The sequence below is a fragment of the Cajanus cajan genome, chromosome 11 (genome assembly GCF_000230855.2).
Source record: "Cajanus cajan strain Asha chromosome 11, NIPB_CcT2T_4, whole genome shotgun sequence".
Taxonomy (NCBI): Eukaryota; Viridiplantae; Streptophyta; class Magnoliopsida; order Fabales; family Fabaceae; genus Cajanus; species Cajanus cajan.
Genome location: NC_138527.1, coordinates 25,196,817 through 25,268,905, shown reverse-complemented (window position 1 = coordinate 25,268,905; position 72,089 = coordinate 25,196,817). Strand labels below are relative to the sequence as shown.

General features: G+C 28.5%; 1 protein-coding gene and 1 long non-coding RNA gene across 3 annotated transcripts; both read right to left on the bottom strand.

Moving 5' to 3' along the window:
- Positions 1–37,105: 37,105 nt before the first annotated feature.
- LOC145953262 (uncharacterized) lies at positions 37,106–40,165 on the bottom strand. 2 transcript variants are annotated; one of them, XM_083067164.1, is made up of 2 exons: positions 39,704–40,165; positions 37,106–39,627 (listed from the first exon to the last, which is right to left on the bottom strand). In XM_083067164.1, exons 1-2 carry the CDS (start codon positions 39,915–39,917, stop codon positions 38,777–38,779), a joined length of 1,065 nt encoding a protein of 354 aa, XP_082923290.1. In that variant the 5' UTR covers positions 39,918–40,165; the 3' UTR covers positions 37,106–38,776. The 2 variants fall into 2 exon arrangements, with proteins under 2 accessions (XP_082923290.1, XP_082923291.1); XM_083067165.1 differs by having other exon boundaries at positions 39,749–39,804.
- Positions 40,166–40,180: 15 nt separating this feature from the next.
- LOC145953261 (uncharacterized) lies at positions 40,181–40,572 on the bottom strand. Its single transcript, XR_014430808.1, has 3 exons — positions 40,443–40,572; positions 40,318–40,368; positions 40,181–40,240 (listed from the first exon to the last, which is right to left on the bottom strand). It is a non-coding gene; the product is annotated as an uncharacterized LOC145953261 (long non-coding RNA).
- Between the last annotated feature and the right edge of the window lie 31,517 nt (positions 40,573–72,089).

Genomic DNA, 72,089 nt, shown 5'->3' with positions numbered 1-72,089 from the left:
ATATATAATCTATGAGAGATATGAACTTTCAATCTAACAGTTGGATTTACCAAATTCACATTTAATATAAAGTTATTGAGCAGTGTAATACTTAGTAAAAGTCACATTTAATATATATATATATATATATATATATATATATATATATATATATATATATATATATGAGGGGTTATAATAACATCGGTGTAAATTTTACTAAGTGTTACACCGCTCAATAACTTTATATTAAATGTGAATTTTGTAAATTCAACCGTTAAATTAAAAATCTTTTACTCTTAAATCATATATACAAAATGTTATATTAATCGAAGATGATTTCTTATAAAATTAAATTCAATCTGTCGAAAAATTTATATTTTCGTTGAGAAAATTTTTGTAGAAAAAGCTATATTATTGATGGAATATTTCAGAAAAATTTATATTTGTCGAAAATGTAAGAACTAGTTTTAAATTTGATATGAAAATGTTATGATATAATTAGATAAGATTTTAAGTTAGTATTTTATTAATGGTTGCTAATTAAAAAATAAAACAAGGATAAATACATTTTTTTGAATATTATATGTTTGATTTAAGATAACTTACAAAATAACTCTTGGTAAAGTTATTCCGCTCAATAACTCATGGTGTGTGTTGAATTTCATCGATCCAATTAATTGTTAATTTAAAAGTTATTAAATTTTACTAATAATTAATATATAAAAATTAATTAGTTTTGGAATAAATTATTTGCTAATTAACAATATAATTGAAATATTAGTTATTTTAAATTATTTAACTAAAATTTTATTGATAATTTATTATATGATCTTAATATTTTTGTATAACTAATATCTGGTTTTAAATTTGATATGAGAATATTATATATAATTAGATAAGATTTTAAGTTAGTATTTTATTAATAGTTGATAATTAGAAAATAAAACAAGGATAAATACATTTTTTTTTAATTTTATATGTTTGATTTAAGGTAAATAAATATATTAAATTAATTAATTATTATTTAAAATATTAAAATTTAATTTATAAGTATGTAATAAATAAATATTTATAATTTTATAAATTATATTATTATTATAAATTATAAAATTAAATAATTTAAATTATAATTTTGAATAGAAATAAGTAGATGTTAATTATAAAAGTAAGTACATATAAATAAAGAATAACTAAATATATTATTATTATTATTATTATTATTCGTAATATAAAATTATTATATATTATTATTATAGTACAAATATGAGATTGTATATTTGAAGATGACTTAAATGAATTAATTTGTACAAGTTATACTGACAACATACATATACATTTCGGTAGCCTACTCATCATAACTTCATAGTTAAGCGTGCTTGACCTGGAGTAGTACAGGGATTAGTGACCTTCTGGGAAGTTTCCCAGAAATTGCACAAGTAAGGATAGAACATGCTAAATAGTGAAATATTGTGAAATAGAACCCTTGAGAGGCCAAATATGAGGATTGTTACATTAATAAATTTATTAAAATAAAAAAAATTATAATTTTCGACAGATAAAAAAAGGGTCATAATATTAATTTAGAGGCAGTTGGTGCGACATTTGATGAAAGGGTCGCAATGTTAATATAGAGACAGTTAGTGCGATAGTTGATGAAAGGGTCGCAATTCAAAGTTTGCGACGGTTTGTGCAACGATTCTGATAACCGTCACAAAATTGCCTGGTGACGGACATTTCTGTGACGGTTCCCAAACCGTCGCAATGTTGTCTTTGCGGCAGTTCTAACCGTCGTAATGTATGCCATATAACCGTCGCAAAATCATCATTTTCTTGTAGTGATCTATCTATCATTTGTAAAGCCTGAAGAGGCTAGGGAAAGAATACTTGTAAAAGTCTGAAGAGGCTTGTCAAAGAATACTCACAATGAGCCTGAAGAGACTGAATAAAGAATATTAGCGCTAATGAGTGAAGTTAGCAGGCTAGGAGTGGTCGATAATCCTCATTGAGAGCTTGAAGAGGTTGAACAAAGAATATTAGTGCTAATAGCCAACTAGGAGTGGTTGATAATACTTGGGACCAGGAGTGGTCGAGAATACTCACTAAGAGCCTGAAGAGGTTGAACAAATAATACTAGAGCTAGTGAGTGAAGCTAGCCAACCAAGAGTGGTTGAAAATACTTGAGACCAGAAGTGGTCGAGAATACTCGGGACAAGGAGTGGTCGAGAATACTCATTGCGAGCTTGAAGAGGCTGAATAAAGAATATTAGAGCTAGTGACTGAAGCTAGCCAACCAGGAGTGGTTGATAATACTCAAGACCAGGGGTGGTCGAGAATACTCACTATGAACCTGAAGAGGATGATTAAAGAATACTAGCGCTGACGAGTAAAGTTGGCAGGCCAAAAGTGGTCGATAATACTTGGAAAACTAGAAGTGGTGATAATACTTGTACTTCATTGAATATCTAGTGGATCCCTTCAATTGAAGGAGACTGGATGTAGCTCTGTCTGAGCGAACCAGTATAAAAATCCTTGCATTGCTTATTTACGTTTTAGACACAATTTCGCTTAATTGATATATCATATTAAAAACTTCATCCAATGCTTAATTTTCACTATGACTCTTTTCAGACGAAAAATATATGAGCTTAACTTAATATTTCTTAAGAAATATTTTCCTTGTGCAGACGATAAACACTCAGACGAAAAAATCTTTTATTTAACCAATCCTGCACAGTTTTTGTTAAGCATTCAAAATGATTTTATTGGACGAAAAAAAATATCTTTGCAAAAATGATTTAAAAATCTCTCCGTTCATACACACACACATATTCAACCCCCATTCTATGTGTCTTTCATCTAACTTCACGAAGCTCCTAGAGATCAAATCAACTAACACCTCCTACTGAATGATTCATCATTCTCCTTCAAACCACCTCAAAAAAAGGGAGTTTTCAAAACAATATGGGTGAAGGGGTTTTAGCCTTTCCAACCCTTCTCAAAATCTACCTTATATACCTCAACTCTCATCGGACTAACTCTCAAACATTTGAGTTATATCCTTTATAACTTAAACTTAGGGTCATTTCAACTCTAACCGTCACCCCCAACACAAGTAAAAGAGCATAAAATAACTCAAAACAACTTAAAACAATATAAAACATCAATCTTAATTACATACATATTAAATGTACGTAATTAAGAAAGCCATGGTGTTACATTTATAACTAGGAGTAGTGTAATATTTATTAGCTGACATTTATATAATCTTTAATTTTAATTTAAGTCGTTTGATTAACCTTTGTAAGAAATTGAGAGATTGATCAAAGAAATTAGTGCATGTTTAGAAACTTGTTTGTGTCATTGCAAATGAGATTTCACACATTTTTAAGGAGGAAATGAGGAAGCAACATTTTGTTGCGTTTGTGTTGAATGTGATTTTTTTTTTCAAATTCAACTATAAATCAAACATGGCCTTAGACTTTCACAATTAAGAAATAAGTATAGAATAATTTTATTAATTGTTGGGATAACATGAATTAGATCCTAATAAGCAATTGTACTATATATGTAAGGACGATAAAATCAAACCCTAACTTCTTTATTCATATTAATTCACAATATTTTTTTTAATTTTATTCAATTGAAAATCTTAAAAATATCAATTTAATTATTTTCTTTTAAATTATAGTCTTATTTTAATTCTAAAACAATCCTGAATAATATTTTAACCTAAATAGGTGGTTTGTGTTAACTAAGCACAAATGTCCAAGAAATATGTGTATTTATGAATTGAACCTTTGTATTCTACATGAAATGATATGGGAGGACCTATCCTAAATGGGATAAGATTTGTCGTGATTATTCCTTTGTTTCTAAAAATAATTTTAGATAACTAAAAATTAAAATAAAGAATTTAGTTAGAAAAAATTATATTGAAAAACAAGATAGAAGTACATATATAAAAATAAATTGTTCAACTCGAACCAATAGTTATGCTAAACAAACTTCTCCAACAATTTGGCCATTGCAAACTTGTTAGAGACAACATCGGCGGAAAAACTAAACAAGATGTGGAAACACACATTTGGCACCACCAACAAACACACAAATTAAACAAAACAAAGGAAACGTAGTGTTAGTACAAGACGATACTCTAAACTTAGATGAAATATTCTTATCTTCAATTTTAGTCACAGTAAGTATTATATACGGCGATTAATTAGTGTATGGTTTGTGATAAGCTAAAGGGCAATGATAATTTACACCAAAAACACATCTACATCGACTGGTATAGTAGCACAATTTTTTTTTCGAGATCAGGGCTATTTTTCAATGGAGATAATCACTATAAGAAAATTAATGTGTAGTAATACACATAAATTGTCATTAAAATTTGATAATTTGTAGATAAATAAGTATTTTATATTTTTACTCGTAGATAATTTTTTGTTTATTATATGAATTGCATAGTAACAATTTCATAAGTTTTAGCTACAATAAATAATTATAAGTACAAATATAAATTTTACTTATATTAAACATTTATAAGTAAGAATAATTTTTTGTTTCACAGTCATTATGTTTGTAAACACAAAACATATCTGTAAGTATAAGTCATCTTTGTAGTAATGTTTAACTCAAACAGAATCATTACAAACAGCAAAATTTTCTTTGAATGTTTTATACAGCTGTATATCTAAAACTCGACTTTAAATCACTATTTAGATAGAACAACTCCTCACCAAGGGTATATTTGTTGATTAGTTTCATAGTACTTCTCTAATTCTCTATTATAAGTAAAAAACATATATTTTTCTTAAATATAAGTAAATTTTTAATTATTTTTATCTTATTTAATAATATTCTCTTTAAAATATTTCTTCTTGTATGATATTTCAATTATACTACTTTTTCTAACATTTATAATAAAGACAATATCAAAAATATCAAAAACTTAATAAAATTTAATATATAAAAAAAACATGATTTTTAATATGAATAAAATTAATTTTTTTTTATATGAAATAGATCAGAGTAACTATACTATATATATACCAATAGAATTGAATTGCATTGTCCACTACATGTGTGTTGGTGGTGCCTGCAAAGCATAGCAAGGGTGAGGGTAATTAATGCAAGCATATGGTGGTGTTTCATGCAATTCCATGGTGACTTCCACTTTGACCATTTGCCACTGAAAAGCTAGGGCAGGCCTAGGGGTTGATCATATCCATGTGGAGTCACTAGGCATAGGCAGCACCCCCATTAAGGGTAAGTTGATGAGGTGCCTTATCAAAGTCACGGCAATTTTGTCTCCTGTTATTTGACCAACATAGTGAGGATTTTTGGCATGAGACCCACCAAGTGGTGTCCTAATCAGCCCCTTTTCTTTAGGGATAGAATTTCAATGCTGCTGCCTTTCCTAGGTCATATAAAACACTACCCTTTAGACATTCATGTCCCTTTTCACACTCAACTTGAGATTTTACTTTTAAACTATATTATTACCACAAAATATCTATTATAAAAAATAATAACTATTTTTTACTAAATATCATGAACATACATAAAATAAATATTCTCTTATTAATATAACTGTTGGGTATCAGAAAGAATGAGCGGAATGCGGAAGCACCGGATCAAGTTAATTAGAGATAGAGAGAAGTAAGTAGAGAGACAAGAAAAATAAATACACACCAAGTTTACGTGGAAACTCCAAAGACGGAGAAAAAACCACGGGCGATCAAGAGCAAGATAATTCCACTATGTAGAAATAGGAGAGTACAAGAAGTTCTCTAATATCATGAGAACAAAGATAATCTCTCAAATATAGACTAAAAATACTCTCTTGAATCTTTCCTCTCTATGTATGATTTTTCTCAAGTGTGTAGATTGCTGAATCAATTGCAATTTGCTCCAAATGCTTGATGCCTTATATAGGCATTGAGAAGAAGCGTATGCACCCAGAATAAGGAAACCTGGAACAAAACAAGGAGCAAAAAAGAGGAAACCATGCATAGAATCATGGCCTAAAATCAAGGAAACGTGTTTTCCTTAAAACAGGAAATATGGAAGAAATTTGTGCCATAACTTTACAATAACCTATTTTAAACTCAAAATCAAAAAACTTATGCTATTTGTGTTGATTAGTATTATTCATTTCTCTACAGATAAGATAACATGTTTGTTTCTCTTGAACTTTCTCTCATTTGGTAATTAGTTAGCAATATTCCACTTCACTTTCATGTTTGTGGCTGGTATTTATTGAAGCATTATGGTTGGTCAATTATCGTCACTATGTTTTATTGATTTTTTTTCCCTCATCGAGTCATCACCAAAGTCATTTCCCTTGATAGAGATCAGAGAAGTGCCATGTACCGACATGAATGGTTTAGATAAAGATTTATTTACTACCATGCACAAGTTTATCTCTGTGCATCGATAATTTACTAATAAAAAATAAGGATGGGATAATAATTAAAACTTCTCATCTTGGTTGCTATTGACAGGATAAAAAATTTAATAGACATGACACTTGACAATGGACTTAGATGTATAGAGTAGACAAGTTACTGAGCTACGTACTTTTCTCTGAAACCAGACATGTGAAAAACACATGGAAAGGGCAGTGCAAAACTTGGCTTGGACGAGGTAACCAAGGCATGTCTCTTGACATGTCTTCGGGTTTATAAAACAATTTTAATTTTAGTTTCTGTTAGTTATTAATTAAGTAAGATTCAGAGGAGCCCGATGTCGACGGAATAATATTCTCGTATTTTTCTGATTAAATATTATGTTAATATAAACGAAACTTAAATATAAAAATGTCAAATTAACTTTTCATATTTTAGGGTTAATTTTATAATCATTAGAATAAGAGACTTAGTTATCATATGAGTTAAAAAGCCTATAAATCCTACATTTAGTAAATTAGTTGAAAATCTGCTCCATGCACATGTGAATTGTTGTTGCATCTCCATGCACCAATGTTGACTTAGCCCCTCCTGCACGTAAAGACAAAAATGACTTAATTCCTACACCAAGATTTTGTTTGAACTAAAATAACTCCCATCATTCCAAGAACTTTTATTTGATTAAACAATGTTCCTCATGGCAAAGCAAAATAACTACTTAATTAGTGTTACTTAATTAACTGTTTTAAGGTATGAACATTTGCTTGTGATGTATATAGTTATATGCGTAGTGGTGTTAACAACTTGAACCGCCTAATAACAATAATTGGGTAATATATATAAAGTTATGAGTTTTTAATTTTGTTACCATTATTCTGAGAAATAAAAAATAAAATAAAAAGGAAGGGAACAAGAAATGTTAAGTAAAAGAGTTTTACTACATTGAAAAAAGCTAGACATTGTTATTAATCGTTCCATGGAGATATCTTGATAATTAAAATAACACACTTATAAATAGATACATGGACAACAACACTTTTTTCATGAGTAAAATTAATTATAGATATATAATGATTACACTCTCATGATTATTATTGACTTAGTAAGTAATTAAAATTCAATAGTGTCTATTTTTACTCAGAATTTTCCTTACTAAACTAAAGGTCATAATTGTAACAAAGATCAATTAAGATTATGTATAAGGTTTAACAAAAGTATGTTTATTAACAAACCCTAAGCAATAAAATTTATCAATCTTACCCCATCACAATGGTTGATTTTAGCGTAATATATATTATTTAAAATGTAAATAAATCTTTATTATTACATTATGCACATGTAAATTTCTAAAGTATTTAAAATTAATATATAATTCTTAAAATGTATCAGATAATTTAATAATTAAATTGATAATTTTATCATTTAGAAAAGTAAAATATAAATTTATTAAACCTTATTACACTTAGTGTGTAGATGATTTTGGAAGCACTTAATTAATCTTCAATATTTACGCAATACGCAACGCAGAATCTAACTAATTGCTTTTTGTCTATATATCTATGTTTTTTTCTTCATAACTGCTTTTGTCTGTATATTTTTTTGCAGACAGATGAAGAACGAACACCGTATGTTTGGTGATTGTACCTATCTTTACGAAGATTCTTTAAGAAAAATCCTGTTAATTAAATAAAACTTTTTCAGATATCGTACCTAGCATTTAACTAGGGTTCTCAACCTCCTCTTTTCCAAAAACTTTTACGCATGCATGAAAATGGTAACTTTTTACAGTGATATATTATTATTTTATAGTCTTAATTTATAAATGCTTTGTTTTTTTGAAAGCTATTTTAAATCTTGACAATTCTAATTTACGCTCTGTTTCTGTTTGGTGGCATGAAATGAGAATATGAGATGGACCACAAAGGAAATAAAGAGGAAATCAGTAATCTTATTGTAGTATGTCCTTTCGGGGAGGATGGGAGAAATAATGTTTTGTTTGGATGAAAGTGTGCAAGGTCTTTATTCTTTTTCTTTTTTTTTGGGACTAGTATGATTGAATTTTATTTTAGATAGAAAGTATGATTGGATTCATATAATTTTAGTTTTTTGGATAAATAAAAATGATAATTAATTATTTTTTATATTAATTTTAATGTAATTTTTGTCTAAACAAAAGATCATGGATATAATTAAGAAGTTGACCACAAGTTGTTAATATGCTAAATCTAAGGTTGAATTGCTTGTATAGTATCTGAATTTGATCTTTGATAAAAATAATTATTGATCAGGTTTTACTTATCTTTCAGTTAAACCATATTAGTCTAAGATGAAGTCTTAGAATAATAGTGCAAAACCAAAAAAAATAAAGAGTCATGGATATAGAATTAAATATGCACAACAGTGATTTGTTACGAAGTAACTTGTTAATATATATATATTTTTTTTATCATTTTAGTTTTCATTTTGTAAGTTATTTATATTAACAAAATTAGTTATGCTTTTTTTTTTATTCTTTTACAACAATGTCTCTATCTAACTAATTAAATCATTCTTCTTAACACGATATTTTTACACCTACTAGGTTAATAGCCAAATTGGGATACCAATCCCTAATAAAATGGTTTCTCAAATGTTAGTAGTTAAATTAGAAAGTCTAGTATTTAACAGTTTGGACATGAGTCTATCACGACATTAGCTTACAACACTAAACCTCAAATGAAGTTAATCCATTGACTACTCTCTAAATATTACACCCGTTCGATACTTAGTTAGACATTAAGTTTCTGTCTTTGTACTTTACCCAATTAGTCATTTTATACACATATATCTTGACCTTGACCACATACGAATTAACATTGATTACTTATAGTTGATATGTCTCAACTTGATCCACATATTACATCAACTAAGATTTAAAAAAAAAAACTTAACAATCCACTTCAAGAGATAACGCTTACTCAATAAAGATTTTTCAACAATTAGAATCATAGAGCACTATACCAATATTTACACAACTAAGATAGTTATTCTAATTTATATAAAGATATCATGAATCCCTTGAAAAAGTTTAGTTTAGGATAATGGTTAATAAAAAATTGTATGTCATCTCTATTATTGTTATTTAATATTGTACTTAACATTTTTCATTTTGTTGTTTGTCTTTTTTTTTTAATAATAAAAATATAATTAGAATAAATAATAGTTAAAGTTTTTCTTTTCACACCATATTATTAATGCAAAGTCCAAAAGATGAAACTCGATTAGGCTTATACTTTCACCAAAAATTAGGTTATATTATTTAATTTTCGCTAATCCCATTTAAAAAAAAACAACTCATTTTCTTAAATTGTCAAGAAATATTTTTTGGTACATAAGATGATATCAAGAATTAAATAAAATATTGAAAATACAACTTCAATCAAATGAATGAGTGTTTTAAAATGGTAACATTAAATAGAATAAAATTATTAGTTGATATTTGTTCATATTTAAGATCAATAAATATAATTTTTTATATTATATTTGAAACATGAGAGCACAATATTCTATAACTTCATAAATTATTGTGCTTAATTTTAAAAAGATAATGTGTAACGACCCAACAAATCACTACATTTGTTATTGAATAATTATTGCGTAGCGGGAGGTTAAACAACATATATCAGAATTATAATTTATAATACAACTAGTAATTGGTATATATCAAATATATACGTCCTACATACAAAATATAGTACCAAATGTAAAATAAACTTAAATGTTGATCAACATTTATACAGAAAAACACGACTACAAAGGAATAGTGTACAACCCAAAACTAGCCACTTTTAGTGTGACTATCCTCCAATTGTGCAACCATCCTACTCAATCTTGTCCTGCTCTCATATCAAATATGATCATCACAATTCCTATCATGAGGAAAAAATAGGGTAAGCTAGTTAAAAGAATTAGACATACAACTTATAAACATCTTCGTATTTAAAATATTCCATCTTACAATAGGACAACATCATCATAGCAGCTTAACAACTCATAACATATTCATCACATCAACATATACACATCTACATCAACATAGATGCATCTACATCATCTAATGTATTGTCACGCATATTAACTATAAAGATCTCCTACATCGGTTGAGTAGTTTAAGTGGTTTGATCCTATCAAATCATAACGACTGATATAATACCAGAAACAATGACTGACACTGAGGCCAAAAATAATGGCTAGCACAAGACTAGAAACATCGACTAGCATAAGCTAGATTGATTTCTCAGGTTTCACCACTTAAATTAGGAAGTATGATACTATGTTAGGATAAACAGTTTCGTATGTGTCTACCACAACATTAGTCTGCAACACTAAGTCTTCTATGGGATTAGCCCACCAACTACCTTCCAAATGCCACAATCTTTCGATACTAGGATAGAAATTAAGTCTTTGACCCAATATTTTACTCGGTTGGTTATTTTATACACATGTGTCTCAACCTTACCCACACATGCATGGTTACCACATAAAACCTAAAGAAGATAATTGAAAAATAATTTACCCATTCAGAGGCCAACTCACCTACTGAAGGGTTTAATCGGGCTCTCGAAGCACTGCAATATATATTCACACAATGGAATATTAAGTTCGAAATCACCTTTAACTCTCCTTTAGTTTCTATATTATAGCTAATATGTATCTAACCCACATATGTATAACTTAACAACTTAATCATCTTTCAACATTCAACTTCTTTGCTTTAGCAACATACAACACGTGCAATATTAAACTTTCAACTTCACATGTCAACTTAAACAATGTAAACAACAGACACCTTTACAACATTCACGTCTTGAGCAATAACATCAGAAAATCAACTTAAGCGACTAAAACGACTTACAACATTTGCAACATATTTCAACTTACTACACATAAACAAATATATCATCTTACTTACACAACTAGTTCACCATTAATCAGTAGTTAAACAACACTTAATAATCGATTGTTCATCATACAACTTAGTCACCATTAATCAACTATAAAACATCATTAAATACCAATTTTTAATCATTCAACTTGCACCCAGTGTCACTCACTGTGCACCCGACGTCATTGAGGTAGAGAGCTCCTTGTCTCGCCTACACCCAACGTCACACCACTCACACCTAATGTGGTTGAGGTAGAGAGTATCCTACACTCTTACGCTTAGCATAGCAACACCTACGCTTGACCCTAATCAAGTAGAGAGCTCTCTTCCTAAATCACACATGATGCCTCACATGTTAGCACCCAACGTGAACCCAAACAGAGAAAAGTCTCTCTCTTCATGTCCAATGCCATTCAACCCCCGCCCGATGAGATTCCAACTTGAGACGAGTCTCTCTTCTCACGCCTAGCACCACTAATCATGCACCCAACGTGAGTGAGATAGAGACCTCTCCTTTAGAACCATTCTCGCCTGACGCAATATCAGATTCTACACTTGTGTAGAACCTAAGTTCGGCCAATACCTGAAAATCAACAAGTTCTCACAGCATGCAACATCATAAACGACATATATACAACATAAATTCATCATAAAAAAACAACACGCAAATGGAATCAATCCAAAATCAAGGATGAACCTCCATGAACACCTTTAAATGCTCAAACCCCATGGAAACCCCTTTCAACTTCATCAATAAATCAACCAACAAGAATAAGAAACCCATTCCAATCATCTAAACCACATAATGCATACTTTATAACTCAAAATCATGCTTTCCTCACCTCTTGGAGACTCTAATTCACAAGAGGGAACAAAGAGGAGCAACTCTGAACACCACTAGCTCAAGGTTCCCAACCCCGAAGCTTAGACTTCCTTACCACCTCTTATGATCAGCTGTGAAAATGGTAAGGAAGGAAGAGTTTTAGGTGAAAAATGTAGAAAGAAAGGAAGAGAAAAGTAGAGTATTCCCTTCTCTAGTTTTTCTCCGATGTTTGAATCTTTTCTTTAGAAAAAGAAAATCTTCCCTCTATACCTTTTTATAGTTGACTCCACTTATCTCTGATCTAACCCTCCAAAGATCAACGTGCTCTCAAGGTTTCTCAGCCCCAAAACTCTCAACAACAACTATAAAATTAAATAACAGAACTATGAACTGACAGTATTACATAATGATAATAAAACACAATTTTCATTCATTTAAGAATTTAACATAAAATATAAGAAAGCATTAAAAATATTATATATACTAATCAAATAAAATTTAATTAATATACATTTTCACATAAAACTCAATTAATGAATGGAAAATCAAAATTTAAAGTATAAAATGGTAACCATCATTGATGTCTAGCCCAATTAGTGAGGAAAATTCGTTAGTTAGAAAAAAGTGATAATTAGATTATTTAGTTCTTTTTTTAATACATTTGAAAAGTTAAAATAGACAACACTCGCAAGAGTGGTGTAGCTGGTTAGACCCCTTCACTTCTACTAGTTTGTACTTTAGATCAAATATGACTTCTCTTATATTTTATACCTTCCTTGCGAACTTGTGTTGGATATGTGGTGAACGATCAATAATACTAGTGAAAATCTTCATTGAAATTGGTGGTTAGCTCTGAACATGCTTGTCACAAGGCGAATGTGGCGACAACCTTAGACCCTTTTCAAGTTTATTTTTATTTTTATATTTCTGATTTTATTTCTTAAATAACAAATTTTGTTTTATTATTTGTAATGAATTTATTAATAAAGCTATATAACTTAAAAATATGTATATGCATAAATGTTATTATCGTAAATTATTTGAAAACTTTTATTACTCATTTAAAATGTGATAGAAAAAATAGTTTATATTTATTGTAAATTAAAACAAGAAATACATATTAAAATGAATACAAAAATTAAATTATATTAGAATAGTATGAATCATAAAATAAATATTTTTTAAAAAATGAAAGTGATAAATTTATATATTTACTTAAAGATTATTTTTTAAAATTTTGATTATTTTGTACACATCAAATTAATTTATTAAGTTCAAATGATTATTAAATTTACATTAGTCATCTTTATTTTTTTTTCCTATATTGAAGTTATTGAAAATCTTTTAAACTATATTTAAAAAATATTTCATTTTAATTTATGTCATGTTTATAAAATAATATTAATAATAATTATGATTTTTTTTATAACAAAAAATTAAAATTAAAACTTTATATATTTAATTTAGTATCAATTATATATATTATGTGATAATATCTTTTTAAAATTAGGAAGTATAACTCCTCGTTAGGTTAATCTCTATAGGAGTAAGGTAGCCAATAACGACTTTATGTTGATTTTGAAAATCAAACTCTAGTTATTGATTAAAAAATATAAGTATCAAATTATTTGTACTAACGATATTTTGTAATAATTGAAGGAATAATTATAGAGTGAGTTTTTTCGAATAACTTGATTATTAAATTTTAATCAATAATTTTTTTAATTAAATAGTCACATCCATAATAATACTTGGTGATTAATTTTGAAATATTATATAAATTATATTTTTAGAAAAAAAAAGAAAGAATAAAATTAAAGTTAAAATTCATCTTAATCCTCATAATTTCTTGACACGACCCTATTATAACTTTACCTGAGGTCGTGTATTTTTTTATTATCTTAACTTTTTTTATAAAAAAAAGGTTTAAATATGTTGTTAGTCTCTATAATACTGATGATTTTAATTTTGGTCCCTCTAAATTTTTTTATTATTTTTCATCCTTCTAATATTTATAAACATTTTTTTTGTGCTTGTAAAATGATTAGATTTTGATTTTGATCACTGTAAAGTATTTTTCTTTGATTTTATCCCTCTAAAACTTAAACTAATTATTTTTAGTCCCTAATAGTCATTTTAAGATGAATAAATAACATTTATTTTAAGGATCTATAATATTTTTAAAGGTGTTAAATATTGATATGATATCAATAATGGTTATAAATAACACTTAAGATGACTACTTAACTTTTTAATAAATTAAAAGTAGTTAAAAAATGATCGCATAAAAATAGAGACTAAAAATAATAGTTTTAATTTTATAAAGATAAAAAATAAAGAAATTTTTTTACAAGAACTAAAATCAAATTTTATTAATTATATAAGAATTAAAAATATATTTAAGTTAAAAATAAAAGATAATTGGATGTGAAATTACGTAGTATTTGTAAACAAACACCCAATATTCTAAATTTTATGTATATTAATTTTATGTATATATAATAAATGATAAAACATTTGACACAAGTCACACAATGACTTTTAAATTGTAACACCCCCGGCACATTAAAACCCAACTATATATTAATCTTAAAATTTAGTTTGTAACACATTTCAATTGCCAAATTAACTGAACAAACGTTGATAAATGAAAAAAAAAAAAAAAAAACATCATTTTCGTACTAACAACGTAAGTGTTATAATGAATTTGGTTTCTTGGAATCTAAGGGGCACCCTTATCATTGACATATGCTATGGATCGCTCCATTCATATATTATTATTCATCCTACAAAAAAGAAAATTTTCCATTATGTTAGTATATGTAAAATCAAAATAACAGTTGAATAATAATGTTCAATAAAAAAATAAAAAAAACTACTATTATAAACTCATTTCGGGCATAAACGAAAACGAGAATCATGGCAATTTGAAATCATTCATTGGTTCTACTTCTTCCCACGAAAAAAAGTATATCGCACGCAGCTGAATTCAAATATACACTTAATCATGAAATTAACAATTATTTTTTAACTATTTTTATTTGTTAAAGTTTTATAAGTGATCATCCTAGTTATTACCAATAACTATTAGGAAGGTAGTGTTGGTGTTTAACACTTCTAAAAAATTTTATACATCCTTAAAATAAATATTATCTGTTTTAAAATAATTTTTAGAACTGAAAATAATAAATTTAGATTTTTAAGAATAAAAATTAAAAAAAAATATTTTATAATTATCAAAATCAAAATTTACTAATTTTATAAGAAGAAAATACAATACTTATAAATTTTAAAAGGATAAAAAATATAATAAAAAAACACTTAATTTACAGAAACTTAAAAAAACACATATAAACTTTAAAATACATTTTATGATTGATGAAATAAATAATTTGGAGATTCCATGTGGAACGGAAATGATTAAATGCGCGTGCACACGTGTCGGGCCGTATGTTATAGAAACCCGTAGTGTAACGACTAACGACTTGTTTGTAACTGTCATCCACTAAGGCCGTTGGATTATGATTAGTTTGGTAAAGGGTTGCTGTTTTTAACAGTGCCGTTCATCGAACTTGGTGCACCGTACGCTACCTAGTCAACGGTCCACACGATTAGACCCCCTACTCTACCTCATCTAGGGGCAGTTTCGTAATCTTGGTTCCCTTTTACTAGCACTACTCATTTGTTTTGTTTTTTACTGGTTAGTAAAAGGGGAAAGATATTTTCATTATTTTGTTTCGGTGTTTTTGAACTTGTTTGTTTAACTTTTCGAGATGGTACAGTGGCACGTGACATGTGCCCAGAACTTGTCAACTGCTAGCTGGCATGGGTGTCACGGTCCCAGCACGTGCCTATGGATCATAATGTTTTCTTCTTTTTTTTTCCTTTCATTTTTTTTTACTGGGAAGCGTGAATTCAGAAGGAATGCAAATCATAAATGTTCAAAAGTCCTCTGCGACACATGAAGGGTCGACATAGAAATCTGTAAAGCATTGTAGTGACAAAATGAGAAAAAGACGGTTTTGTTAAGAGTATCGCTAAAATCCTATTTTGGTCTCTTATAATCTTTTTTTATTTTAATGTAGTCTTACTTTTATTTTTTGTCTCAATTTAGTCCCAAATTAATCAATTAGTTTCAATTTAGTCCCAAATTAATTAATTAGTTTCAATCTGGGACTTCCGTCTAAATTATTTAAACGAAGTTAACTTTTGGGCACGTGGATGCCACGTAGATACATACGTGGATGCCACATGGATGACATTTTTTTTGAAAACACCTGGACCCATAACGGCCCGTTCTAAAACCAGAACGGGCCGTTCTGGCTGCACTCTTCGTGTGTTAATTTTGCAACTGAAACGGGCCGTTCTAGATGCGAAAATTAACACACTACCTTTGCAGAAGAACGGGCCGTTCTGGATTCAGAACGGTCCGTTCCAAAACTGAGAATAAAGTATTCTTAGCTTAATTGTGTTTTTGATTGCTCAAGTATTATAATTATGCAATTTTGATCCCTAAGATTTTAATTGAGTAATTTCAGTCCTTAAAAGAATTTAGTTGTGTAAGTTTAGTCTTTCTCATTAAAAATTTAATAATTTTAAAATTTTAATATATATATAATGTTTTAAAACTATATAATTGTTTGCTTATTTAAATTACTGTATATTATAATTTTTTTTAATATATCAAATGATATATATTTATTATTAATTTTTAATGGGAGAAACTAAAATCGTACTATTATGATATTTGAGGGACTAAAATTGTTCAATTAAAAATTGAAGGACCAAAATCGCGAATTGCAATTCTTTAAGGACTAAAATTACCCAATTAAAATCTTGTGGATCAAAACTGCACAATTGTAATACTTGAGGGATAAAAAATACAATTAAACCAATATTCTTTATTAATTTTATTAAAAAATATAATAATTTTGAAAAATATTTTTTTATAGAAAAAATTTTAAAATTACTTATTTTTATAAAATAAAATTGTCTTATAAATAGAGTAATAATTTTTTCTTTTTCTCTTTCTGTTTGAATAAATATTTAAGTATGACTTTATAATTTTTTGTAACTTATTTAAAATTAAAGGAATAAAATGATAAAAATTAATAAGATAAACATAATAAAATAAAATATTAATATATTTATTTTATTAGATATAACAACATAATTAAAATATAATTAATAATATATATTGTATAAAATTATTAATATTTTATATATAAAAAAATGAAACCGGAATGGCCCGTTCTGAAACCGGAACGGGCCATTCTGGTTACACTTTTGTTGTGTTAATTTTGCACCTGAAACGGGCCTTCTGGATACAAAATTAACACACCAAAAGTGCAACCAGAACGGTCCGTTCCGGTTTCAGAACAGGCCGTTCTGGGTCCAGGTGTTTAAAAAAGAATTGTCATCCACGTGACATCCACGTATGCATCTACGTGGCATCCACGTGCCCAAAAGTTAACTCCGTTTAAATAATTTGGACGGAAAGTCCCACATTGAAATCAATTAATTAATTTGGGACTAAATTGAAACCAATTAATTAGTTTGTGACCAAATTGAGACCAAAAATAAAAGTGAGACTACATTGAAACAAAAAAAAAATTATAAGGGACTAAAATAGGTATTTAACCTAAGAGTTTTATTTTGATAGAATAGATGTGTATAATAAAATTTGTATAATATTATTTTTGTGTTTATCTTTATTTATAATAAATAGAGATATTATTAATGATGTAGAAAGATAGATACAAAAGTAGTATTTTAAGAATTGTTATATAATTTTTATTGTACATGTAACATTATATTTGAATAAATTATTACAATCTTTGTTCTATAGTAAGTGTTCAATTTGAAAAAAAATTCTAAAAATAAGTGTAATATTAACTTATCAATTTAATATTAATTTTTTTATTTATATTCTACATAATATTTTTTTATAAATAATTATTATGTTGCATGATTTCTAAGAGTTAATTATAAAGCTAATTTTATAAAATTATTATTCTTTTTTTTTATCTATTTATTACTCCTTTCGTCTCATATAAGTGTTATATTAAAAGAATTACTACAAAATAAGTGTAAATTAGTTTTTTATTATGTCTATAAAAAACTTCAATAACTTTTAGTAAGCACAATAGATGATAGCAAAAACAAAGATAGCTAGAAAGACAATATAAGAAGTCATAAGATATTTTATTGGTTTGTCTCTACTATTAAGATTACGTCTAATTATTGATTAACATGATCAAATTCTGTTATATTTACAAAGAACATAAGATTATTTTTTTACAAGTTATTATTGTCTCAACTTAAGTAATCTTTGACTTTCCTCTTCAAATAATTAATTAACCAAGTATTATTTTGCACATAGTCTCTTCAAGTTTCAAAATTATAAGTATTTTTTGAGTACAAAGTTTCTTTAGACTTTTCAACTAAAATATATACCAAGTTAAAACAATAAGAGCAAGATAGGCAAAATTCATCTTCCTTAAGATGTGATACAACAATTAAGAACAAAAGAATTTATACAAAGAGAGTTAGAACAAATTTGAATTTGTAAGAAAAATTTCTGTATAATTTGATTCTTTGTGGATCATGATTCATATTTATAGGTAGTCTTTGAAAATAACATATGCAAATCTTTCATGTTGTCTTTGTAGGCCTATTTTGTCTTTCTTCTTCATGTAACAAAGTGTCCATAGATACCATTTTTACTTATATTTTTTTTTGGAAAGGGGATGAAACATTTCGTTTTTTAGTCCAAAACAATTTTATGTTAAACATATTCTTCCGGAAGAATAAGGTTTGTTTTTATTTATTTGAAATTTGATTTGGATCCTAGTATTACAAAAAATTCTTACGAAACTTAAGTCTTTATATTCTATTAAAATAGACAATAAAGATGAATGATAGAATATTCAAGAATATCAAATAACATATTTAATACTATTGTGTTGAGACATAGGATGTGTTTCATTTGTTCCCTAAAACTCATTATTTCTTTTTAAAGAAAAACATGATATTAGTTAGTAAAGCGTTTGGTTTTTTCATGCTTCAAAAACATGTTATTATTAAAACAAAAGCAAGTCCTACCTCATTATTTGCACCAACATTTTCCACCATTTAGAGATGACAAACATGCTTTTGAAAATATGAGATTTGTCTTAAAAAAAAAAAAAGAGATCTTTCATTTAAACAAAAATATTAAATCGAGAAAGTTCTTTAAAAGGACAAACCTTGTTTCTTGTAAAAATAAATTTGGCTAAAACATGATTTCAAATTAAGAGATCTTTTGAATAACAATATATTTTTCCTATGATAATTTGAATCATAAGTAAAAATCTCATTATTTTATTTTAGTTATATTTAATCAAAATTTAAATTAAATAATACAATATAGTAGTGATATAATACTAGTATTTCATTATAACAATATTATTTTTCAAGTATAATATTATATATGTCTACCATATTAATTTTCTTTTTAAGAATAAAATTTAGTTTATCACATTTTTAGTAATTAATAAAAGAATAAATTAACATTTTATATATATCATTGATGATTATAATCAGATAAAAAAAATTATATAACACAATTGAAGCTTTCGATTAGTTTAGTTTGGAAATGATATGCCTAATAATTAAATATATAATTTAGTCCATATATATTGAGAATTTTTAATTTAGCACATATATGTGCATAAAAAGGTTTATTTTGGTAGGTATATTTATTTAAAGAATTTTTTTGGCGATAAAGGTGATCTCTTTAATGAGTCTTTACTAACTTTCAATTCAATAAGTAAACTTTTATGTCAAACTAAATATTATCAAACTTTGATTTACTACTTTTATGATAAAGCTTGATCGTAAGATTTCTAATATGTCATTGACTCCTTACTTCTTATATTTGAAATATTTACTTACTTGAGCATAATCAATTATATTTGATAAAATAGTCTTAATATATATATATATATATATATATATATATATATATATATATATATATTACAAACAATATATATATCTTTTATTAATGGTAATTATGTTTGAATTGGGTATGCTCATTATACATGATAAAGTTTTCTTAATTTTTTAATGTAGTTGTATATTTTCAAATTTAAGACCATTGATTATGTTAAAAGTTATACTAATAATAAAGGAAATATTCCTTTTTAGTGTATACAAATTTTAGATTATTTTGACTTTATAACTTCTATATTATATTTTATTTTATACTTTATAGAAACTTAAAAATCACCTCATTTATTTAAAAATACACGAAAGTAAGAAATGTTTTTTTTTTGTTGTAAAATGCTGGTAATATATATTTTTCATTTAAAACTTTAAATATTTTGATTAATGGATTGTTAGTTATTATATTTGATGAATAATCATTCAATTAAGACTTAATACATTTAATATATATATATATATATATATATATATATATGAGGAGGGTTATAATAATACTAGTGTAATTTTTACTAAATATTATACTGCTCAATAATTTTATATTAAATATGAATTTTGTAAATCCAACCATTAGGTTGAAAGTTCTTTACACTTAGATTATATATACAAAATTTTATATTAATCCAAAATGATTTGATACTTCATTCTTATAAAACAAAAATGACATAATATATACATTTTAAAATATACTAAAACATGAGCACTTTGATTACCTTTAAGTTGTTATTTAATTTTAACAAAATTTGATATAAACATATAAAGTGATATGAATTTTTAATCTAGCGAGATTGAATTAACAAAATTCACATTTGATATAAAGTTATTGAGTAGTGTAATACTTAAAAGTTACACCAGTGTTATTATAATCTTCCTCTATATATATATGAAAAAGTAAAACAACACTAAATAATCACAACCAACATTTTTAAAAGAGATAATTATTTTCTACACAAATTAAAATGATATAAAATATGTATAAATATAAAAGGAGAAAAATGTTTCACTAACTTTGTAAAGTAGTTTTACATTGTCGTATAATTACAAACTATTAAGTATGGTGAGTTTTTATTTTTATTTTTATTCATTTTTATAACAATTATCCTAAAATTCATATCAACGATGACTTTTGATAATTGATAATGAGTGTCTTTGATTAATTTATATATTAATTTAACAAAAATAAGTTTGTTTAGTACACGAGCCTATTTCAGGAGTGTATAACTTATTCTCAAAAGTTAATTAAAATAGTTTATAACTTATAAGCTCTTATATTTTTTTCTTTTTCCTTTTTTATTCTCATTAATTTACTTGATTTTTTTATACATTTTTTAATTTATAAATTATTTTTCTAAATGTTATTTTCTCACTCACATTATTAAATAAATAAATATATCATTTTACACTTAGAACAACTTGGACACACCAAAATAAGATGAATCTAAAGATTTGTATACGTGTGAGATTGAACAGTTGAGGATAAATTAAAGTAATTAAATTGTACTACCATGATTTAAAGGAATTAATTTGTACTATCATGATTTAAAAGAATTAATTTGTACTACCATGATTTAAAGGAATTAATTTGTATTAATTATACAAGCAAGATGTAGCTACTTTTTATTAACTCGTCACTTAAGAACTCCATAATTAAACGTGTTTGATTTGGAGCGATTTAGATATAAGTGGCCTTCTCGAAAGTTTTTCAGAAAATGTGTGAGTGAGGAAAAAACAAACTAAAAAGTCTTATGTTGGTTTTTGAGGATAGTCGATGACCCTAAAGGTGGTTGGACATCTTAAAAAAGGCTACCCACGAAGAATTTTAATTGTTGAAGGGTTCTGATCAACAAAGATTTATGTAAAGTGTTGTAGAGTAGAGTCATTGAGACGTTAATTTTGAGAGGTGTTGAAAATGATACTAGAGCTAGATTCTTTCTCACAGTACATTGTGGTTTAAGGATGAACCAAGCCGAAGTTGGTGGGCTTATAACAACCTGAACACACCAAAATGAGAGAGATCTAAAAGATTTGTATAAGTGTGAGACTATGCAGTTGAGGATGGATTCAAGAAATTAATTTGTACAACTTATAGAAACAAGATGTGTTTACTTTTTGATAGTTCATTATTAAGAACTTCATAATTAAGTATGTTTAACTTGGAGTGATTTAAGGGTGACCTTCTAGAAAATTTTCTAAAAAATGTGTGAGTGAAGACAAAACAAACTAAATTTTTGTGTTAGTTTGCAGGGATAATTGATGATCTTAAAAGCAATCGCGCATTAGGTTCTAACAAGTGAGTTTTTATCAATGAGAAATTGTATATAATGTTATTGTATAAAGTATTTTGGAGTTAAACTGCCAAAATATCAATTTCTAAGAGATGTTACAGTATTAATCAACTAACTTATCAATTAATTTTACCAAACATACCCAATATAAAATTTATATTAAATCAACTGTTAAACTCATAAAATTATATATATATATATATATATATATATATATATATATATATATAAGAATTAAAAAATAAATCGAGATAGAAATTTATTTCGATAATATAAGAAACTTATAAATTATAAATCAAATAGCCATATCGATGCACATGTTATTACACTAATATAATATAATGTTAAAAATCTTTAAATGTGTACAAGTTTATTTTTAATCTCTCGTTCTCAAAATATCAATTTCTTGTTTTCTTTTTTATTAAAATGTGCTAAATTTTATCATTATTACATATTTTATTAATTTAATTTAACAATAACGTTTGATAACCAACTATGTCATGCATATATACTAATTTAAAGGTCAAGAAATAGTAGTACTAGTGTTGATCGAACATTATCGTTAAATTAGATTAACAAAATTAATAACGAAGATAAAATTTAACATATTTAAAAATAAAAAAAATAAAAATCTACATTTTAAAATTAAGAAATTAAAAATAAAATGTTACATTTTTATAAAGATAAAAAAAGATATTTAACCTTATAATATAGTTTTATCTAAGGGAAACCGTGTTGATTGATGGATAAAAACATTGAGGTGAGGTTCACACGTTTCGCACGCAAAACCCAAGTAACACAATCACGGTGCACCGTGCTGCCTGCACGTGCTTTCAACTTTAAGCCATTATTACCACGTTTCCACTTTTTCCTTCTATATACACTATTCAGGATATTATTAAGTATAAAGTAAAATTTAAAATTATTTTTTTAAATTAATAATAATATTCTTAAATAAAAAAGTAAAAAAATTTTAAAAATAAAACTTGAAAAGAAATAATATACGTATATATCTTTTAGAAATGAGATTTTTAGAGTAAATTTTTTAAAATATAAAAAATAAATTTTTTTTTGAAGCAAATAAAAAATAAATTTTAAGTTATGGAATCTTAAAAATATTATATAACTATCTATATATAATTTTTTTTAAAGAATTTAAAACAAGAGTTTCGTTGGGTTACGGTTGGACTGATCCGCAAATAACAGTGAGTGAAAAAAAAATATTTTGAATTCAAAGAATAATGAAAGGAAAAAAAAATTATTTCTGTTTTTTCTCTTCTTTTATTTTCTTTCCAACCATACACAATAAAGACATTATTATCTTGTTTTTAATCATTTCAATTTTATTTTTCACTCAACCATACACATGTATGAATTTAGTTAAAATGCATTTCATTTAAACACATATAGTTGACAATGGTAAAACTTTATATAATCATAAATAATGAAATTAATTTGTAATGAATGATAAAGTTATTATCATATATCATGAATTAAAAGTAAAAGTTTACATAAGATTAATATAACAATTTGTCATGATGTTATTTCATGACTCATCAATAAGAGTAGAAAATAAAATAATCAACTCTATCTAAAGATATCACCTTACATCAAACGAATACTCAACAATAACTACAAACATACATATTTACAATTAATTGCAATTGAATACATATATGTGTGTATAATTTTATAGCAGTCCAAGTGATCAAAATATATATTCTTAAGTGTTGGTCAAACAGAACTATACAATACTATCAAAAGTAGCATCAAAAGGGACATCAACTCTATGACATGCATCAGAACACCTCCTTTGGCCACCACCTCAAACATATCCATACCCTGCTCCCATATCACGTACAATCATCGCATTCCAATCACATGAAAAACCACGAGAGTAAGCTAGAGATCAAAGAAAACAACATATAAAACAATTAAAAATATGAGCAACTTAATTCATAATCACATCTCATGTTTATTGGCATCAACTATCCCAACACTTTCAACACTATCAATGCATGTAAAGGTGAGTATCTTTTCTCATGCTCAACACTACTCCTTTGACGCCTAACACCAATCCAAGCAAAGTTAATTCTCTCACCTCTCACTCGTGGCCATTTCAACCCGAGGCAATTCCATCTTCTCACACTTGGGACCACCAATCCTACTTTTAGTGTGAGCAAGATAGAGTACCCCTAATTGAAGTCATGCTCTTTGCCTTGAAGGCGTGTCTAATGCGAAAGTGAGTTTTGCAATTGCAGACTCACAAATTGGGCTCTAACCACCTAAGAAACAGGAAAACCAAGCATATAATGCAACATTCTATACATATCACTCATCCATAACTCGAATCTAAGCTCAAATTTAACATGCAATCACAAATTGACTAACTTCATCAAATTCACCTCAACATGTTCAAAACACCAAAAGTTTAAAATTTTCATCATACAATCCAAAACTCATCAATGTTAACACATTTTGATGACAATCAAACAATATGCAACTCAATAAACCAACAACAAATCATTCCTAACTTCCTTTACCTCAAAATCCAAGAGGAAAAGAAAGGAAGCAGGATGAAGAAATCCAAGTTCCTCTGAGGAAACTCTGCATGGCTCTACGACTATGATTCACAATTCACCGACTTGAATTAAAAAACACAACTAAATCAAGATTTCGAGGGAAAGAATCACTCTCAATAGAAGGTTTAGAGATGAAGAAAACTCACAAACCTTGAACACTTCTTTCTAGCATATTTGTCTAAAGTTCTAAAGAACTAAACTTATGAGACTCAATTCTTAATAGAAATCTTATATACTTTTCCTTTCTCATGGTCAAACTAGACCTCTACCAAGAAGAATCCTCTAAAATACTTAAAGACTCCCTAGGAGTTTCCATAATTCCTGGAATCCCTCAACCACACATAAAAACAACTTAACATATAATTATTACTAAAAGACAGTAATTAATAAAAAGGCACAATATTACAAAAGAAACATGCAATTAAAATAATTATAGAAGTATATGAAATGAAAAATAATTACTACAATTTCAATTCTTTTCTTTCAATTAATAAATATTAACAAATAGAAAGTTAACACAATATTAACATATATAAAGATCAACTTCGGAGCATGCTAAGACTAGATATATGCATTAGTAGCAATAGTAGTTCCGGATATGTTGTAGACCTAATCCACCTTATCGCGATGAGTCTCTTCACCTTTAGAAGAATATTTTGCTTCAATGAAAAGTCCCTGTGAAGGAAATCTCACCCCCTAATCATAGTTTGAGAAACAGGAACAATGGAAAAATCAGAAAATACATAATTAAAACACAATTACTACAATTTCCATTAGTAAATATTAATATATAAAAAAAACAATATTAACATATATAGAAACCAGCTATGGAGCAAGTTGAGACTATAGATAAGCAACAACAGTGGTTTAGAATGTGTTGTAGACCGTTATCCATCTACCATCGTGAGTGCCTCCACCTTTATGAATTTTGCTTGATTCTTTTTACATTGAAGGAAAATCTCATCCTTTAATTCGAAGTAAAATCCAGTTACTACAATTTCAATTAATTTCATTCGATTAGGGAGCATTAACTATTAACATAAAGAAATAAAAATATAAGATAAGAATAATATAAAAACAATATTAATTAACTTATAATAAATATTAACATATATAGACTAGTTTTTGGAACAAGATGAAGTTAGAAATAAACGATAAGGATGGTTCCGAATGTATTGAAAATCTTATCCACCTACAACTAAGAGTCCTTCTTATATATATTCAACCTACCAAACACAATTCAATTCAAGCATCCCTTTCTATATATATATATATATATAGAGAATGAATCTACTTACTTCAAGAGTAAGTCTACTTAGATTTACTTCATATAATAACTCATATTTAACATCAAATTTTAATAATTTAACTATTGAATTAAAATTTCTTTATACATAGATCAAGTCTAAATTTTTTTAAAATTTTTTGAAAATTATTTGATACTCTATTTCATTAATTCAAATCAACGTATAAATATTTTTATAATTATTCGTCAATTTGAATTAATAAAATGAGTTTCAAATTTTGTAAAAAATTGCAAACTTCATCTATTAAAAACTTTTAATTCAATGGTTGAATCGTTGGAATTTGATGTAAAATATGAATTATTGAGTAAAATAAGTTTAGGTAAACTTACTCTCGGAGTAAGTAAATCCCTCTTATATGTATATATATGAGGGAGTTATAATTACACCAGTGTAACTTTTACTAAGTATTACATCACTCAATAACTTTATATTAAATATGAATTTTGTAAATCCAACCGTTAGATTGAAAGTTCTTTACTCTTAGATCATATATACAAAATTTTATATTAATCTAAGATGATTTGATACTTCATTCTTATAAAAAAAGATTGACGTAATATATTCATTTCAAAATATACTAAAATATGAACACTTTGATTACCTTTAATTTGTTGTTCATTTTTAACAAAATTTTATATACACATATAAAGTGATATGAACTTTCAGTCTAACGGTTGAATTTACAAAATTCACATTTAATATAAAGTTATTGAGTAGTATAATACTTAGTAAAAGTTACACTGTTATAATTATAACTCCCTCTCTCTCTCTCTCTCTCTCTCTATATATATATATATATATATATATATATATATCCAAGAGTAAGTTTATTTATACTTATTTCACTCAATAATTCATGTTGTACATCAATTTTTAACGATATATTCAATCGTTAAATTAAAAGTTTTTAATGTATAGATCAAGTTTGTAAATTTTTAGAAAACTATTTAATACTCTATTTTATGTATGTATCAGAATATTTGTTTTTCCAAGCATTTTCCATGTCATTTGAACTATAATAATTGTGTTTTTGATAATTAATAGGTACAAAATATTTATATGTTTTGTCAATAGATAAATCTTCATCAAAAATATTGTCTAATTATCTTTAATGAAATCTCTCCTCCCAACTATATTTATTTTATCTATAAAACTCAAATATTAAATCTTACTTTAAAAAAAATTAGTCCAATTCTACTTAAACAATAACTTGTTAGTATTTAAAATATAACATTAACTCTTGACATATTTTATATTGCTTAAAATGTATAAATTCCATGTTTCATTTTCAACCAAAATCCTAATTACACCGTATAAATGCAACGTATCAAAATATCATTTTCAACCAAAATTTAAAATTATTTATATAAATAAATCCTTTTCAAAAACTGTAAAATTATTAAAATTTAATCATTTTTTTTAACTTTCTAACCTTTTAAATATTTTGATATCTCAAATATATCATAAAAATCAAACTATTTAAATATAAAATAAAAGTTTGAATCCAATAGATTTGGATAGTGGTTAGACATCTTGCTCTTAATTATATGATGGGGAAATGATCTTTATAACAGAAACTTGTGTTTGATTTTTGTCATATATAAAAACTAATCAGATTAGCACAATTACAATATTGCAAGTGAGATCACTCTCTTAGTGAACAAGAGAAAACCATAGCTAGACAAGAGAAAAAGGATTTGAAAATTTTATTTAAAGAAAAAGTATAAAAAAAAAACTTGATTATAATAATTAAAAATAAATTTAAGCAAAAAATTACAGCTTGAATACAATAAAAGGACAAAAAAAGGGAAATCAATCTTCGTTATGTATCGATATATTTTCTTTACTTCAACCACAGCCATTCTTTATTGTATATTTTCTATCTAACCAAATTTTAAATTATTTTTCTTATACGTACACTCCTTTAATCCCATATAGTATTTCTAAAAATTAATTATACAAGAAACATATTACATATGACACATCTTATTTTAAATACAGCGCTTTTATTTGACATACGCTTTGATATTTAAGTTTTTTTTCTTTCTACTTTCCCTTATATGATAACATTGATTATATCTTTTAGTTTCTATATTTCATTTTAATTTTTATACATATTATTCTTATTTTTTAAGTCCTATAATTTTATAAATTTTATCTTTCAATTCTTATAGCAATAGATAATAAAAACTTAAAGAAAGCAGAAATAATGTGGGTAATTAAAGAGTAAAATGAACAATTTTAATTATATACTAGAAAGGTTAATTTAGTTGAAAGATAAAGTTGAATACTCTTCGGATTGCTCTCAAGAATTATGTAATTAAGGGTTTTATAAGTGGCATGAAAATATCGTTTAAAGATAATTTAATGGTTATTAGACTTACTATTGAGATTCAAGTTCGATAAAATTAATATAAATAGTTTTAAATTATATTTATTATAATTAATATTTATTGTGTTAACTTATTTGAAATTGAAGACTGATTTAAGTGTTGAGATATTTTTACTCTTTTTTTCTCTGGGACAAATATGACCGAGGACTACTACTTTCACTTAGATAGATAAGTAAAGCAAAGGAATAGGGAGGTTTTTTTATTTCTTTCATAAAATTATAGATACTAAAATAAATATTTAAATTAGTTTTTTATTTCACTTTATTCTATTATATATTTATTACATTTTAATTTTAATTTTTTCTTTTACTCTCTTTTAGTTATGAAATTTGTTGTATATCATAGCTGATCTAGAAAAACTGCATCCTATCACTGTAATAAATGCTTGAACATGCAGGTAGCGGTAGAGTATATAGTAATTACCAAATCTTTCTTTTGACAGAGTGGGAGCAATGACTGCTCATATATAATCAGCACATGAGGTTTTTCTTTTGGTCTGATACTGAATCAGGCATCATAAATTGGGACCAAAGGAAAAACTTCAATACTAAGGAGGACCAACCTACTCTCTGCATGTTCCATGCCAACATATAAAATTCACAATTAATTATGCAACCCAACTTCAAATTGTTGCTTCATTTCATAACAAAACTTGCATAGATTCCTTTAATATTCTATATCATCAGTCACGTACCTTCATCTTTTATAACTATATACGAATTAATCACAGTTATAAACAATGACTAAATGTTACAATTTGAACTTGCAACAACTTATTTAAGAAACACATAATTACTACTTATTTTAATCAGTGTTGGTTCTTCAATTTATTTATATGCAACAACTGGTTTCTTAAATGAAACTCTAACATAATGACCATTACTTTATATATCGATATTTATTATTACTAGTATATTGATGCTTGTTAGTTTGGGTGACAAAAATTTAAGTTCTTCCTTATTTTATACACGAGTCCTACAAATTAATGAAAAATGTTTTTAAAGAGTATTGGAAAAAATCTAAGTTTCACATCAATTAGAAATAAGACAATTAAAGAGTATATAACTAAGGAGTAATCCTCACCTTACAAGCCAGTTTCTTAAGATTGAGTTAGATCAAATACATGTACTATGGGCATGAAGGGATATACTGAAAAAACCTCATTCTATCAAGTAAAGAGTAATTTTCACCTTAATTACAAGTCGCTTTTATATTCCTTTAAATAAATAAATAAATTCAACTTGCCTTGTCTTATTTACAATAATTTCAAGATACAGGAAGTTTGAGACCAATTATTTTACCTTCACGAATATTAATTATTGATCATGTGGTTCGTAATTCAATAATTAACTTGTGTTCATTGGAAATATAATATTTCAATATTTGGCAAATAGCTTCACAAATCATCTTTGTAATTACGATTAGCACCGAAATCCTGTGGGATTTCTCATTTAATCTAAAAAGCCAGAGTCATAGATTTTCTAGTTATAAATTATTAATTTAAAGTCTTATGTTAGAGAGGGAGTATGTTTACTTTAATTTTCTTACAACATTCTCTTAATTACTCGCTTCATATGCTATGTATTGAATTTTTTTATATATGTTTTTAAGACATTAATTTTTTTTATGTATATAAAATGTTGAAAAGATTATATATATTAGTACAAAGATGTGCTTTCGACTTGATAATTAAACTTTGGCCCATAATCTAGAAAATTATTTCTCTAATATATACAACTCGGGATATATCCTTAAAATTAATTCCATTGATGATCGAATACTTTTATGGTATAATTGAATACAGTTAAAAAAAAAAAAAACTTGAGAAGAAGAAAGAGAAAAAAAATATTTTGTAATCACAATTTAGCATTTCGATAGAAAAATCTTGAAAAAAAAATGTAGATATTTTTTTTTTCGAAATCAACTAATGTATATGTCTTCAACATAGTTCTCTTCATTTTTAAATAATCTTACCTAATGTAAAACCTTTTCCAAAAGGGGCCTCACATAAACTTCTAAATAAAAACATCTCCCATTAAGAACACCTTATCTTATAATTTTCTTTTTCAATTTTTTGAAGTTTGTTTTTCCTTTATTATTATTATTATTATTATTTTTTTTTTAAACTTTAGACAATACCTTGCATAATGAGATCAAGTTAAATCAGTGATAAACCCATTGTTAGGCATACTCGAAAATCATGTGACTCGAAAAGATTGATAGCGCTGCTTGAGAAGTAAAATCAACACATGATGAAATTATGGGACTCGAAAAAACAAGTGTTGCTCGAAAATAGTTGAAAAGTTGAGACTGTCAGAACATGGAGGTTAAGCCAAAACGGTTACTAAAAAAATCAATCGAGAAAACAAGGAACGTGGGAAGAGCGGTTAAAGGAAGTTGAGTCAAGACCACGTAGCAAATATAGTGGATAGCGGTTATAAGTCAAAAGCGTACATGTACAGAATTAACCGCCCTTGATTGCTCTATAAATACAAGGAGTACGGACCTTTACTGGGGTCGAAAAACTCATACTAGAATTGGACTCTGAAGCACTCTCTGCCTACACACACACATGGCTTTCGTGCACAAGATCGTTTTTGGGTATGACTGACTCTCGGCCACTTTTTTCTTTTTTTTAGGAGTAGAAGTAGAATAGTCTTCTTGTTCTTTGTTTAATTACGTAGTGTATTCATGTACTGGGATCAATATGTTCGCATGTGTAACGTAATTTGATCATTGTACGAAATGAACTATGATTTGCATTGCTAACATATATATTGTTCACTCTGTTCATATTATTATTTGCTTGCATGAGCATCGCTTGTTAGTAGTAATAGAAGAATATTTCGAAACAAGTAGTTGCTAAGACTTTTTCATCCTACTCTCCATTCTCGGTAACACGATAACGCGCAGTAAGACACCTAAATTGAAATACGTTCGTATGCTAGTCTAAATAAAAAGAACCCAGGATTTGATGGTTAATTCCACCGTAAACAAATTGGCACGCCCGGTGGGACACGTTTAATTTAGAACATAATTGGACTAGTTTTAGGTGTGTGAATTGCATGAGATTAAGGAGTGGAAGAACTATGTCTACGTCTGATAACATGAACGTAAACCATAATAATGTAGATGTAGAACAGCCTAACTCCAATCCTGATAATGCTACCAATGTGACCAGGGGGGCAAGATCTCCTCCTGTGTTGCTTGAAAACCATGCTAGGCATAATAATACCACTCAAGAGTTGGTAAATGTTACTAGAGAGTACCCTTGGGGTATGCCAACTAATTGGCGAAATACCCAGCCTGCGTATGTCGAAATGTCAATGCCTTTTATAGGGCCAAATTCACAAATGAATATATCCCCACAGGGATATAATCCTGGGCCAAGTGGACTGGGTTTTGTTATGCAAGACCCATATCAACATGTAGGAACAAGTCAGGAGGGTTCATTAATTCGACAAGGTAGTTACATGCCCACGGGTATTAGTAATCAAGCAATGATGGCCCTTCGACAACAAATGGACCATAGTAATCATGACATGGTCAATTTGTTGTCTACTCAGATGCACAACATCATGACACCCCTTTACGAGCTAATAAACAAAATAGGAGATAAGTTGGGTAATGGGACTCCTTCGAGAGCAATGAGTGTGAATCTGAACGATACAGAAAACCCTGGGGGGCATGGAAATTTGCAAAACATAGTTCGACCTAACAGGAACCCTAATGATAATTTAGATCAAATGGTAGAAAGGATATTGAATAGACATGGATTTGATGTAGGTCGGAATGAACGCCCATACTTTGTGTCAGCCTTTCCAGATTATATTACACAAGTAGAATTACCCCGTGGAATGAAAGTCCCAAAATTCTCAAAATTTGCAGGAGATATAACTGAGTCAACAGTTGAACACATAGCTAGGTATGGGGTCGAATGTGGGGATTTGGCTAATAATGAATACTTGAAAATGAAATATTTCCCAAGTTCGTTGACTAAACATGCTTTTACCTGGTTTACTACCCTGCCTCCTAATTCGATACATACTTGGGTACAGCTAGAAGGTAGCTTTCATGAGCATTTCTTTCGAGAGGAAACAAAGGTTAGTATAGTCGATCTAATGAATATCAAAAGGCAAAGTAATGAAACATTAGATGACTATTTAAATAGGTTTAGGCAATTAAAATCTCGATGCTATACTAATATTCCAGAACATGAATTGGTTAGAATCGCCACCACAGGTTTAGACTTCTCAATACGCAAAAAATTAGTAAATGAACAATTGAGGGACATGGCTCAACTTGCTGAGAAAGTGAGGAGGATTGAACAAATTAAATTAGAAAAGGAAAAGTTGATGAAATTCGACAAGTTTGTTCGAAAAGAAAAGATAGCGTATTTAGAAAGTTCTGAGTTAAATGAGGATTCTAATTATGAAGTTGTAAGTGAAGATTTCGAGATTAATTTGGCAGAATTGCGCCCTGGACCTACGTACCAATGTCAAATGCTAAAACCAGGAGGTAATATAGAAGGGAATTCGACTAAAAAATATAGTTTTGACGTTAGTAAGGCAGAAAAGATATTCGATACTTTGTTAAAAGATAAACAGATTATACTCCCAGAGAATCATAAAATTCCACCTTTCGAGCAAAGAAAAGGAAAGAAATTCTGCAAATATCATAATATGTATGGACATTGGACTAACAGTTGTGTGCGTTTCAGGGATTTCATCGAGAAGGCGATTACTGATGGTCGCCTGGCTTTTGAAGAGAAGGAAATGAAAGTGGATGTTGACCCATTTGCTGCCCATACTGGCTATGTTGAACCAGTTTCGATGTCCATCAACATGGTGGAAGTCGCTGCTGAGGACGATGATAGCATTGAGCCCATTTCTGATGAGAAGCTCGAAGAGTTAATGGAGGATTTTGCTAAAGAGCAAGAACCCATATACCCAAAGGAAGGAGATAGTCTGGTGGAGTTTTTATCGAAGAAAAAAGAAGCTGATAAAGAGGTCATGTTGTGTCCTCGATGCAGTGCTGTCTTCGACAGAGCAGCGGCTAAGGCTTTCGAGGAGTCTGAAATAATGAAGAATTACAAAGCTGAGAAGCTGCGTGAAAAAATGAAGCCCAATGCTAGGTTGAATGCTGGTCTGACTATGAGGCAAGTTCATATGCCTCAATATAATGCCCCGGTTGGGAAGATGGAGATGTATAACTCGTCTAGGTTCGGCAATACTTTTGTGCCGAACGCGAATGTGCTTGTCGGGACATGGAACGCACCACCTAGGTCTATGATGGGTCGAGGTAAACAAGTAATGACTAGCATGGGAAACCCGGGACAAAGAAATGCAGGAAAATTTTCGAACTTGACTACAGGGAATGTTGGAATTCCAGCTGGGGGATATGGACGTGGATTTCGACAGCCATTTAACAACTTAACCAAAACCCAATGGAGGAGGCAGCAAAGGATGCGTAAAGCAACCTTTGAAGGTAGGGGAGGAAATCGTTTTTCGATCCCAGTTCCTCAAAAAGGGGAATCTTCTGGCAAGTTCATCGAAGACGATGAAGACATGATAACAAACTGCTTCGAGAGCGGTTTCGAGGATTCTTTGGAAGATATTTGCGGGGTAGTTTCCATTTTACCTTCGGAGTATGCTGGTGCTATGGAATCCGTGAATGAACAAGAGGATATCATCAGGGAAGACGTTTTCGAGGACCCCAATTATGAGTCCAAAATCATATGGGTCAATCAAATCTCGAGGGTTATCCCTAAGTTCAACTCTGCTGTCTTCGACTCTCCCACAGAGGAAATGAAAGGACATCTCAAACCCCTATTGTTAACACTGATGATCGAGGGGCAAGAGGTAAACAAGGTCTTGGTCGATGGAGGCGCAGCTGTGAATATTTTGCCTAAGACAATGCTGAAAAGGTTTGGGAAATCCTTGGATGATCTGAAACCCCATAACATCATGATCTCCGACTATGCAGGCAAGTCTTCACATCCTGAAGGTATGATTCTGCTCGATGTACAGATCGGAAGTGTGAAGAGGACTACCATGTTTATAGTAACACCTTCCAAAGCAAACTTCAACGTGTTGCTAGGTCGGGAGTGGATTCATGGGGTAGGTGCTGTTCCTTCGACCGTACACCAGAAGGTTTTCTTCTGGAACGATGATGAAGGTTTAGAGGTTCTCGAAGCTGATCAGAAGACTTATGAAGTTGGCATGTATTTTGCTGATCAACAACTGACAGCATTTGCCAAGACCAAACCTTTTGACGCTTACAACTCTGGGGTGATGGATGAAGAGAAAGGTGTCAAGAAAACCTTTTGTTGGGATGTAAAGAGAGGATTCGTTATTCGAGCCGAAAAGAATTCGGCTCCATTGGATGCATGAAGGACGAAGATCCTTATTCGAGCTTTTTAGCTCGAATATCGGCCTACGTGGCCGATCAAACGGCCAATTTGGCCGATAAAGATCAATTTGACAATGAGGTTAGCACGGCTATGTTGGCTGAAGAAAAACAAAAAAAAAAAAGAAGAGATGGATTTCGAATCAATAAAGGAAAAAGAAAAACAACAAAAAGAAAAGGAGTTCGAAATCGGGAAAAAGAGGGAAGAAAAGCAAAAAACAGAAAATCAAAGGGACGAAGGAGTCTCAGATAAAAATGAAAAGCAAAAAGAAAAAGCAGAGCTAGAACTCAAACTGGATTGCATTTTTGATGATTCACCTTTGGGTTTCGAGAGTGCCGCTAATGGAGAGCATAAGTTAGAATCCCAAGATCCGCTCGAAGAGGTTAATCTGGGAACTATCAAAAATAAGCGGATTACTTACATTAGCAAGTTCTTGCAAGGGGAGCTGAAAGGGGAGATAATTCAAGTCTTGCATGAATACAAAGATTGCTTCATATGGGATTATGATGAAATGCCAGGTTTGGATCGAGAAATGGTAGAACATAGGCTACCAATGATCCTAGGAAGGAAGCCCGTGAAACAAAGTCCTCGAAGATTTGCTCCTGAAGTGATCGAGAAAATCAAAGGGGAAATTGAGAGATTGCTGAAAGCAAAGTTCATCAGAACTTCGAGATATCCTGACTGGATCTCGAATATAGTGCCAGTTATAAAGAAAAATGGAAAACTCAGAGTTTGCATTGACTTTCGAGATCTCAACATGGCAACTCCCAAGGATGAGTACCCTATGCCCATTGCTGAAAATATGATAGACGTCGCTGCAGGTAACGAGATTATGAGTTTGTTAGATGGTTATTCTGGATATAATCAAATTTATATTGCAGCGAATGACGTGTCGAAAACTGCCTTTCGATGCCCAGGTGCCTTAGGCGTCTACGAATGGGTGATGATGCCATTTGGTCTTAAAAACGCTGGTGCGACTTATCAAAGAGCGATGAATTTAATCTTTCATGATTTGATTGGTAAGTTCGTGCAAGTTTATATTGATGACATAATTGTTGGCTCAAAACAAAAGAAAAACCATTTATATCATTTGAAACTAGCCTTCGAGAGAATGAGGAAATATGGTTTGAAAATGAATCCATTGAAATGTGCTTTTGGTGTCATAGCAGGCGAATTTCTGGGATTTATTATACACCAGAGGGGGATCGAGGTAGACAAGAACAAAACCAAGGCTATCATGGAGACCAAGCCTCCATCGAACAAGAAAGAGCTTCAATCTCTCTTAGGTAAAGTAAATTTTTTGAGGAGATTTATTTCGAATTTGTCTGGTAAAACTAAAGTATTCTCTCCTTTGTTGCGTTTAAAAAAGGAGCAAGAATTTCGATGGGATGAAGAGCACCAGAGAGCATTCGAAGAAATTAAAGCTTACTTGGCTCATCCTCCAGTGCTTGCACCAATCTCTGAAGGGAAGCAATTGAAGTTGTACATTTCAGCTAATGATTCGACTATTGCGGGCATGCTGGCGCAAGATGATGAAAATGGCATCGAAAGAGTCATTTACTATTTAAGTCGAATGTTAGTAGGAGCAGAACTTAGATACACCCCTTTAGAGAAATTATGTTTAAGTCTTTATGTTGCGTGTACTAAGTTGAAGTACTATATTAGGACTCGTAATGTTGTAATACTTTGTCGAAGTAATGTGATAAAATATATGTTGTGTAAACCTGTGTTACATTCTCGAGTCGGCAAATGGGCACTTGCCTTAACCGAATACTCATTAACTTTCGAGCCGCTAAAAGCAACTAAAGGACAAATAATTGCAGATTTTCTTGCAGAACATTCGAATGGAACTGAAGAAGTTAATTACATAACCACCAAGCCTTGGCAATTATATTTCGATGGCTCGAAACACGAGTTAGGCGCCGGAATAGGTCTTTTAATCATCTCTCCCAAAGGGGTCCCGACGAAGTTATCAGTCAAAACAAATACAGGATGCTCGAATAATGAAACTGAATACCAAGCATTGATTACTGGACTTGAGATTCTTGAAGAATTAGGCGCTAAAAATGTGGTAATTCGAGGAGATTCACAACTGGTCATCAAACAATTAACTCGAGAGTATAAGTGTTTAAATGAAAAATTAATTGAATTCAAAACTCGAGCTACACGATTACTTGACACGTTTGATGAAGTAGAGTTACAACACATTCCCCGGGACTCAAATCATATTGCAAATAAATTGGCCCAAATAGCCTCTGGATATAAAATCAGTAAAGAGTATCTTGAATATCTGATTCATACAGAGAGTGAAGTGTTAGACTATCGAGTAATTCTAAATATAAGTTCAGCGGGTCAACAAGATTGGAGGAGCGAATTGATCGAATACTTGCGAGATCCTAACATAAAGGTTGAAAGGAAGATTAAACTCCAAGCTCTCAATTATCTCTTACTAAATGATGAATTGTACAAAAGAGGCTTCGACGGAGTTTTGTTCAAATGTTTGGGAGACCATGAAGGTTATATAGCAATGGCAGAGATTCATGAAGGCATTTGTGGAGCACATCAAGCTGGAAAGAAGATGAAATGGGTTTTGTCAAGGAAAGGCTTATATTGGCCTACTATGATTAAAGATTGTATCGAATTCGCAAAAAGTTGTGTGGAGTGTCAAAAGCATGGACCAATACAAAAGGTACCGGCAAGTGAGTTGCATTCGATCATCAAACCTTGGCCATTTCGGGGTTGGGCAATGGATTTAATCGGACAAATACACCCACCTTCCTCGAAGAACCACAGGTATATACTAGTTGCCATAGACTATTTTACAAAATGGGTTGAAGCTATTCCTTTAAAAGAAGTCGAGCAAAAAAATATAATTGATTTTATCGAAGACCATATTATTACAAGGTTTGGAATTCCTCAAACAATCACTACTGATCAGGGTACGGTTTTCACGGGTCGAAACATTGCTCGATATGCAGAATCAAGAGGAATTAAGTTGGTAACTTCAACACCATATTATGCCCAAGCTAATGGTCAAGTTGAGGCTGCTAATAAAGTGGTAATTGGTTTAATCAAAAAACACATATCAAATAAACCTCGAAATTGGCATGAAACTCTCGTCCAAATACTATGGGCATATAGGAACTCGCCTCGAGATGCCACGAAAACAACCCCATATAAATTAGTATATGGCCATGAGGCTATTCTTCCTATTGATATTAACTTACAATCAATTCATATACAAAAACAAAATGAATTACCCGTGGAGGATTATTGGAACTTGATGTATGATGAGTTGATCTCTTTAGAGGAAGAAAGATTAATTGCGTTACAGAATATTGTTCAACAGAAAGAAAGAGTCGAGAAAACTTATAATAAGAGAGTGAATATGCAACGTTTTCGAGTCGGAGAATTGGTATTAAAAGTTATACTTCCCATGGATCAAAAATCTCGATGTTTGGGGAAGTGGTCATATAATTGGGAAGGCCCATTTCTAGTCGAGCAAGTATATTCAAAGAACGCATATGTAATTAAGGAGATAAATAATTCAAGTGCAAGCAAAGTCATAAATGGGAAATATTTAAAACATTTCCATAAAAGAGCAGAAGAATAATTGTTCAATACAAGGCAAATATAAACTAAAAGGTTGGAAAAGTAGATAAGAAGAATGAATTATTGCAAAAATTGCTTCTTGAAATCCTCGAAAGCTTTGTAAGCCTCGTCCAGATTCTTTTTGCGAGACGCACATTGAGCTTCTAAATGCCTCTTCTGCTCCAAAGTCTTTGCTAATCGAGATGAAATGGCTTTGCCCTCTTCTTTAAGCCCTGTTTTATGTTTCTTGATCTCTTGACTCTTAATTTTCACTCCATCCTTCTTCGAGCGAGTTTTGTCAAGCTCGTGGTTTAAGGCTTCGATAGTACGTTCGATATCAGCCTCCTCCTTCTGCAATGCTTGTAAAGCAGAAATCATTTCTTCCGTTGATTTCTTGATAGAAACCAACTCGTCTCGGAGTTTCTCGAGCTTAGCACGGTCTCCTTCAGTTTCGACCTCAATTTGAGTCACTTCTTGATATGCAGTAGACCACTGAGTTCGAAGTTCCCAGGCGCGGCTAAAGGGCGTGATAAATGCTTGAAGCTCTAAAGAAATATCAGAAGGAAGGTCCGAATAACTGAGCAACTCATCAATCATTTGTTGCACTTCCGTTTTGAATTCAGGAATGAGGAAGGCTTGATCGAGATCTTTAACGTATGCTTTCGAGCAAAAAGAGTCGAGTAGGGGTTGGTAAGAAGGTGTGTCAGAAGCTGGCTCAACAGCCTTCAATTTGTCTTTCTCTGACCCAGAGGGACCACTCGTCCAGTTGTCCAACACTTCGAAGATAGTATTGATATCTTCGTCCTCATCATTAAAGAAACTCATCAAATCCAAATCTGGAGAGGGAATCAAGGAAAGACCTTGGACAGAAGAAGTAGCACCGCCCTGGGTTGAAGGAGAAGTGGTAAAAGGTCTAGGGGACTCAGTTGAACCTGCACAAAAGTAAATACATAAGAAACTTCCATCAACAAGGTATCATATCGAAGATTAAAGTCGAAAGAAATATACCCTGGTTCGGATCCAAGGGAGGTTGTAGTTCGAAAGTAGGTTCACCTTGAGCGGAGTCTTGCCGCGTCTCCATATTAGTCAAAGGTTCGGGTTGGGGAATCTTACCCTTTTCGACAGGAGGGGGAACTTCTATCGAAGCCATGGCAGAGGCAAGCGCCGCAACATCCACTTGAGGAGTAGACGACTGAGGAAATGAAGAAGTCAGGCTAAACATCAAGAGGAAATTCGAGTCACAAGGTATAACAAGATGAACATGTTGGGTTACCTCAGTGGCAAAGGGTACGCTTTTCTGCACCTCTTGAGACACCCCTTGAGAAGAATCCAGTGGGATAATCGCAATATCCTATTAATAGGATTTTAGAACGGTTAAAGGCATAAGAGAAATATAAAGGAGGAAAGACGTCGAAATTGAGATACCTTAGGAACGGACTTCATGGCGTCTTTAAGCAACTTCTCGCCAGAGGATTGTTGAGGGTGTTTGGGAAGAGGCAAGACCATCTTACCTTTCCCCTTGTCTTGCTTTTTTGTGGTCGAGACCTGAATGGGAAAATAATTGATTAGGTATGAAAAACGAGCAAGAAAATAATCTTAATATTTGAGTTAAGATACTTAACAGTTTTGGTACTGTCTGAACCTATTCTTTGTTTCTTCGAGTTTCCAATACTCTGTAGAGTAGAATTTCGAGAAGGTAAGATAAAATATTAGTTTCGAGAAAAACTGCAATCCGAACAAGGTATACCTTAGAACGTAAAGAAACTTTGTCAGCAGCGGTCTTTCTCTTTCGACCCTTTTTGGATGTTTCCTTATCCTCGTCATCGTCACTCTCCCAATCAGGAGTTGGATCAACATGTCGAGGAACACGCTGAGGGATGGCAGCTACAAGTTTCGAGCAAAGAAGTGAGACAAGTTTAAGGTATATGCGAAGAGGAAGGAGGTGAAAAATATTTACCAGGAGGAGGGTTAATGTTATTGACCCAACATAGTGGCCACCATTTGTTTCGAGGAAAATCGTACACGGAACATCTCGCGTAGGTAACTTTATTCTTTACAGGAACTTCTTTGCGCTCAAGGTAAAACGGGTCGAGTGTTTTCACCCAAGGAGGATGAGATACATGTTTAACTAGACCAAAAAGGGCATTTGGAAGAGGAGGTATATGCTTTGGACAAAATTTTTCGAAATCAGTTTTACCTTGAGGATTTATTACCTTTTTTGAGCGAATGTTCCGTTGTACCATTTTCGATAATGAGACAGAAGCGTCAAAAATGGTTCGGTGCGCATTGTCAGGTCGATAACAAACCTTAAAAAATTGTTCGAATTGATAAATGATAAGTTGATTCTTGAAAGTACCTGGTTGTTTAGGCCCCTGCGTACAAGAAAGAGGAGAACTAATCAGCTTTTTCAGAAAGCCATCAAAATCGATGAGTTTATCTACAATATAGTAACACCACCATCGAAGGTAGCATTTTGAGACTAAGAAGGAAGGAGAAAAGGTGGTCGGTGTAAGCCTAAGTTCTTTATCAGGGCGAAGGATGAAGTTAAGGACTTCTTCATAATTCCCTTTTTCGACACAAATATCCGCATCAATGCCTTCTTTACGTCGAAGGGGAAGAGGTTTCATTTGGCAAAGCCCAAACTGTCGAGCAAAAAGTTGGGGCTGATAAGGATAAAGTCTGACATCTTTTTGCCTCATACCCGACATGATCACATCCCAAGACAAGAATCCAAACCACAGGTCAGTTGAAGCTGGACTTATGCTACCAACTTGGTTATTTTGGCGCAACCATGTAGGACCTATCAAATTCGGTCGAATGAAAGGGGCTAAATCTTCAGTGAAGTCAGTAAAGCTAAGGATGGCTCTAATATATTTCTCGAAATTGTCTACCAGACGCTTTCGAGGAGTAAGGGTTGTTAAACGAGCTCCTTCGAGTTCACATATGGGAATGGGTTTTGAGGGCAAATGAAGTTTCTTCTCCAATAGCGCGTTGAGCCAAAGTTGAAGTAGCCATAACGGGCCAGAGAGATTTCGAGGCCCAGATTCTCGAGCAAGACTTTCAGAAGCTTCATCAAGACAAGTATAAAGAGAGGCCAGAAGTAATTTGCTTAAGCAGATTTTCCTTTGCAAATGAAGGGCTTGAGCTAAATTGTAATAATATTTTGGGACTTGAAGCGAAGGGGTGCAAAAGACACAGGCTGACAACCAATACATAAGAAAGGCAATATGCTCTGAAGGTGAGACAGGCGTGTCAGGTTGTCCCATATGCGCGTTAATAAAGGCCAAATAGGTCTTCTTATCCCAAGAAATGGAAGTATCCTTGATCGAAATTTCCTCTTCAAAGGCGTCAGGATAAAACCTATCTCCAATAGGCTTTAACCCTGTTATAGCAGCAACATCAAGTAACGTCGGGCAAATGAAGCCACAAGGAAACTCGAAAGCCCGAGTCTCTCTATTCCAGAAGAAGATAGCAGAAAGGAGCATTTGAGGGTCGAAAAGGTGGAGGTCGAACTTAGCTAGTTGGATAAATTCGAAAATACCTGTTTCTTTCCATTCTGAGGACATAGAAGCCTCTACACGAGCTAACCAAGAGAGGTGCCTTTCTTTAACGGGGGGAAACGCTCTAAAAATTTTGGTAGTATCCCCAAAAAGGTTTAGGTCTATTTCTGGGGAATAAATGAAAGGTAGGGTGGTGGAGTCCTCAAGCAAAAGGGTATTACCATATCTCTTGGTATTTTGACCAGCAAAAGGACCAAGGAAAGCATGAACAGAACCATCTGCTAGAGAAAAAGGAAGAAGTACCTGAGATTGGTATATTTTCAAACTAGCCTCCTCCATGCCTGGAATTGGAATGAAAGTGTCATCACCTTCTTTGACCTTTTGAACCTGAGCACCAGTCAGTAGCAGAGGAGTGTCCTGGATAGTAGTTGCGGTGGCCATAGTGGTTACCGGAGTGGTGGGCATAGCAGCAGAAGTAGGAGCAATCAAAATAGGGGAAGAAGCGGTGGCAGTAGGAGACATTGAAGAAGCTACGGTAGCGGAAGTAGACGCAGCAGAAGAAGCCATAACAAACAAAAGCAAGAACAGAGAAGAACGGTCTGAGAAGAAGATCAAGAACCAGAGCAAAAAGAAACAGTGAGCGAGAAAACTTGGGCACGAAGGAAGAGAGTGGTGAAAACAATTTAACCCTAGGGTGAAAAAGGGGTTTTAAACGAGGTAAATGGGCCTAGGTTGAAACGGGTTAGGTTAGGCAAGATTATTTTATTAGATTGAATTTCCAAAACAACCGCCAAAACATTTCATATCAGAAGGCAAATTTATGGAAAAATAGAAGTATGCGCCGTCAGAGCTATCAATGTCACATCCAAATGGTCAGTACCTTACAAGAATAGGTTTTCATCGAAAGAAAGATTAAGTTAACATCAAGTAAAGTGAACATCAAGAAACAAATCGAGGAAGTATCGAAGAACAACCTTGATAGGAATTTAGTTTTCTCCTAAGATGCTCATCGAAAACAAATTCTTAGGGGGGCATTTGTTAGGCATACTCGAAAATCATGTGACTCGAAAAGATTGATAGCGCTGCCTGAGAAGTAAAATCAACACATGATGAAATTATGGGACTCGAAAAAACAAGTGTTGCTCGAAAATAGTTGAAAAGTTGAGACTGTCAGAACATGGAGGTTAAGCCAAAACGGTTACTAAAAAAATCAATCGAGAAAACAAGGAACGTGGGAAGAGCGGTTAAAGGAAGTTGAGTCAAGACCACGTAGCAAATATAGTGGATAGCGGTTATAAGTCAAAAGCGTACATGTACAGAATTAACCGCCCTTGATTGCTCTATAAATACAAGGAGTACAGACCTTTACTGGGGTCGAAAAACTCATACTAGAATTGGACTCTGAAGCACTCTCTGCCTACACACACACATGGCTTTCGTGCACAAGATCGTTTTTGGGTATGACTGACTCTCGGCCACTTTTTTCTTTTTTTTAGGAGTAGAAGTAGAATAGTCTTCTTGTTCTTTGTTTAATTACGTAGTGTATTCATGTACTGGGATCAATATGTTCGCATGTGTAACGTAATTTGATCATTGTACGAAATAAACTATGATTTGCATTGCTAACATATATATTGTTCACTCTGTTCATATTATTATTTGCTTGCATGAGCATCGCTTGTTAGTAGTAATAGAAGAATATTTCGAAACAAGTAGTTGCTAAGACTTTTTCATCCTACTCTCCATTCTCGGTAACACGATAACGCGCAGTAAGACACCTAAATTGAAATACGTTCGTATGCTAGTCTAAATAAAAAGAACCCAGGATTTGATGGTTAATTCCACCGTAAACACCCATACATTCTAGATAATAAAGTCAAGACAATACCTCTTATATTTCATACTAGAAAAAACAATATGATGAATTTAATTAACACAATGGAGATAAAAAAAAAACTTTAAATTAAATAAATATGGGCATAAATCCAATATTACTAAAAGTAGATCCATCTCAAGGTAAAAATAGGTCTTTACTCAAACAAAAACAAAACGGAAATGATAATTATTTTTTTTTCTTTTCCTGAAATAATTAATAACAAATACATATAAACACCTTTTAAAAACTATCAAAGCAACCCCATCTTCAAATGATCATAATCTAGAGTTGGAAAAGATTGAACTTCATCTAGGGCTTTCACTTGGGGAGTTAATTTCTTCAAGTTTTTCTAAAGAGGAAAAAGAAACAGAAGTTATGAAGGAACTAATTAATTTTGTTATTGCCCTTCTAGGATTGGCCCTTAATTAAACAAACAAGACTCTCTACCTTACAATATTTGAAACAATGTTTCGTACAAAAAGTATGTACGTATGCATGTCCAAAACAGAATATTACAAGGTGTGAAAGAAAACACGTCTTGCTAATTAGTTTGCTAATTAGTTAAAGTAAAAGGACAATGTGACAACCCAAACCTAAGCTACACAATCACATGTCTATGTATTTGGTGTTACCTAATCAAGCACAACTCATCCAAACTAATTATATAGTTATAACCAACAAACCCTAACACCATCCTCAACACCACTTTTCTTCAATGTTTGCTTCCTACCAAAGAAATAGAGATGGGGCTTTAAATCAATGTAAGGATACAACATATGATTTTGTATTTTTAAGTATAGTTAAATTTGATTTGATTTTTCCATTTTTTTTTTTATGTTTAAGTGTTTTCTTTTTATTTTATCAAATATGAGATAAATTTATTTCTAGTTTCTCAAATTCAAAATTAATTTTTTGTAATCACTGTAATTTAAAAAATAGTTTAATTTAATCAATTTTATAAAATTAAAAACATATTTAAACTTCAATTTTTTTATATATAGTTTAATTGATGAAATAGTTTGCCTGTTTCAGGGGTTAATTATTGTAAGCTAAAAGATTTTCTCCTAAATCTTGTTCCCTCCAATTTCAACAAATGATTTAATTTGGTTGATGATGTATGAAGATGAGTGTGTTTCACTGTCACTTTCGTATCAATCGTGATTCGTCTGAATGTATAAAATAGATGTCACGTTTCTAACTTCTTTCATCAATTCAGTTAATGTTGCTCAATCTAGAAGAAAGAAAAAAAGTTGATGTTGAAATTTCATTTCATATGTTTCGCGTTTTTTATTTTCTTAACTGAAATTAATTATTGTGTTTTGGCTCACCATAATCGAAATGCAATAACAGTTGTATTGATAAGAACGTTTAGCAGGCTATTAGTCTAATCAAATAGAACACGTTTTGATTAGGCATTTTAAAGAATTTATTATAAGTATATAAAAGTGGTTTATGAGTTATGACTTTTGCATGAGCTCAGATTTTGATTGTTGCTTCTCTACAACTAGTTGGGAGGGATACCTACTAAAAACACCAACTCTTAGTTAGGTGATGTTTTCATATAGTAACCATAAATAGACTTAATTGTATCTTTTTTTTTTAATTATATTTAAAGTTTAATTTTGAGTTTTTTTAAATAATCATATACATTATTTATAATTGGTAATAACTAAGTTATGTTGAAAAATATAATAGATTATTTTTTATGAATCTCTATTCTCAACTATTTTTTTATCCATAACATTTATTTAAGAATATTAAATATAGTATTATTCAAATTAACAACTTATTAATTTTGATCTCTTTATTTTTATTAACATGAAATTAGTCTTTTTGTCATTTTTAATTATATAATTTTAATTTATTATTAGCTTGATATTTAATATTTAATAAAATAATAACACGATGATGTGTTGTTAAATTGACATTTTATGTTCACATAATATTTTCTTATAGTGTCACATCTTAAATATTAAATATCAAGTGAATGAATGAATTAAAATTGTATAACTACAATAATAGAGAACTAAATTTGACCACATGTACAAAACTGAATAAAAATAAAGAGGTTAAATTAAATTTCAACAACAATAAAAGCATAAAAAGAAAATACAATTAAACCTATTAAATATAATCGTTCTTATTCTAAGAGAGACACGCGTTTATATAGATTTATGGGATTGGTGTGATTGTTAATACTTTTTTTATTTATCTTTATAATTATGGAATTTTCAGTTTCTTTACTTTGAATTATTTTATATTATATCTACTAAAAAAAAATTTTAATCTTGCAAAAATAATATTCTTAAATATTTCTAATTAGTGTTTTGAATATTTTTAAAATTTAAAAATAAAAAGTATTTCAATAATATGATATAAAATAAAACCATATATTCTATAAAAAAATATAATAATTATACTAAGAACATTCCTGAAAAATATAGTTTTTGAGATTTTCCATTTTAAATTGCATTCTATATACGAGGAACATTTAAATATTCCCGACATCAAATTTTTAGAAACGAAAATATTTTCTCTTGTCAAACGTTCCCTAAATAAATACATAAAATAAAAAAGAAATAGTAATGGTTGTTTCTTAGTTTTCTCTCCGAGCTATTAAAAATAGGTTGTTGGTGATAACATTTTAAATCTACTTTTCTTTAGTTATTGTGAGACACTATGTTTTAGGAAATATTTAATTTATGAAAACCTAGTAGTATCCACCTTTTAAAAACTATTTTTTTTTTTCGAATTTACATAAAAAATTATTTTAATTAAAATTAATCAATCAACAATAAAGTTTATTTAAAATAAAAAAATTGGTTTGTGATAAATAAAATATTAAAAAATTAAATAATAAAGTTTTTGAAAAAGTGTATATGATGATATTATTTCATTAAAAGAACCTTTATGAAAAAAAAAACTTATAATAAAAAAAATTGAAACCAAACTAGCATAGGTATCTTAATTTTGAAGAAAAATGTGTAAATATTAAAATAAATAAATAAATAAATAAATATATATATATATATATATATATATATATATATATATATATATATATATATAAATAACAAAACAAATTTTAATTATTCTAAAAAAATTATAACATTTAAAATCTTATGATTCCCATTACAATCTTTTAGTATAATTTTTTTCCCTTCCTAAATGCCCCTTTAATACAAATGTCTTATACTTGCTTAGAGATCATGCACTACAACAAAATTCATTTTTACTAACAATTATTTACCGGCAATAAATTAATTGTCTTTGTTTTATTATTTAATAAAAGTATTAGTGACTAATATATAATGGTCACTAAAAATATATTTATATCACACCAAAATTTATTATTAGCGGCAATTATTTATTAAGAAAAACTTTAGTCCCATATCGACTAGAAATAAGATAATTAAACAGTGTATAAATGAATAATAACTCTCACCTTACAAATTTGTTATGTAGGATTGAGTTAGACTACTATTGATCAGAAAATTATATATATATAATTAGAAGGCAACCTTCATCTTAAAGTCCCACATCAACTAGAAATAAGGTAATTAAAAAGAATATATAAGTAGAAAGACAACTCTCATCTTACAAGTCTCACATCAACTAGAGATACCATTATAAGGGTTTTTACCAGCATTTTGAATAATTGCTGCTAAATATTTTAGCAACACTGCATACAATGACTAATGTAAAAATGCCGGTAAAAGATTTTGTAACAATTTTTATTGCCACTAAAAGTCTATTTTATTATAGTGATGCTTCAAAAAGAGAAAATGTAAAAGAAAAGAATAAAGGAACTAATGGATGGGAATTTCTTTTATAAAAGGAACCCCACCTAGAGATTGGAGCTTGGTAATACCAAAGAATTTGAATGAAAACAAACAAGTTAGTGTAGATATGTGGCAAGATTATTGTCAAAAATATAAAGGAAGGAGAGAGAACACGAAAGTAAGAAAACCATGAAGTTATCATGAAATAGAAAGGGTATGGCATACCATTCTCTTTACAATGACCCTACATATTAGAGTGTCTTTTTCAGATCTCTTTCTTTTGGATTTTATTGGGTCATGAGATCCAAGCTCGGGGTTATGTTGGTATGAACTTTTGTTGTGTGAGCTCCCACTTGTGTTCATCTATCATTGATCCTTATATTTGAACTATAGTTATGTTAGGGGAATGCCATCAATTAGTTGAGGGGGACATACTCACTAGCATTTATTGTTTTAATACCTTCAATTTTTTCTAATACATGTATTCAACTATGTATTTTAATTCAATAGGGTAGGATACCAGAAAATGTGCCATCAAAAAAATATTATTTTTCTTATGATATTCTTTGAATAGTATATTATTGACCAGAACTGAAACATTTATTCCAGTCCATTAAATTTGTATACCTTTGTCAATGAGAAAATGAGTTAATTATTTTACGATAACAAAAAATATATGTTTTGTAGACCGTATGAATTTGTATGCATTAGTAAATTTTATTCTTTTATATTTTAAAATAATTTTTTAAATTATATATATTACTTATTATTTTAAATATTTTCTCCCTACTTTTTATTTATATTTTACTATGCACATGTTATTTATAATTTTAAATATTTATTTTTATTTTAATTTACATTTTATATTTATTAAAATTGAAAAATACCCATATAATGCAAGTAACTCATATACTAGTAAAGCAGTATCAGTTAATCTTGAAAAATGGATAGTTAAGTCTATACTCTATACTTGCTCATACATAAGGTTCTTTTGCTTTTGGGCCCGGGTTGGGGCTGTTCAAGGTTTGAGTCTTGGATCATGATATATACACAATACACCTCATTTTTTTTTTTATTTATAAGTACACTCCCTTTTTAAAAAAATATAATTAAAATTTTAAAATATTTTTAATTTTTAATTTTTAATTTTACACTCCTAACATTTAATTTAACACTTTTTTTTACATCTCTTTCTCTTATTTTCACATGCACCTCCTTAATTTTTCTCCACCCCCACCTATTTTGGTAGGTAATTTTAATTTTTTTAGTTTTATATTATTCTTTTTTCCTTCCTCTTTCAGTTTTTTTGTTGATTTCACTATCCGCATAATACTCTAGAATAGTAAAAATGTCTTTTTCGTAACACTAAACTTAATATTAAGGTTTTTTTAGGGATGAAAGGAAAGGAAGCGTTGGAAGAAAAAATATATGTCTAGTTTGATAGAAACTGTCAAGGAAGCTACACGTATCTACAATATTGTCGCCTACCAGTTCTATGATTTGAGTGCATGTGAAAAATAAAAGAGGTGAGAAAATAAGAGAGTAATATAAAAATCAAGAGAACTAAAACTATTCACTGATAGGTGAGGAATTAGAGAAAGACAAGATGGTACATGTAAAAACTAGAAAAGAGAAAGAAGGAGGTGTGTGAAAAGAAAAAATAGTAAGTTGAAAGTTAGAGATGTAAAATTAAAAATTTTTAAAATAAAAAATTATAAATATTTTAAAAAAATTAAAAAATAAAGGAGGTGTATATATCATTAGCCTTGAGTCTTTGAGACATATTAAAAGAAGCCTGTGGGCCAAGTCCAAAATAATATTCAATTTTGGAACATGGGCAGGCCCAAACATATTCAATATTCTGTTTCGTTTATGGGCTTGTTGGAACTCATCTTGTAGGGCAAGAGCCCTATTCAGTATTAAGAAACATATCACCCAGAGGTTGCATTTGAACCACTTTTTATTTATTTATTTATTTATTTTTACTATTTACAATTTTTTATTAAAAGAATATTATTCCAAATTGCCTTTGCGTAAACAAGATGGGTGCATTTATTTTTCTTAAATTTTGGAATGTATTAAACACTTTTTCTAAAAGCTTAATTTTGAAATATCCGTAAATGTACTTTGGAATTAAAATTTTGAGCGCGCTTCACAAATCGTTTTGAATTAAAACTTTTGGAATGTTTCTTTGGGGATTTTTACTTTGGAATGTATTAAACATTTTCCAAGAATTTAACCCCGGACCAGAATTAAATTTTTTGAAGAATTAATGTCTAATAGATTCTATAATTAAATTTCCTGAAAAAGCATTTTAAATGTATTCTAGAAATAAAAGTTTGAAAGTTATTGAATGTATTTTAAAATTTTAAACGTTTTGTTTTGAATAGACCATATGAAACAAGAACAAAGAAGAAGTCTAAAAAAGAAAGTCTCCTCCTTTACATATCGCCAAACTGCCAATACCATATGTCCATTTTGAATTTATAAAAGGCAACTTGTATGTCGGCAAGAAAATTGTCCAAACTAATTTAATAGTTTTTGGTTCCTTATTACTATTTTTCTAAAAAAAATTCACAATTTTTATCAGTTAAAATTACAAATTTACAATAATAATAATAAGATTAGAATCTAAGATCTTGCACATAATAATCCAACCTCTCACTATTAGATTGATTTTAATGATTCTTTTATCTCTTATTTTACAATAGTGAAGACTAATACAAAATTGTAGTTCTACCTAGCTACAAAATAAGGTGATTTATTTTAGTAAAATTATATAAAAAAAATGATACATTTGGTATAATTTTTAATACATGTGTCAAAACCTTAAATTCAGTCATTGTTGACGGATGCAGCATATATATTTTAGTTTTACCATCTTTTGTAATTAAGTTATTTTCTTGATCTACTGCTAGACAAACTTTTGCACCATGGAGTATAATTTTCGTGCTATCGGACACAACTGAAATGATTATAGCTTTCAACTGTTTTCCTGAAGTGATTTCCTACCTAGTTTTCAGCTCACTGTTTTGTATGTGTTTTAATGATTTCCATTGCACACGGAGACCAAGATTAATACCATTACCATTTGCATAATGACAAGGATTGGATTGGTCTTTGGGTGGGAGACATAGAAGAAAGTGGAGGATTTATGCATGCTACTAAGGACTTGTAATTGACTTATAAAACTAGCAATATTAGACTTTAACTGTGCAGTAGTAGAATTTAACAACATACTTTTCCAGGGACACTTTTTATCACCCTAGTATGATCATGTCATCAATAATTATGGCATGTCACAATTGGCAAATAATCTAGTTTTTAGGTATGTGACTAGGTCCATCTTAAATTCTTGTATGAAAGAATATATATTAGGATCGATATATTAACCTAATAGATTTCAAGAGATTAGATCTCAATTCTTGATGTGTTTCCTACCTTAATAATATTATGTTATGATGAATTATGTATTCCTTTCTCTTACGTTTCAGAAAGTCTTGCTTCACTGAATAAAGAAACTATCATGATGAACAAAATCAGTCTTTGTTCACCAATATACTTTAGCCAAAAAATACAGAATTAGAAATGAGTCGAGACTAATTTTGTGAGTTAATTAGACACTATTTTGTTTCGATATGATCGAGGAAAGTGTTAGGGTTTCCTATAATTATTCATGAGATAGCTGCAGCTATTGTTATTTCAGGGATGCGAAGTTCATTTTTCAACATAATTAAGATTCCAATTAAGTTGAGATGTGAAAGCTAACAAGTCTTGTGTGATTACACTTGGTGGAAATTACAACAAGTATGATACATAAGGTTGTTTTATTCCCTTGCATATAGGTGTTAAAAGACTACAAATAAAGCCTATGTGATAATTGGTGATGCTGAACCTAAGTTTGGTACCACTTATTTTGCATAATTATGAATTTTATGCGAAATTTGAGGAGCATAGCATAGGTCATGATGATGATGGTGTTAAATGGTTCAAATAAAATAAGACTTTGTCGGTGTACTTAATAACAATGTCCAAATATCCTAGTAAGTTTCTGATTGGAATAGAATGGGAAAGTTAAACTTTGATTCTTAATGATATGTTCTGCATAATTCTGGATTCCAATTTGGTTAGAGATTTACGAGTTGAAGTTGGTTCAAATTGGTGAAAATCTAGTAAGTTTAACTTAAGAATAAAGGATTACGTGTTAAGGCTTGAGATAAGCATTTTGTTTGTGATTTAGAAATGCTGAACTATGAAGCTTAAAAAACTTTTTTTTTTTTTTTACATAATTCAGGAGTTCCTAGCATAAACTAAGCCCACATGTTAAAACCAAGTCAATTCTTTTGTTCTTGTTGGCACGAAGCTGGGCCCAAGTTTTTGAATATCTTTCTTACATAATTTGAGAATTTAAGATTGAATGAGGCTTATATAGGTTAGGTGAGGAATTAATTGATAAAGAATGATGTGATGAGCTTATTTTACACGAGAGTAAGTGTTGAAAATGAGAACTAGTATAAGAATTGTGTTGGACCATGGAGTTGATATACCAATTTTCTACATAATTAAGACATGTATAGGATGCAAACGCAACATTTAAAGACCATGTCAAAAGATGGGTAAAACAACTATGGTTGTTGTTGTTTAAAGTCTCATGTCACTTATAAATTAATAAAAATAATAATAAGTTGATAAAATTTAAAGGATTTTGTAAGATATAAGGTTGCGGTTCAAAAAGGAAGTTTTGATATTTTTATCAAGTAAAATTTGATGATTCGGTTGATAAAACTTATGTAAAGAAAGTGTTTAAAAATAATATGATTGATTCAATGTGTGAAGATTGTGAGAGAGGAAGATAGAAATTTATGGGTTTTAGAATTATTTAGTTTTAAAAATTGAGAAACTAGCTTTATTAATTAAATAACATTTAATAAAAAGTATAATTAAGTATATTTAATGTGAAATTGTGCCAATTTAAGTTTTCTTGGCAAAGGCAATGTGTAGGTCAAAGTCATACCATGACAATCTACCTTTGCTCTCCTTAATTAAGTAAATTATGTGCATAATCTAAAACAACAGTTTCAAAAAAGAAATATTTTAAACACTATACATCACCAAATTGTCAAATTGCCCTCTGACTTTTAGCATAAAATTAATATTATAGGTGGAAGAACATGACACATTGATGTTGAATTTTGCTATATATAATGAATGAAAAATGTAGATATGCATTAGTTGTATAATGAATGAATAAGAGACACATATGAAGGGTTATGGGTTGTGTGGCCATTGAGTAACAAGTGGCATGGAATCAGGAATAAAAAAAGAGGCAGAATTATTCCATTTATTTTATGGTGGTGTTGATTCCTGGCATCATAATCACATAGGTATATAAAGGAAACTATAACTTCTATAACACAACTTATATCTCATAAATCAAATGATTACATACCAATATCATGTTTCAAAAATTAATTACATGTAAAAGATACCTAAATCGTCAAAAGGGTACTCTTCTGACATCAGAGAGTGTCACAAGTACTCATAACAACAAAAACATTAACTTTACCACATGTTAATGCCTTTTGACCCAAGTGAGAGCTATTTACTTTAATACAAATTCTCTAAGAAAAATAACCCTTTAATTTTTATTTTTTTTATCCCAATGTCAGATTATAAAGTATCTTCCAGGTTTTTCTTTCTCATATGGGAATACGTGTGACCTTTTGCTTAGTTATATATTGGTTTTCACGAAATGAAGCAACTTGTATAGTTTGTAACATTGCTGATTGGATCATTTAGTCCACTCACTGCAATGCTGTAATTGTTTGTACAAATTTTATAACATTGTTTCAAAGTCAACGTATTAGATGGCTCAAATATATTTGCTGTCTTATTATGTTAGCAGCCTCTCAACAATTCTTGGAGACAGATTGACATTATTTTTATTATTAGTGTATGTTCTAAATAATTTTTATATTATGATAAATTTATTGATTTTTATAATAATAATAATAATAATAATAATTTAATATTCACTTTAAACATTATAATTATCATATGATTATTCGATTTAAATTATTACATACAATATATTTGTTAATTTTTATAACTAATTTTATAATTACTTTAAAATTTATACTTTGATTTTTAATTAGTTTACGATATAATTTATTTTATATTTACGATTTATAAAAAATAATTTTTTTCATGTCTTTCTATTTTAAAAAATAAAATAAGATATTTATTAGTACAAAAGAGTTTTTTTTATGATAGAATTTCATATGGATGTAATTAATTCACTAATCATAGAAAGTGACATTTTGATAAGTTTGTAAATATGATCACACTTTTTACATTAAGGGTATTGATCTACTCATCATAGAAAGCTCTTTTTATGTTAACTGACACAATCCAACATAGAATCTGTTAGGATGAGTCAACTTTTAAGTTGATTTCAACTTTTTTATGATAGGTGTAATGACATTTAACATAGAAAATATTTTTATCATGGATGAAATAACTTGACTTAAAAAATGTTTTAAAATTTAGAAAATACAGTTTGAGTTTTTCAACTTCAAACTTTTGTTTTTATTTTCGTCCCATTTCTCTTTTTTTGTTTGTCGTCTCCCTTCTCTTAGGTAAATTATTTTTCTTTTTTGTTTTCATTTTTCTCTTGCATTTTTTGTTGCTATTAATTAAATATTAATAGTATAGTGATTTAAAAACAAGCCTAGTGGTGAAAGTGGCCTAGTGGTAGTGATATGAACATGGTGGTATAAAAGTAGAAGGAAAGTGGTGAGGAAAAAATACAAAAATGCGGTGATTGCAAAATATGAAAAGTGCAATGAGAGAGAAAGAATGTGGTATAAAAGTAATTGTTAATATAAAAAATAAGACTCTTTATGTTGGTTATTTTTATAATTAATATAAAAAATTAAAACTTTTTATGTTAGTTATTTTTATAATAGATAAAAAAGTCAAGATTTTTTATGTTGTTAGAATCTATGATAGATTTAAAATCGACATAAAAAAATCACTTTTACTCATTAAAAGTGTCATGCACATTAATAAGTAAAAGAAATAGCAATTTATTAAAGTAATTACACATCTAAAATAAGATACAAAATATATACACCAAATTAAAATTTATGTCTTTGTATTTATATTGTAGGTTATTTTTTAGACTTGATATGATATTATTAAAAGTTTGATCTAACATATTAATTTACTTTACATTAACAATATTAAATATGTTAATAAACTTAATTTTGAATAAGCTAATAAATCTATTTTTAAGTATGCGAGCAAGTCTTTTTTATTTTTGTGATAAAAAAATTTACTCTATTATTATTAAAATTTAGAATTTAAAATAATAATAAAAATTAACTTAAGAGGGACAACTTATACACATTCGTGTACATTAACTTATATTCATGCATAATGAAAGAAGATAACCTTATAAAAAAAATATTCAAGTATTTCCTATATTTCATTTAGAATATTCTAAATAAACAACTATAAAGATGAAGGAAAAATGCACACCTACTAGATTTTTTATTTTTTATTTTTAGATTTTGTATGATCAAAGAACGTCAAACATTTAATTAAGTGTAGAAAAATTGTCAAAATATTAGTAGTTTGATTTTTTTATTTTACAAATTTTTTTATTTTATTATTAATAATGTAATATGTATTTTATTTTTAGCTTTATTATATTATACAGGTAAATAAATTAACCTATTACTTTTTTTTATAAGTTTAAATCCAATATTTTTAAATAAATAGATTTTTTTAAAATTTATACTTGATCTTTTTCAGACTTTAAAGAGGCTAAATTCTAAAATCTTATTTAAAAAATGATTTATTCTATTTTTAATTAACATAGATAGAGAGGTAATAATTATGAGTTTAGCAATCATATATTATCAATATAAAATAACTTTACACTATAAGTCAATCACAAGTCATCATCAATAATTTGCAAGTGGATTTTACTGTAAGCGCATAACTTTTTTTTTTTTTCTCTATTTACTGTGCAGTTATCTCTAGTTCAATTGACATTTTTTTCTTTGTATTTTATTTTTAATGGTGTTTGAGAAAAGTGGTTTAGTAGGAAATAGAGAAGAAAAAGAGGGATTATCAAGAAAGTAAAAAAAAAAAAAAGTGTGTCTGGAAGAAATGATTTAAGTGAATTTGTGAAAAACTTATGGTGAGACATGTGGACTCCCTTAAATATAGATTTGTAAGAAATTTTTCTCTTAAAGATAGATTTGTAAGAAAATTTTCAGCATGATATGCATGTCTAAATAGTAAAGAGTAAAAATTTAAATTGTTTAAATAATATATTCTTACATAAAAATATAACTATGTAACATACATTTTTAAAATACTAATTTATCTCTATTTCTCACCTAATTTATTATACTAAACAATTATAAATTTTATACTATTTTTTATCAAATTAATTCTCACTTTATTTTTTTTTATTTTTCTTAATTTTTTTTCTCTCCCAAACAAAGCATAAGTGAAACACATAACTAAAAGAAAATAAGGTGATGTAGTGTAACTAAGGGATAAAAATTCTAATAATATGTGTAGACAGAGGGAGAAAATATTAATATTATAAATATTTATTTATTATAATTGAAAATCAAAACCTAAGTGGCTAAAAGTCTAAAGCTATCTAACCAGAGAAAATTAAATCAAGTTTAGTGTTCCCTGGAGACAAGGACACAATCAGAGAAAGCTGAGGGATCCAATTGTCAAAATAAGATATTCAAAATAAAAGGGCCCAAGAAAATAATAATAATAATAATAATAATAATAATAATAATAATGGAATGAAATAACAGGTTTTGTCCTTAGTAGGCAAGCTCTTGCAGTAGATGGCAAAGCTTGTCATGGGGTCGCTTTATGCTTCTTCTTGCTTTTGTCGTTTACATCAACTTTAATGCTTTAATATTTTTTTGGAACCAACCATTTTTGGCTTCAATTGTTCACTTGCAGTTTCTTAGCCCCTTTTTGTCCCGTAGAGATCGGGGAATAATAACTGAGACAGGAACATAACCAAGTATATATCGGACCAGGTTGAATTTTTTCTGCTACTAGAGTTTTCAATTCTCTTCTACTGGTTCTGAATAATTGAAGAATATTTGCTTTCTGACATTAACAATTCAAAAAATGTGTCCATGTTGCATTCATTCATATATAATTGGTGAACGCCTTTGAATCATGGTCACTTCAAAAGTTGCCCATCAAAAAAAATATAAAGTGGTCACTTCAAAAGCAATTTACACCCACAATTATTGTCCATTTATTTTAAATTTTTTTGAAAATTTTGTTATCAGGAATGAGCCAGTTGATTATAAAAACCAACAAAAATTTCTTGTATTAATGTAAAGGAAAGAAAATATAATAATAATAATCCTTTTCAAAGATTTTACTAATTTGATATTATTAGAGATAGTGATCAGTTAAATATTTAGCTTAAAATTCCTTTTGATTCAAGTTAGGGTTTGGTCAAGAGAATCAACCAAAATTTCATTATTGTATCATCAATTTATATGTTATTGCTCTTCAATTTCGTAGCATGACTTACACTAAGAGTCTCCTATTATATAACAGTAATTTTTGTCATTGCTTTAGTTTAAGAAGGTTTTGGTGTCTTCTTAACTAATAAAATTATGACTTTGAACAGTCATAAGGTAGTCTAATGGTCTAAAAGAGAGACTCAAGGGCTAGAGAGATAAAATGGTGTGAGTTTGAATCCATTATACTAACATAATATATTAATTATTAATATTTATTTATAAAAAATGATTATTTCTCTCCTTATTGTTTGAATTTAATTATAATACAATATTCTTATTTCAATCACTTTAATATAAATGTATGACCTATAATATTTTAGATTATTATCATATATTTCTTCTCTTCATAATAACCATCATCTTATATTATTATACATAAATCATGAAAAATTAATAAATGAATGAAAGAGAATAATAATTTTATAAAATTAATTTTATGATTAAATTTTTTTATTAAAATACAACATAATAATCACTTTTTAAAAAATATTATGAGGAGTATAAATGAAAAAAATATATTCAATATTACATTAAAAATCTAACATGACACTTATTTTAAAACTTATTTTTTCTTTAAACACGATACTTATTATGGGATGGAGGTAGTTGATAGAGAGCTAGTACCACTCCTACCAAAAATATTTTAAGACTATGCATTGAAAAGAGTAGAAGATAAAATAAAAATCGAAATATTTCACCATTTATTGATGATAACCTCTAAAGAGGAATATACTTATATAACCTAACAAATGTCAATCAATAGATAATATTCATCCATGTGTCAACATTCTATTATTTTAAGAAATTAAAACTAAATAAAATAAATAAATATCTAAGACTAACCAATATAGTCTTTTAACCATTTTAATTTCAAGATATTTTTTTGGGTGAATTTTTAGGATATGTTTGGGTCTGTTAAAGTCCATCATAATAGAGGGAGTAAAATACATAAAAAAAAACTATACAATTAAAATATCTAGTTCATATTCTTCAAATTTGAATGATACATTACTATTATATTTGAGTAATGAAGACACATGTCACAATTGAAAGCAATAATATTATTATTGTTAAAATAATGTTTGATCGGCAAAATTTATACCTCACGAGTATAAATTAGTTTTTGATTATCAATTTTGAAACATTACATGAATTATATTCATAAAATAAAAAAAAATAGATAACATATTTTTCATATTTACCATGCTCCATAATATTCATAAATTTTTTTTACCTAGTTTTATAATTCTATCTTTAAATGTTATTCAATGTTGTTTCTTCCTTCCATAACTTTCCTTTTTTTATTTATTTATTTTTTAATCTTTGATGATGAAGATATTTTATTTTTCTATAATATGACTTTTCTTTGAGTATACTTTTATTTCTTCTTTATTTTTACATAGAGGTAGTTGTCTTTAGAAAATAAGAAAACCTCCTCCCTCTTAACCTCCAATAATCTACTTTTAGGGGGTGTATTGATTTAGGATTTCGTAGGATTTTAAAAGACTTTTTTTGAGTAAAAAAGTCCATTGGTATTCAATCAGGATTTTATGTCACTTAAAAACAATCCAGTGGTATTCAATCTGGATTTTCAAGATTTTTTTAAGAGTCCATTAAAATCCACTGGTATTCATTTGAGATTTTTTACAACTTAAAAACAATCCATTGGTATTCAAAAATATAAGGATTTTAAAGAATTGTTGTGTGAGAGAGAATTTAAAGGACTTTCTAGTGTTATCTATAAATACCAGATTCATAAAACAATCTCATCCAAACCCAACGGATTTTGAAGGATTGTTTGAAGTGATTTTTCAAGTGTTTCAATAATTTTCAAGTGAGTTTTTCATCTTTTTTTTTTCTATGCTCCTGTCTTCTCCATTTTTTCTCTACTAATAATACTACACTATTGTTCATTGCTCATATATAATATTGTAGTACTGTTCTCATCCCATTCTCCTATTTTGTGAAACTCTGATATGTAAATGATAATGTCATTGACTTACTCTATTTTTCTGTTCGTTCTCTTTAATTGACTTGCTTTATTTTATTCTATGTAGTTGAATTTGTTCCTTTATATAACAAAAAAAAATGCTTGAAATTTCAACTTTTAAGTGGTAATTTTTTTATAACACACGTCAAGAAAAGAAAAAGGTGAAAGATGAAATTGATATTATAATCTCTAAATATATATATATATATATATATATATATATAAGATGAATTTGTTAGGGTTTCTGTGAGTAGAATGAGATGAAAGTGGATTTTAGTTGGGGGAAGAACCCTCTCAGCATAAAAATTGCGAACTCTCTCATTCCCTTGAATTTGTTACTCTTATCCTTCCTTTTATGACTCAACAATTATTTTATTTTTTTTACTATGAATTTTTCTTTTTATTTTTATATTGTGAAATTAAGATTTTTTTTATATTTAAAAAAAATAACATAAGACATTGCAGTATCTAATTTTTTAGTATTTATGATTTATGCCTTCATTAGCTTATTTTTTTAAAAATGAAATATTGTTAAAATATTTGTTAGAATAATTTACATTTATAAATATCGTTAAAAATTATCATATAATATATAACTAAATATATATATATATATATATATATATATATATTTAGTTATATATTATATGATAATTTTTAATATATTCGATACTGAGAAAATATTTAGATATATAATCTTTTTATATATCTAAATATTTTCTCAGTATCGAATATATTAAAAATTATCATATAATATATAACTATATATATATATATATATATATATATATATATATTCTGTATATCTAAATACTTCCGTTTATATAAAAAGATTATATATCTAAATATTTTCTCAGTATCGAATATACTGATTTTTTTTATATAAAAAATTATCTTTTATTTCTATATTTTCGTTTTTACATTTTTTTCATAATGATTGAGATATTTGATCCATTTGGATAGTCAAGATATATTCGATCTTTTATAATTGGTGTGCTTCTAAAAATAATAATATAATTTTATTGATTTTGTCTCTTATCCATAATTATTTATACAACTAGTTTTCAACATATATTATTTTAGTAATTCAAATGGGAGATTCACATGGAAATAATAAAGAAAAAGGAAAAGAGAAAGAAAACTATGAAGCTTGGACCAAGGAGGATTTCGATGTATTGTTACAATTGATAGTGGATGCTATAAAAAGATGATAGAATATTATGGAGAATTATTATTATTATTTATCTAGACATTATTATTATTATTTTTATTTTTATCTTTGACTCTTTTTAAATTTGAATGTATGAATTTTTTTTAAATCTTATCAAATGTCAAAACTCCACAAAATCCCACAGAATCCATTAAAATCCTGATTTAAAAGTCTTGTAGAATCCATTAAAATCCTGATTTTAAATCTTGTAGAATCCTGTAAAATCTTAAAAATCATGAAAATCCTGCAAAGTCTTTTAAAATCTGTAGGATTTTTTTTCACTAAAAAAGTCCTTTAAAATCCTAATCCAATACACCCCCCTTAATATATTTTTTTTATTTCAATTGCCTAACATCATCAATCCTTTCAAAAATAAGGAGGAAAGGACTGATTTTAATAACTTTTAACCCTAAATGACTTTAATGCATTTAAAATTTAATAATCATTATATCATATATATATATATATATATATATATATATCTTTTATTTAAAGTCATTCTATAATTACATAAATCATTCTTAAATTTAAAAACAATGTAATATTCTTTAATGTAGCTCATGTGATGAATTGAAGCTTCAACACTCAACCTTGACTTCATACTATTGTTGAATCCTGCCTAAATATATATTTTAATAATGACAAACTCTTAATTTCAAATTTTAATATAGAAGAGTTCTCAATTGCAGTACTAACAATCTTGTTCAAGTGTTTTAGAATTGTTTTTATTTAATCAGAAGGTTGTCTAAGTCTAGCAGTTCAGAAGCTTCACAAGACATCAATCAATCTGACACTTAGCACCATGGTCTTCTTTGTCCTAAGCAAGAGGATGAACATCTTGTGTCTTTGTTTGAAAAGGTCCAAGTTAAACATTTCTTCTTAGGAGAAGTGTCTTGAAGACTTGGATCAAAAGACTAATACTTTGAGCCATCTATCAGAAGACTTCAGTTAAAACACTGCTTATCAAAAGATTTGTATTAAAGACTCTACTTAGAAGGTTTGAAGAAAAGATCTGCTTAGAAGGTACTTCATCTAAAGAAAAAGTTAACAATACCATAAAAAGATAATGATGTTAGATCTACTTAAAAACTAAACAAGCTATAACAAATCTATTTTAGTGGCTATAAAATGAGGACCAAGACTACAATTTTGAAGTAAGCAATAAGATCAAAGAGAGTACTCAAAACATAAGTTGTTATAATTGTAATCCTTGCTTTATACTTTGATTCATTCAGAGATCTCCACTTTAGTATTTTGTATTAATCTTGTAATAGATAAAAGGAGTGTGAATCTTCCTGAGTAAAAGCTCCAACTTAGGAGAACTTGTTGTAATCTTAGTAGAGTGCTAGGTTGCAAAACCCATTTATGAAAAATATTCCTACCCAGATTTAAGTTATAGAGGTGTAGTTAGGAAAGAAAGGAATCACAACAATGATTGTGTGATCTTAAAACAGGTGATTGTGAGGTTGGTTCTCTCAATAGGTTGTTGAGTGTGAAATTTTAGCAGGTAGCTGAGTATGTATCACTAATAGCAGGTGGTTGTGTAGTGGTGTTCTTTTTTCATTAAGTGGCTGAGTTGTGATTGAATAATAGTTGGTTATGATAGTGAAAGTTTCACAAGTTTGTATGAGGATTGGATGTAGCCTAATTTGAGTGAACCAGTATAAAAATTCGTATGTAATCTTTTTAACTCTATATCTTTACTTGCTTTACTTGTCTACTACATCTTGCATTCTATTGCTACATATTTTGTTGAAACAAGTTAACTCATAAACTATTTTCAAAAGAATTCTTCAAGTTCAAATACTCAAAAGCTTACCTTCTAAAGAACAATTTATATAAAGAACTGGTTTTTAAAGAACAAAACAATTCAACCCCCTTCTTGTAATCTAACATTCACTTTAACCATATGTTAAAATCACTAGGTATTTATCCTTAAGTGAATTGAATTGAATTTTTCAATCATAGTGGTTGCAAGTTATCCAACAATTCCTTTCATGTATCACAAAATAAGAATATATATTATATAATTAAACACATCCTTTCAAAACACATCTTTTCATTATATTAAAACAAAAGTCTATACTATCAATCCATGATATAATATGATTTCTCGAATTTCGTCACTTAGACTAAGAAAGTCTAGTATTCCTATAAGGGATAAAACAACTTGACTATAAGTTTATCATGACCTTAGAATTCATAACTAAGTCTATATGGAATTAGCCTGCCAACTACTCTCAAAATATAACATTTTTTCTAGTAACTAGTTAGGGATTTTGGTCCTCAACCTTGTACCTTACACAATTGATCACTGCTAAACCAGCATGACTCGACCTTGCGCTCATACGGTATCAACTAAGGACTTAAATGAGATTCAACACTCCACTTCAAGAAATAACTATACTTAAGAAATGTTTTTCAACAACCGGGCTCTTAGAGAACCATATCCTCATAATGGAATATTCATCTTTTAAAACAACATCTGTTCTCTAATCTTAAGTCAATTAACACAACACAACTACATGCATTAAACATTCACAACACAACTTTATTCAACAATATACAACTTAACATCATACAACTCTACTACTAATCAACTTTCAACATACTCAACTCAAAACATCATCATATGACAACTATCACATTGGATTCGACAATTAAAATCACTTAGTTAAGGTTTTCCTTCAATTGAACAACGGTGGATGCCATTCAACCTACACCGGGTGCTAGTAAGGTAGAGAGCCTCTGACTTGCCCACGGTCAACACCATTCCTCTTGCATTTGACGTGAATGGGATAGAAAGTCTTTGAGTATACCACACTTGGCGTTGCAAAACTCACACCTGACATCACCAAGTCAGAGATCTCCAAGGACAATCGCGCCCGACACCCCTCAACTCATGCCCTATATCGGAGAGCTCCCATTTAACTCATGCCCGACACTACCAATTATGCACCCGACATCAATGAGGCAAAAAACCCATAACTTGCATCATGTTTGATGACATGAAGCTATGCCTAGCACGATGGTAATTTCTATACTTGACAAAATCATGATTTTGGTTTTCGTCACCTGAATCTTAATCCAAAACAACATGCAAACGACAAGACACAACTGCACATCATAATCAACTCATATATATCATAAATTTTAACATGCAACCAACCAATAGCTCAAATCATCACTTTTTTTCTCAACTTCTTTAAAAACTAACAAAAACCAAAACAAGGTATATCTCTTCTTCAAATCAACAACACAACCACAAGAAATGTTATTCAAGTTACAATCAACACATACAATACAACTATAATTCAACATGCAAGTTTCTGTTACCTCAAATTACAAAGAAAGAGGTAGAAGAAGAAGAAGAATGAGATCCTCTAGAGAACTCTGATTCTCAGCTATAAAAGCTTTAAATATCTACATGACTTCTCAATCTCACTCTAGGGAAGGTTTTATAATGCTCTTGTGGAATTAGAAGAAGAAGAAAGTAATTATGACTCTAGAGCTCTTCTTTCTAACTTTCCCATAGGCTTCTTAAGAAAATGAACTATGAAGTTCAAATTTTAAGAAAACCTTATATAATTTCCTCCGAACTTAGTCAACTTTGATCTTAACTTAAAACAATTTCTAACCAACTAAACTCATAAAAAATTTATAATCTTTAGAATTTCACAACAATTAAACAACTAATCACAAAATCAATTAAATTAATAAAATCAACTAACATAAATAAAAATTTCACAGTTACAAGATTCGTCATCGATGAAGCCAGTAAATATTTTGTTTCAATAATATTACTATAAAAAAAATTGTTGCATAATCACTAAAAAAAAATATACATTAATTTTTAATCTTAATTATTCAAATAAATTTAACGATTCAAATTTATAATTTTTATCTCTTACTGTCAAAATTTACTAGTCCCACAATATTAATTTGACGATGGTTTTGGTGGAATGTTGCTTGTAATAATTTTCCGTAATTTTACGTTCCAAATAATTAAAATAGAACATATATACCTTAACATATGCAAGTAGCGTAGGCCATGTTAAGTTCCATTAATAAATAAATGCAATAACGGTTGAGAATCTGAGAAGTAGGCCTGCGTTGAATTAAATATCGGTTTAAACCGACCAAACACGCAAGAGCAAAGGACGAAACACCCCTTCATGCTCATGTCATTCCAAATGTTCAACTACTTCATTTATGTAATATTTCGGTTTAATTAATGTCAACATACTAAATACTATAATGTGTTATGGACCAAAAAAATTATTGTAGATAATCTGAGAATAATAATATAATATAATGCGTAAATTTTAAATATTGTGAATAATATAAAATTTTAATTGATGTTAGATGATACAACGATTAAGAATATTATGTTATATTTAATACTATAATAAAATTTAAATGTCATTGTAATTTTGAAATATGAAATGATAGATAATGTAATTATTTCGCAATGATATTTTAAAAATAGTAAATTACTATTTTCGAAATTTTGATTTATAAATAATACTTTGAATATTTTAAATTAAAATAACATTATTGAAATCAAACATTAGTTAAGAATATTATTTAGAACAAATTATTATTTTTTCTTCCATTTTTCTAGGTAATTGAGCTAAATATTTTGTAGAGCGTAAAATAATTCAGATAATACGTAGTGTAAAATAGCTTATTTTAAATATAAATGTCATACGACAATATAATACAAGAAATAAAATAATAGTAATTAAGTTGAGAATTTTTGTAACATTTTATTTACTACTAAGTTATATATTTTAAAAATAATAATATAATGTAATACTTGCACTTGTAATCGTACACCCGCACCACTTAATAATCTTATTTTACAATTTTAAATTTGTAAATTTTTATATAAAATAAATAATTTCATTTACTTCAATTTTTAAAATTATATATTTTTATTATATAGCAAAAATTATTATACATTTGAGTTTTAGATGATTGTGTATCATTTAAATATTCTTACAATTTTAAATAAATTGGGTTTAATTATACGTTTTTACCTGCAAAGTTACACAAGATCTTGCAAAATTTTCCACAAAAGAATTCTTAGAGCTATAGCAGAGTGATGAGTGTAGTGAAAGTTGCAAAGCTTTTTAGATGAGTTGGTTTTCACTTGAGAAATAATGATCGAGTGTTGAAAATTTCTATTATGATCTGTCATATTATTTATTTATTATTTTGTTTTCATAGAGCACGGAGAGAGATGTGCACGCATGCATTCATGCATTTCGTGCTCAAAGTTTCATAAGAAATAACAACACTTTTTATAGTAGTTAAGTGGCAATCATAGTCAACTTATTTTTTGTCACTTGAAATTCACTTATTATAATAAGATTATAAAAAAATAATCAGAGAGTCGTTAATTTGACGTTTATCTAAAATAATTAATCATTAGAAATAAAATCACATTTATAAACATTTCAGTGATATGTTAATTTATACTGAATTTTATTTTACTAACAACAGGAAAATAATTACTTCGATAATCTTACTAAACATATTGATGTTAATTTGACAAATTTTCAAATAAAAAAATTTATTGCAAACTTAGGGGGTGTATTGGTTTAAGATTTCATAAGATTTTAAAAAAAATTTCTTAAGTAAAAAAGTCTACTGGTATTTAATCAGGATTTTATGTCACTTACAAACAATCCAGCGTATTTAATCTAGATTTTCAAGATTTTTTAAAGAGTCCATTAAAATTCATTGGTATTCATTTAAGACTTTTTACAACTTAAAAACAATCCATTAATATTAAAAAAATATAAGGATTTTAAAGGATTGTTATATTAGAGAGATTTTGAAGGATTTTTTAGTAGTATCTATGAATATCAAATTCATAAAACAATCCCATCCAAACCCATCAGATTTTGGAGGATTGTTTGAAGTGACTTTTTCAAGTGAGATTTTCATTTTTTTTCAATGTTCATGTTTTCTCCATTTTTTCTTTGTTAATAATATTGCATTACTGGTCATTTATAATACTACACTTCTGTTCTCATTCTATTTCTTATTTGGTAAAACTCCCGTACGTAAATGATAGTATCAATTAACTTGCTTGCTCTTGTTCTTCAAATAAATAACACAGAAAATGCTTGAAATTTTAATTTTTAAGTAGTAATTGTTTTCATAACACAAGTCTAGAAAAAGGGAAAGGTGAAAGTTAAAATTGATATCATGATCTCTACAATCAATAGTAGATCTTTGAGACCTTGTAATCAATCTATTAGAACAATATATATATATATATATATATATATATATATATATATATATATATATATATAAGATGAATTCGAGTTAGAGTTTTTGTGAGTAGAATGAGATTAGAATGGATCTTAGTTGGGGAAAGAACCATCTTAATACAAAAATTGCGATCTCTCTCCCTCCCTTGAGTTTGTCACTGTTATTCATGCTCCTTGTATGACTCAACAATTATAAATTTATAAATAAAATATTTTAAAATATTGTTTAGTTGATTTTTTTTTATTTTTAATTCAATTTTTTTAATATTATTTATCTTTTTTAATATTAATTTAACACATTATTTTTGTAATTAAAAAAACTCTCTTAATTATGTTAAATTATATCCATTTTATTTTTATGTTAATATATAAATTTTTAATTATCTAACCTTTCAGTCTATTATATTTTAATTATATTTTTTTAATTTAATTTTGATAATTTATTTTTAAAAATTATTAATATTTAAAATAATTTTATAGCAATACTTATTGATTATACACTCAAATTTTAGTTCATATATTTAAATATGTCCATTTATTATGAATTTTAATTAAAATATAATTTAAAGATTAAAAATATTTGTTAATTTTTAATTATATAAAAAATGATCATATATAATATATAACTAAAATACTAATATATATATATATATATATATATATATCTTTGATTCTTTTTAAATTTGAATGTATGAAAAAAAAATCTTAAACTCTTATCATGTGTAGAATTCATTAAAATCTTGACTTAAAATTCTTGCAAAATCCATTAAAATCTTAATTTAAAGTATTGCAGAATCTTATAAAATCTTAAAAGTCATAAAAATCCTACAAAGTATTTTAAAATTTGCAAGACTTTTTTTTAACTAAAAAAGTCCTATAAAATTCTAATTCAATACACCCTCCTTAATCTTTTCTAACTTGAAGTTAACATTTATTAATTTGCTATTATTAATATAATGTCCTACATATAGACATGTAGATCTCTTATTATTTATTTTTCCACTCAAATTTTGTTTCATTCTTTCTCACATTTTTTTCCATTCATGACCTTCTTAGTTCACACAACTCAAGTTATTGAAGTCCTCATCCCATATATATATATATATATATATATATATATATAGAATATCATATACATGATATAAAAAATGGAGCGATATCATACTTGTAAATATGTTAAAACATTTTATGTCGCTGTAATGCTTTGTTTTGTCTCGTCTCATCTTGTGTCATTCAGTTTTAAGTTTTTATGTAATATTGGTTTGTTAGTTTGATCTTTTAAGTTCTTCAATTTGATGAGGTTCTTCAATTCTCCTTTACACGTGCTTCAAGGTTCATTTTCTTCTTTTTTTTGTGCATTGTTGTTTTTGATTGAGAACTCTTCTTTCAAGTATTGTTGAGATGTTGCCCTATATTTCTTTTGTGTATGATTTTTGTTGTGATGCCAAGTATAGTTAAGATGTTATTTGTATTGTTGGTATTGTTGCCAAGTGTTTGTAAATCCCATAAAGAAGTTGGGGTGCTAGTTTATTTTCTTATTTTGGGGTTGGTTTGTGGTGTTGTTATTTGGGTTCATTCTGGTACTTGAGTGTTGGTTTAGTTTGCTAATTAGTATGGGTTTGAGGTTTGGGAGCTTATTTAGTTAAGTTGATTTAAATGCTTGAAAACAAGCCGTATTTAGGCTTTACTATACTTGATAATTTTATTTTCAATAAATAAAAAAATGTTAATTAGGCAATGCTAGCTGTATTAAAATAATTAAAATATATAAGTTTGTGAGACAATGTTAAATAATTAAATTATAGACAATGTTAAATAATTAAATTATAGACAATGTTAAAAATTTAAATTACAAATTTGAATTCAATTCAGTTAGTAATAATTAAATGAATATTTTAATTATTACTATTTTAATTTTTATTGTGTTGACATGGTTAATTAAATGTATATACTATATTGTTTATTTTATATATGGGTTTAACTGAGCAAAATTATATGCTTAGTTATCTCAAATTGTTCTATTATAATTGTTAGGAATATTGATTGATTGTGAGTGAATTTTAGTTTCCCGTTTGAGATTGAATATAGTGGTTACATAATTAATGTATAATCATTGTATTCAATCTTGAATTATTTGTTTGGATAGTTTGAAAAGATATATGTGTGTGTGTTAAATCTCATTTTAAATTTGATAAGATTTTGATTGACCACATTTTTTATTTTTCTCTTGTTGCATACTTGACTATGGTGAATTTGATGTTACCACTATCATTTTGTGTATTTAAAGACCAATGTGAATAATGCCAAAATTTTGTCAAATTTAATATATATGAGACTTTACTTTTATGTATTAATCAAGTATAAAGAGTTAACTTTCTAAATGGGTAGGATCACACCTTATATTAAAACGGGAGGTTGGCATAATTTATGCCATACAAATACAGTGATGAATTAAAATGGAATGAATTGTTTATGCTTAAGTGTTGAATATGAGAATAGAGTAGAAGAGTTTCTTCAGTTTGTACAAAAGAGTGTTATAGACAATAGTGGAAGGTTCTACTATCCTTGTGTGAATTGTTTCAATTTGCAAAGGTAGACGATAGATATTACAAGAGCATGTTTAGTGTGATGAGTCTCTCAAAAGCTACATAGTATGGGCATGACATGGTGAATTGTTAGACATGCAATGCATATAAGTTTGTCAAATACAAAGAAAAAAACAAGTCGATTTAGAAATGGATGATCAACTTGAGGACATGATTCATAATGTTGGACCTAATTCTTCCAAATGTGCACCTTGTATGATAATTTGTGCAGTGATGGTGAGAAACCTTTGTATCCAAATTACGTTAATTTTACATGGTTATTTGTAGTATTAAGATTGTTCAATCTTAAGGCAAAAACTGGATAGACTGATAAAACTTCACAAAATTATTTGAGTTGCTGAGTGACATGTTTCTCGAAGGTAACACATTGTCGACATATAATTATGATGCAAAAAATATATTGTGTCTGATGGGTATGGAGTGTACAAAAATTCATACATGTCCCAACAATTGCATTTTTGTATAGAAAAGAGTTTGTTAGCTCACATAAGTATGCGTAGTGTGGGGTATCATGATACAAACTAAATTAAGGAAAGTCCTTATACGAAGATGTTGTGGTATCTCCATATTGTTATAAGATTGAAGCATTTATTTGCTAAAGGTCATGATGCCAAAAACATTAGGTGGCATGTAGATAATCGGAAAAAAAAATGAACATTTGAGGCATTTGACTAATTCTTTGCAATGAAAAAAATAGATTTCATGTTTCCAGATTTCGATAATGATCCAAGAAATCTTAGGCTTGGACTCGCTATATGGAATGAATCCATATGGTAACCTAAGCAATTAACATAGTTCATGGCCTGTTTTGCTAGTGATTACAACCTACCTCCATGGTTGTGCTTGAAATGTAATTATGTGATGTTATCCATAATGATTTTGAGCCCAAGACAACCATGAAACAATATTGATACTTGAGCCCCTATGCCCAATATAGAGGTTCAGATAGTGGGTAGGCCTTGGGTACTTTTATTCTATGGTCAAGCAGGTTAACTAAGGCCCATGTGCTTAAGGTAATCAATGTTTCAATTTACTATTATTTGTATTATATGATGTTTATGTTGCTTGTGGAAAAGGGAAAGTTGTTGCTACTTCACGTGCAATACCTTTTAAGCTTTCACCAATCCATCAAATGTATCGGCATCAATTGATCTTAGGAGGCATGACGTACAAATAGTCATGCCTCCTAAGTATGTACTGTTTAATAAGTAGCTATAAACTCATTCTCATTAAGTTTCACTATAAGAATATAATGGTATTTTTAACCGTGATTTTAAGTCTAGGTCATAAATTATTGTAAAAAAATTGTCATATAAAGACATATATCTTATAGTGACACACTAATTATCATTAAAAATTACTTTTAACTATATTATAGGTATAATATATGTTGATATATCGTTAAAAAGTGTAAGTGTAAACTATAATGACACAAAATATGTTGATGAATCTCATTCAAAATCAACATTAAAATTATGTATGGATATATGTCAAATATATATATATATATATATATATATATATATATATATATTGTAAGTATAGTTATACTTTTTATATATTACTGTATGTAATATTTTTTTTAAGTAAATTGAACTTATTTTATAGAGTAAAAATACATTTAATTTTATATATTATCTGCTTGATATTTGAGTTGCTGAAATGTTTGTACATTATTAGTATTTAATAACTGAGTTGCTGAAATCTTTGTAAATTATTAGTATTTAATAATTTTAAAGAATGAAAAGGTAAATAATGTTATTTATATATACTGTGAAAGTGACATTGAAACAATACATTCAATTAAGGATGTGGACTAACAAGTGTCAATTTGAATTAGCTCCCCATCATTAAGAGCAATGCATCGACTAGCAAGCAACAACTTAAATAAGGATGTGAACTAGAGATGAGACTTCAATCTGATAATAATTATAATAAAAATGTGGTCGATATTGGTATTCCATCACCATTTCCTTTTCTGCATAAATTGTCTGTTTAACAACGAAAGAATGGTTCAACCAATCAATAAAATTAGAAGGCATTTAAAATTAGTTAGTTGTAAACACTCGAGTAGTTTGGCAGCATATCATAAACTTTTCTTTCCCGTACAAGTTCATTTGTTAGAAGCACATACTATTCATCTTCATTAATTAATGCAATTAACTAAATCCATTTGATTATTTCTTAATTTTGCGACCCATTTCCCATATATATTTCTTTTTCTTATCATGTTATGAAGGAAAATAAAATTTTAATAACAAAACCAAGTAAAGAAGATCTATATAAATAATAACTGATTTTATTATTGTTAATTATTTTCAAAATTTTACATTTCATAGCATAAAAGGCTACATTCATAGTTTTGAGTTATTCAGTAAGGTCAAAATGTTATTACCTATTACTTGAATGGTGTGTTTGGATGAGGAATTTTATAAATTCAAGAAATTTTAAATTCTTGGTATTTGAATTATTTTGATTTCAAATTCTATCATTCTTAAAATATTTTGTTTGGATAAATCAATTCAAATTTATCAAATTTTAAATTATTAGGTT

Coding starts and splice junctions, on each gene's coding strand:
- LOC145953262 (XM_083067164.1), bottom strand. CDS start 39,917: ATGTTTAGCCTGACTTCTTCATTTCCTCAGTCGTCTACTCCTCAAGTG. Junction 39,628..39,703: donor TCCCTTGGATCCGAACCAGG/GTATATTTCTTT, acceptor ACTTTTGTGCAG/GTTCAACTGAGTCCCCTAGA.